Raw genomic sequence first — 60948 nt, 5'->3', positions numbered from 1 at the left:
CCAATCTAACCAGGAATAAGACAGAAATGGATGCAACCACTCAATATCATCATAGTAGCGACGATTTTATGAATTTCTTTAATACTAAAATTGTCGCAAATAGAGAGAAGATTAAAAGCACAAGAAATAGCTCCGCCGAAATTTCCATGGAAAATAATCTTCTAATAGACGACCACCGATTAGAACGATTCAACCCTATTAAAGAGCATGAATTAATCAAATTAATCTCGTCATCAAATCAATCTACTTGCGCATTGGATCCGATTCCAACAAGGTTCCTTAAGCAAATAGCACCCAATGTTATAAAATCTATCTTCAAAATTGTACCACGTACCAAGTTCGTTCAAGGTAGCAGTCATTAGACCCCTGATTAAAAAGCCCGATCTTGATCGCAGTCAGCTTTCAAATTATAGACCGATATCCAACCTTCCGTTCATATCAAAAATCTTAGAAAAAGTTGTAGCCCAACAGCTGAGCGCATACCTAGACTAACAACATCCATGAAGTATATCAATCAGGATTTAGACCTCATCATAGCACTGAGACAGCGCTGGTTAAAGTGGTTAATGACCTGCTGTTGGCCTCTGATCAGGGACTCATCTCGCTGCTTGTCCTGCTTGATCTGAGTGCAGCGTTTGACACTATTGATCACGCTATTCTCCTTGCCAGGTTAGAGAATGTTATCGGGATTAAGGGAACAGCCCTTGAATGGTTCAGATCATATTTGACCAACCGATATCAGTTTGTGGACATCAATGGTGTTTCGTCTTCACATAGTAAAGTAGAGTTTGGTGTTCCACAAGGTTCTGTCCTAGGTCCGTTACTTTTTTCTCTATACATGTTACCTTTAGGCGACGTCATCCGCAAACATGGTATTAGCTTTCATTGCTACGCTGACGACACACAACTATATCTGTCAGCATTGCCAGATCAGAGGCAGCAGCTGAACAAAATTGTCTGAAGGACATTAGACAGTGGATGCTCACCAACTTTCTCCTGTTAAACCCTGACAAGACAGAAGCGCTTGTACTTGGGCCTCAAGCAGCCAGGCATAAACTGGCTGACTACACAATAACCCTGGATAGCCTTTCTATCTCACCGAGTATTGAAGTGAAGGATCTAGGTGTCATTATTGATGCAGGTCTCTCATTCAGTTCGCACGTAGATAATGTCACTAGAATAGCATTCTTTCACCTTAGAAATATTGCGAAAATAAGAAATATCATTTCAATGCATGATGCAGAAAAGTTGGTCCATGCATTTATTACATCAAGGTTAGATTACTGCAATGCATTATTGTCTGGATGCTCTAGTAGGTGCATGAGTAAACTCCAGCTAGTACAGAATGCTGCAGCCAGAGTTCTAACCAGAACCAGGAAATTTGACCACATCACCCCAGTCTTAAAATCACTGCACTGGTTACCCATCAAATTTAGGATTGACTACAAAATCCTACTTTTAACCTATAAAGCTCTAAATGGTCTCGCCCCACAGTACCTGAGTGAACTTTTGGTTCTTTACGAACCGCCACGCCCCCTTCGATCAATGGGTGCGGGGTCACTACTGGTACCAAAGGTGCAGAAGGTCACAGCTGGGAGCAGATCCTTCTCCTATAGAGCTCCGCAGTTGTGGAACAGCTTGCCTGTCAGTGTCCGGGACTCAGACACAGTCTCAGTGTTTAAATCCAAACTGAAAACACATCTGTTTTCTCTGGCTTTTTGCTAAAGTCCTAGACCCTCATTTCACTTGATTTTGACGCAGTGTCAATTATAAAGTACAGTTTATCACAGAGTCCCCCTGTTAGACACAGACAAAGTTAAATTCACCAGTTAGGCTGTCCTAGTTAGGGTACCGGGCCACTGTAGTACCAATATACCACTATAACCACATATTTCAGAATCGGTCGTACAGTGCATCCGTCTGCCGCTGCTTCTGTTTGTTTTTCTCCGAGACACGGAATCAAGCGCCCAGACTACTGGCAGACCCAGTAGTCAGACCAGCAAATAAATCCTGGTTCCTGACAACTGCTTTACAAGGACAAAACATGACAGAAACCAGAGGGTCACCACAGCCACCACCACCGTTACAACTACAGCTTCAGGGATCTTCAAATGGACCAGTAACATCATTATGGACACGTAATCTAGACCATGACACTGAATACATCCTGGACTTCTCCAATCCTACAACTGTAGGACTTATTATTATATCATCCCCAACCCTGCACTGACACCATTTGCAGGCTCACTCTACCCTGGAAGGGGGTCCCTCTCTGTATCACTCCTTCCCAAGGTTTCTTCCTTTCTTTTTTTTCCTCTCTCCTAGAGTTTTTTTTGTGTGCAGAAGGGTCAAGTGTGGGGGGTGTCAACTGTAGGGCCTGTCAAATCCCATTGAGACATACTGTATGTGATTTTGGGCTATATAAGAAATAAATGTTGTTGTTGTTGATGTTGTATAGAGTTTCTTGTGTTGATATAAGGTCACTGCACCTTAAAGATTCAACCAGCTCTTTATTAAGATAATTTATTAGTAATAGTGCAAATAGTGCAAAATGATTTATTCTCAAATTGTTTAGCATTTTGTTCAAATTAATCATGGGCCTTTCTCAGAGTGGTCAAGCAGATGGAATTATTAATAATTTATTGAAATTTATTGAAACAATTCACAAATTAATTAATAAATCACACATTTGGGCTCAACTTTCCCTACAATAGACTCCCCATTAATTGCCTTCCCATGCCGCAGGTATAAACAATTCCTGAGCGAAACCACTTTAAAGGCATAGGCAGCATAATTTAAAATTTTCAAATTGTCCCTGCTTGTGCTATTTGTTCCAATAACAAATAGCCCAGTTTGTCTTGTGTCGCAAACATGCATTGTCACTATGTAACTTTGTCTAATTTTTCAAATGTTACATGTAGCACCAGGTTCCGGAGAAACTTTATTTTTCGTTTCACTATGTACAGTCTAACTTGTATATAGCTGAAATTAAATGACATTGTAAAAATTAAATTGCATAAAATCTTTGATCTCAATGTGTTAGATCAATAATCAGAATTATTTGCAAGAAAGCAAGCATTTAAAATTTACTCATGTATAAAAATTTGTTTATTGATTAATTTATATCTGTACAAAGTAATTAATATACAAGACAACTACAAAACAGCCTTTAAAAAAAATCACAAATGTAGAACTTTACATTTACAAGAAAGCTTACAAAGCTTTTTGCGTGCAGACAATATTTGTAAATGACTACGTTAAAAAGTAAGACTTATTCACTTGAAGCTAAACACCATTGTTAGCAAACTGACTTGAAAATTATAATTAAAAACATTACCCACATTATATTAAAACATTACCCACATAACTCAAACATGCAAACTCAAGTACTGTCCTTTGATTTGGTTTGTCTTGAGTAGCACATATCTATGTATTTGTGTATTGTGTACAAAAAAGAATACATTTTAAGTGTGATTTCTTTAAACATATACAAACATCAGTAAATGCATGCATTCAAAGTAGTGTCTACTTCAGTGCAATACTGGGCTGTAACCTCAAATTCCCTTCAACAAACGGCATATGGCTGTTATGCTGCCCACATGTATCATGGACAATGGTATGTATTTACAGAATATTTCTACACATTCCATGTTGAATTTGTAATCCATATATTTTTTTAAATCATTTCATTTTATAAATATGAAACATGTATGTACATAATTTACATTTGCAGATTAATATCCTACAATGTGGAGACTATAACATGCATCAAAGCATTTCATTAGCACCTTTAAGCTTTCAAGTTTGTTAGAAACATTTCGAAGGCCTGACATGACCACTTGTGAGATCTGAATGTTTTTTTTTCTTTTTTTTTTTATTCTGTGCTCATAGCAGTGAAGCCCTGTTGATGCATAATCATGAATGGTGCTGTGAACATCTGATGACTTGACAATTTCTTCATCTTTTGTCAGGTGTGTATTTATAAAGCCTTCCTAAAGATAATCAAATGTTCTTGTTGAAGAGCCAATCAATGGGATTCCGCACTCACTTCAACTTCTTTTACTATGTTACCTACAGAATGAAGAAAAGATCAAATTGGTAAAAAATTAAAAGACTAGGGGTGTTGAATTTAATCATATAATCGATGCATCACGATGCAGATGTGGACTATTTTGCATCAATGCAGTGCAGAAGATAATCGATTTTATCATAATGACGTTTATTGGGGATTTTTTGGCGGCGGTATAAAAATTCTTGTTAAAAAGTAGTGCCAGTAGTGACTGTGGTGGCCTGATCAGAGTACAGGGCCACTACGAGTGGGAGGGATTTTCGATGACTGAAACCCCCATTAATTAATAACCATGTTGTAACGATAAGGAGGAAAAGCCTTATGGTTTCCATTCAATACAGCTTTTATGGGAGTGTGTTACCTTATGAATTTGTGGTGGCAACTCATCATCAGACCCCTGCACTTCCTCCACCCAGTCTCCCATGGGAAAATGAGCAGACCTCTGACCCCTCACAATGCTGGTCAGTGGTTCTATTCAAAGTAAAAAAAACAACAGTTTAAAAATGTGTTAGATCATTGAAATGGCACCCAAAATTGTTCTCTTCAAATAAAGATATATTTTGATTGTAAAGTTATTCATATTCTCAGGCATTGGTCATAATAAAAAAAAACAGAGAATGATGAGAAAATAGAAAGGGAAATAGAAATATAAAGTAATGAAATATAATTTAACACTGCTGTACAATCTAAAGACGTGAAAGTTATTTGGTCACGTGACACAGCACAGCACCCACTGAAATGTGGTCTCTGCCTTTAACCCATCCCCTGAGGGAACAATGGGCAGCTTTGAAAGGCCCACAGGGAGCAGTGTGTGGGGACAGTACTTTTGACCAGGAGCACCTCAGTGGGGTGGCAGTTTAGCATTTCAAACCGCAACTTTCTGATAACTTTCTAATGAAGCCACCACTGCCTCATTCCCAAGTAGCATCTAGCATTTCAGACCAGTTACTGTGCATAAAAAGAAATAGAAAATGCTTATTCAATTTTGTGGTGTTGAAGGATAATCTTAAAAATTGTATATCCTCCCTTCACCCAGTCCGGTAAAGGTATCTGCATGTGTTACGTCCTTTAGGCCGTAGAATGGCTTGGGGTGCTCTGTGTTGTGTGTGTTCTCTGCTGGGGAGGAGGAAGTGAGAGGAGAGAGTTTGGAGTTTTGGATTGTGTTAGAGTTACAGATAGGCCTTTGTTGTGTGTTAGTGATTAGTGTGGTTAGTTGTGGCTTTGTTGTGTATTTGTATTGTCTCTCCTTTCATGGTGTGTTGTGCTCCTGTGAATTGTTGTGTAGTTGTTATATAGCACTTTTGATTTGGTTTGTTGTTCACCGCTCACTGTAAATAAAAGCACAATGGGCAGTGTATTCCCACTGCACACATTCCCCTCGTTTGTTGTCATGTTTCCCATAGACAGGGATGTGACAGCATGAGAATTAAGTAGGTATAGCGGGGAACAGAAGAACAAAAACGCTTGACTTGACATTGTGTTTTAACAAATGAATGAATAGGTATCTGGGCCTACACACAGACAAACTAAAGGCAAATCAATGTATGTACAGCACAGGAAACAGCAAAGATGCAAAAATGCAGTCATTCTGTCACTTTTGTGTGGCAGGAGGGGAAAAAAAAAATCAAACACTTAACACAAAAAAATAAATGTGGCACAAGAGCTCATACACTGGCATCAGACATTCTCACAAGAAATATCAATGTATGACAAACATTGATATTGGGACACAGCAAAGATATACTTATAAAAAATTACAACAGAGGAAAACAGTAAAGACAATCAGGGAATCACAAGTCAAACATAAACAGGACCGAAGTGCCAGGATAGGTCTGGGATCGTGATAAATTGCCATGCATTCAAAGAGAACAATTACACATTTACTTTATAAATTAGTGTTCTCATAGAAATGGGGCAGGAATTGCTGATTAGGCATTTACAACAGATTTCTCTGTACCTGTGGTTGCAGCATAGCAATGATTATTTGAGGCCCCCTGCTGATGTGGTGTGGCAATGCAGGGGAAGGTGCTGGAATGTGGGAGACTATGTGAAGCCTCAGCATCATTAACACCCTCACTGCTGTCATCGCTGTCCTGTCGGTGCCATGTGTGACGGGACAAATCACCTCTAGAATGCTGCTGATGAAGCTGTGGGCATAAAACCACATATCATAATTGAGAACCTGATTGTCCATCCTAATGTTACAGTTCTCTCAGACCACTTCTTACATTTAATGTATGCTTGAAAAAGTTGCCAACCCTAATAGGTATATACACCATAGACACTAGATGTCTCATTCAGCCTCTCAGCATGCGTCGACCCGCCGCCATAGAATCATGCTTCTCTGACTGTACAAGAGAAAAGTGCTGCGTAGGACCGTAATAATGAGCGAACAAAGAATCAATGCATAAAATTTCATAAGATGTTATTTTATCATCTTTTATGTTATGACATTTTGCGTTCTACAATTAATGTTATTCATGTTACAGACCAGACCAGACCAGACCAACCCCCATCCCATAAGACAGGCAAAGATTCTGTTCTGACACCTGAATATATTGCATAGTGAGTTCATTGTCTATAGTTCTTGGCAACTCTATACAAAATGCCTCTGTTTATGGACCTGCCCTGTATATTTGGAATATTTTTCCCAAAATAAGCAAGTAAATGGATGTTCATCTTTCATATTAAATATAAAAAAATATGTTCATAGTGCTCTGCCTTCATCATGGTCATCTCTTAAGACAGAAAATGTTAACAAGCTGTTTTTTTATCATCAAAAAAGCCTTGTTCACATACTGTTTGTTTAAAATACAAAGTGCAATAAAAATGTTTTTCTTAAAATAAAGTAGGATTGTAATTAATTATCGTGATTGCAATATTGATAAAAAATAATCTGGATTATCATTTTGGCCATAATCGTGCTGCCTTGTGTTTTTCAAATTTCAACATCTTCAGTCATCCTTGTGGCCACCTGATTTCCCAGATTCTGCAGAAGGCCTCCTGGTTAAAGGGGTGTATAAGTACAGACAAAACAAGTAACAGACTACATGAATGCATTACTTTAACACACTGGATATGGTCGCTCCAGTAAAAACAAAATGCATTAATGGTACAACCACACCCGATAACTCAAACAGGACTCATCAAAAAGCTCTTTCCTCTGCTAGAGCCGCTCATCTGACATCTTTGGTAGAAAAAAACAAGAACAATACTCGATTCTTATTTGACCCTCATTGCTAGAATAATAAGAGCTAATGATAGTTCCATATAGCCAACATCTGCAATAAGCAGAAGCACTTTTATAGATCAAATTGACAATAAGACGAATCTGATGAGAAATAACATCTTAGGTAAGTTACTGAATGAGCTAATACCAATGTTAGGTGAACCACTCCTGGGCTTAATCAATTCATCTATTGGTCTTAGCTGTGTTCCTTTTTATAACAGCTGTTATAAAACCGCTTCTTAAGAAGCCTACTCTTAATCCTGGGTCTTTATCAAATTACAGACCTATTTCTAACCTTTCATTCGTGTCCAATATCCTAGAAAAGGTGGTAGCACAACTTTTGACCACAAAATAAAATTTTGCTGACAAACTGAGTTCATACCAAGCTTTGGTGATTTTGACGCATGGAAAAATAATTTCGTGCTGCTTCACAACCCGTTTGCCGTTGACATGGGAACTGCTCAGATTCAGCTGCAGTTTAAAGATTGTGTTTGGTATGTCAACTAAACACTGCATTATTCAAATTCAAAATTTTTATTTGTCACATTTATTGCAAATATTGCAATTATACAATGAACCAATTTGCAAATATTGCAAACATAACCAAATATTACATGTTTTTAACATTTAAATATGTGTAACAGGTAGGGTAACGGTGTGCAAAGGAGTAAATTGAAAGTAAAAAGTAAAATATTTGTGCAAGAGTAAAAAAATTGGGGCAAGTATTCTAGGGGGATTGAGTCCAGAAGTGATTGACAGTGAAAGTGCTGGAGTGTATTAGTGTTCTGTCCTTTGTAGGGTTGTGATTGTTGAGAGCTCATATAGCCTGCGGGAACAGTCCATTGTTGGGGTGGCTGAGGTCCTTCACTATCTTCCAGCACCGCTTGCAGTAGATTGAATTAAGGTCAGTGAGCTTTGTACAGATGATGCGTTCTGCTGATTGAACCACCCTCTGTAGGGCTCGCCTGCCCTGCATGGTGCTGTTCCCGAACCACGTTGAGATGTTTCCCGTCAGGATGCTCTCTATGGTGCAGGAGTAGAAGTTCCTAAGGACCTTGGACAGCAGTCTAAAGTCTCTCAGTTGTCTGAGGTGGTAGAGACGCTGCCGGGCCTTTTTCACCATGGTGTTGATGTGACAGGACCATGACAGGTCCTGTGTGATGGGTGGTAGTAGCCTAGTGGGTAACACACTCGCCTATGAACCAGAAGACCCGGGTTCAAATCCCACTTACTACCATTGTGTCCCCATTGTGACACTTAACCCTAAGTTGCTCCAGGGAGACTGTCCCTGTAAATACTGATTGTAAGTCACTCTGGATAAGGGCGTCTGATAAATGCCATAAATGTAAATGTAATGTGAACACCGAGGTATCAGAAGCTGTCCACTCTCTCCACTGGGCTCCTGTTGATGACAGGGGTCTGGTACACCTGCTTGTTAATAGTCCACTATTAACTCCTTTGTCTTGCTGACGTTCAGGTGGAGATAGTTCCTCTGGCACCAATTCTACAAACTTCCAACCTCCTCCAGGTAGGCTGTCTCATCGTTGTCAGAGATCAGGCCCACCGTGACAGTGTCATCTGCAAACTTAATGATGGTGGTGGACTTTGTAGTGGCTGCACAGTCATAGGTGTACAGAGAGTTCAGCAAAAACACAGCCCTGGGGGGGCTCCAGTGCTGATAGTGCTGATAGTGAGACATGTCCACCCATCTTTAATGCCTGTGGTCTCCCAGTTAGGAAGTTGGAGATCCACTGACACAGAGATGAGCTGATTCCCAGATGGTGAGTGTGGAAGGGATTATCATGTTAAACTCTGAACTGTAGTCGATGAAAAGCATTTTAACATAATTTCCCTTCCAAGTGTCCAGGTGGGTGAGTGCTGTATGGAAGGAGATGTGAGATGGCGTCATCTGCAGATGGGTCAAGTGTGTCCGGTAGTGAAGAAATGGAAAAGTCTCTGACCCAGCCATTCAAAATACTTCATCTCTACTGAGGTGATGGCTACAGGGCGGTAGTCATTGAAAGTGAAAGTGAAGTGATTGTCACACGTGATACACAGCAGCACAGCACACGGTGCACACAGTGAAATTTGTCCTCTGCATTTAACCCATCACCCTGAGTGAGCAGTGGGCAGCCATGACAGGCGCCCGGGGAGCAGTGTGTGGGGACGGTGCTTTGCTCAGTGGCACCTCAGTGGTACCTTGGCAGATCGGGATTTGAACCAGCAACCTTCTGATTACGGGGCCGCTTCCTTAACCACAAGGCCACCACTGCCTACCACAGGGAGGCAGGATGGGGTTTCTTTGGGACTCCCGAGGATGATAAAAAGGATGACATTTGATGGACAATAGTTCCAGGTTGGGTGTGCAGGAGCGTGCAAGAGGAACAACGCTCGCACTGTTGCACCAGCTGTTGTTTACCATCAAGCACACGCCGGCTTCCCATGACTTCCCAGAGTCCCGTGTCCTGTCCATGCGGAGAACCAAGAAGAACTCTGCCGGCTCGATGGCATGGTCCAACACCACTGGGTTCAGCCTGCTTCTCAGTGAAGCAGAGGAGGTTGCAGTCCCGGATGTCTCTCTGGAACTTTACCCTGGCCCTGAGGTCATCGAGCTTGTTCTCCAGTGACTGGACGCTGGCGAGCAGGATGCTAGGCAGAGGTGTGCGGTGTGCACTGGCTCTCAGCCTGTTCCTGATGCTGGCTCATTTTCCCCGGGGCATCTTGTCCTTTGTTCTTCCTCAGGATGTCACTCGGCCAGCTGGGATCCGGAGTAGTTATAATCTTCAAATTTTGAGTGCATTGTATACTAATAGAAAAAAGGGTGTCTCTATAATGTGTTCAATGGTGGTGTGTTTGCCGTGGAAGGGTTGTTAAAAATAAGCTTAAAAGACGAAAACAAAGTGAACAAGGTCAGAGCAGTCACGGCGGCAGCCGACCTCACCAGCGCCATCTTATTTGTGTGTTGATCAGTTATTCATGTCACCAGAGGATACTCGTGGGTCTTTATGCAGTGATATAAGTTTGACATCCCTGCCATAGACTATAACATTCTTCTACATCAGTTTGAGTTAGAATATAGAATTGGAATTCAGTTGGAATATAGATTTGAGTGTGCTGATTTTTCAACTGTTCCTTGTACATCTGTAAAAAATGTAGGTGTGACTTTTAATGCTGATTTTTCATTTGATTGTCAAATTCAAAACATTTGACAAAAAGAGTTCATGCATTCATAACATCTAGACTGGATTACACTAATTCTCTTTTTTTCTGGTTGAATAAACTTCAGTGATATATATACTTCAACTCATCCAAAACTCAGCCAGGGTCCTTACACAAACTAGAATATATGATCACATTATGCCTGTTCTGTCTCCTTTGCATTGGCTTCTAATTATGTTCTGTATTGACTTTGATTCTGCTGATGACCAATGAAGCTTTGAATTGTCTTGCTCCAGTTTATCAAAAAATTTTAGAAAAAGTAGTAGCCCAGCAGCTGAGCGCGTACCTAGACAGCAACAATATTCATGAAGTATACTGATCGGGATTTAGACCTCATCATAGCACGGAGGCAGTGCTGGTTAATGACCTGCTTTTGGCCTATGATCAGGGCCACATCACGCTGCTTGTCCTGCTTGACCTGAGCGTTTGACATGATTTATCATGCTACTCTCCTTGACAGGTTAGAGAATGCTGTTGAGATTAATGGAATAGCCCTTGTATAGTTCAGATCCTATCTGACTGATCGGTATATATTGAATCAAGCGCACAGACTCCAGTGACTAGACCAGCAGATAAATCCTGGTTCCATGCAACTGCTAAACGAGGACTTAGCATGAAACGAACCAGAGGGTCACTACAGCTACCACCGCCGTAACAACTAAAGCTTCAGGGATTTTGAAATGGACCAGTAGCATCATAATGGACATGTAATGTACACCATGACACTGGACTACACTTTGGACTTCTCCGCCTCTACAAATGTAGCCAGTTTTCTCTTATTAGAAAAGAGAAAAGATGCTACTTCATAATACACAAGTGGACTGCAACAATCTTTTTATGCCATCATTTCCTGAATATATTTTATTTAACATGTAATCCAGTGCTGACCAGAGGAGGACTGGTTCTTCTCAAGGTTTCTTCTTATTAGAGGGACTTTTTCCTTGCCACTGTTGTCTCTGGCTTGCTCACCTGTTAGGCACTTTGTAAAAAAAGCACCATATTGTAACGATCCGGTCCGAAATGGGGTTACTCATTGTTATGTGAAATGTTCCCTAATCGTTTTCACCTGTGTTAATTGTATAAAGCTGCCCTGTTCGTTTCTGTTCGCCGTGAGGTCTTTGACGTTATGTTCCGTGTTCACCCATGTCAACCTCTCGGATGTCTCCCCTGTCCTGTGATTCACTATTAAACCCCTATTTTGTGATGTCAGGTGATAGCGTCCTTCATTTCTCGTCACTCTTCGTGCTGCTCTCCGTTCACCTGCCTCGTCATGCCCGCATGGACGTGACACATATACAGTAAATAAAGACTTGATTGACCTTCACAAATATGTAGTGGTAGGAAAAGCACAGAAGACAGAAATTCAAGAAAAATTGAACAATAGCTTATTTAAACAAAAACACACTGCACACCACCACAATCTGATTGCCATGTTTCTCAACTAGTGAATAGACTATCTAAAACACATTGCACACTGTGTCTGAACAAAGGAATTATTAAAAATAACCAACCCTTATTATTATTATTTAACCCAGTCACTGGGGATGCAGATGACAGTGTTTTTTTATGGGAAGGGTTGCATCACAAAAGGAATCCAGTGTTAAGACTTATGCCAAATAAATTTTTTAATACACAGTATACATAAATTGGTCACTGTTGTATGCACTTTAATAACTTAATCTAATTTTTTTAAAGCCCAGATATTTTGACTTTCATTTCTTGCACTGTATCTGTATGCATTACCTCATGGATGTAGAGGGCCTGGATGCTCATCTCAGTTGAGGCATACTCTGATAGGGCCATACTGGTCAGCTGACCTTCCCATGCCCTGCTGCCAGAGCTGCAGGTATGAAGATAATAAAAATGTTAAAAATGGGGGGAAAGGTCAAATTTTTCTTAGGTATTATGATATGAAAGTGAAAATTAGTGAAGTGATTTTCATTGTGAAACACAGCACACAATGAATTGTGGCCTCAGCTTTTAACCCCTCACCCTTGGTGAGCAGTGGCAGCCATGAAAAGTGCCTGGGGAGCAGTATATAAGGACAGTACTTTGCTCAGTGGCACCTTGGCTGTTAAGGTCTTGAACCGGGAACCTTCTGATTACAGGTCTGTTTCCTTACCCGCTAGGCCAACCACTGTCCCATAAAATCTTACAACCCTTCCCTGACCAGGAATTGAACCCGGGCAGCGGAGGTGAAGACATCCATTGTATGAACCTTAAGAAATAAGTATGGACACAGGCATGGACTGGCCAATATACATTTAGCCATCTATTACTGACATGAGCTACACTGAGAACATATACTGGACAACATATACCCATAGACTCACCCAGATCCTACCAGCCCCCGTCCCACGGTCCCAGTGAGGTGGTCATATCGGAGTCCATGACTAGCTGGGTAGCTGCTGTGAAGGTGACGGCTGGTGCTTATTGGAGAGCACATAGTTGATCCCCCATCAACCACAGCCACAGATTTGTGATTGGCCAGTAACTGGTCATTGTCCACATATTGGGAGGAAAGAGCAGGAGGGCCCTGCAGCAGGTTGGCAATTAGGCTGTGGGGCTGAAAGACAAATGACAGGCAAAAAAGATGACTCAAAATAATAAATAACTGATAACCAGGCACCTTTCTGGTTTGTGGATTTGAGACTGTGACCCTCCAGTAAGCACAAACATAACTTGACAAATAAGTTGACCAATCACAAATGGAATGAATAAAAAAAACTGTATTTGATATGTCCAACTTTGATATGTCCAACAAAACAATCATAGTAAGTGGGGTTTGAACAACATTCCTTAAAAAATCTATTGCTCACAAGTTACTTTGATGCTCTTAAACATTCCTCCAGTAATGGAACTCCAAATATTTAAAATTCACTGTTAGGGGAACAGAGATGGTCCCACATTCCATTAACATCCCTCCAAAGATTATGCCACACCAGAAAACAAGGTGAAAATAAACACTGTATTTAAACTCATCTGATGTTACCTGGGCATACAGAGACAGGGCACAATAGAAATAAAGAATAAATAGTTTCTAATATTCTAATTTATTAACAAACGAGAAAGGGAGAGGACAATAGAGAAAGCCAGGAACCAGAGAGGCAGTTTGGCCATGGAGAAATGGGGAAAGAGAAAGGTCTAGAAGCTGTACATGTGACGTATTGACGTCCACAAGTTCAAATCATCCACGAGGACATAACTGCTGCACATATTGTCAGGTCGAGTAAGCAATGTAGGGCAGTACTGATATTATTCTTTATGACTCCTAAAACTGTGAAAGTGAAGTGATTGTGAAACACTGAAACACAGCGCTCTGCATTTAACCCATAACCTTAATGAGCAGTGGGCAGCCATGAAAGGCACCCGTGGAGCAGTGGAGCACCACAGTTCAATTCCGAAACACCAAACTTCCGAAACAACGCAACTGGGTTATCATTTCCATGTACAGATTCTCACTGTCGTGTCTCGTTCAGTGTTCATGACAGAACAAATCTATTAATCAATTAAGTAAGAAACTTAGTAAGTAAGACAACCTCTGGGGATGGCCTTTTTGTCCACACCTTGTTATAAGAACATTGCTTTTAATATTGGAATGTATGGTTTCCGTGGCAAACCATACATTCCAACTCAATTTACCCTAAATAACCATGAATAAATAAAAGACTATTGTATTATATAAAAATGAAATTTTAATATACAGCTCATTATTGTAAAACATTGATTCTGCTATATAAATGTACTTACAGTATTATTGTGAAATTATTTCAGCAGTTTATATTCCAAATGTCCTTTTTTCAGAATCAGCCCTTAATTCAAAATAGCATTTTTCCTAATTTCCTAATTATGTGACTTTTCAGAAGAATTACTTAATCTGTCAACCGGTGCCAGTGGGTTGGACCTGCATGCCTTTTGGCTGATCCTCAACGGTGGTTTTTCATATGGGTGACATGTTTGGGGCATGACGGACATTGTCTGATTTTTTTTTTGCGCACACGCCCATAGTACATTTACATTTACATTTACAGCATTTATCAGACACCCTTATCCAGAGCGACTTACAATCAGTAGTTACAGGGACAGTCTCCCTGGAGCAACTCAGGGTTAAGTGTCTTGCTCAGGGACACAATGGCAGTAAGTGGGATTCGAACCCGGGTCTTCTGGTTCATAGGCGAGTGTGTTACCCACTAGGCTACTACCACCCTAGTACCCTGACATCATGCTAGCACATTTTGAAGTTGAAGTTATATGTCATTTCAGCTATATACATGTTACAGTACATAGGTCACATCATCCAATCACATGGCTTCTCCTATCACTCTTATGCTGATGACACCCAGCTCTATCTGTCATTCCCACCAGAAGATGCTACTATAGCAACAAAAATTTCGGCCTGCCTCTCAGACATATCGGCATGGATGTCTGAGCGACACCTCCAACTCAACCTATCCAAAACCGAGATTCTGATCTTTCCGGGCAACAATTCTCCTCAGCAAAACCTTTCAATTCAAATTGGATCGCTATTGTTAACACCCACGGCATCTGCAAAAAGCCTTGGGGTTTGGATAGATAACAAACTGAGTTTGAACCATCATGTTGCTGCGATCTCCAGATCCTGCAGGTTCACTCTCTACAACATTCGCAAGATTCGGCCTTTTCTCTCACAACAGGCTACGCAGCTCCTCGTCCAGGCAATGGTCATCTCCAAACTCGACTACTGTAACTCTCTCCTGGCTGGAGCCTCTGCAGTCACCATAAAACCACTCCAGATGGTCCAAAATATGGCAGCCCGTCTCATCTTCAATCAGCCAAAATACACCCATGTTACACCTCTTCTTACCTCCCTCCACTGGCTCCCGGTAGCTGCTCGCATTGAGTTCAAATCCTTGATGCTTGCCTACAGGGCTGTAAATGGAACTGCGCCCTCCTACATCAACACACTACTACCTAGATACACTCCTACACGCTCTCTCAGATCGGCAAACGAAAGGAGACTAAAAATTCCTTCTTCACGGGGTCTCCGATTCCAATCATGTCTGTTCTCCGTTGTTGTCCCTGGCTGGTGGAACAACCTGCCCTCCTCCACACGACTAGCCGAGACTATCACCACTTTTAAGAAGAAGGTGAAAACCCTCTTATTCCAAAAATATTACAGACAAATTTAACACATACACATGCATACACATTTAACAAACAAATACAAAATGTATAAATACATTATAATTTTTCTTAGTCTAGCACCCAACACTCTCCGAGCATGTTCTTCAATGACAAGTCTAAGCCTTATCAGGGCTCTTAGTTTGTATACTTGATATTCTATAGAAATCGAACGAGAATTGCTGGTGTCTTCCCATTGTAAGTCGCTTTGGATAAAAGCGTCTGCCAAATAAAGTAAAGTAAAGTAAAGTAAAAGTGAAATGAAATAATGTTTCTCCAAAACCTTGTGCTACATGTAACATTTGAACGATTAGACAAAGTTACATACTGACAATGTGCACGTGTGTGACACAGACAAACTGGGATACATAAAGTCCAAACAGGGGCATTGCATAACATTTATAAAAAAAACATGTAGACAACAATGAGACAGTGCTAAACAGGTGAAATGAATAATAAAAAAATGTGCGAAGTAAAATAGTGCAAATATTGCTGTGCAAAATGGAACAGAGCATTAGTAGAGGTAGTGTTTGTGAGGGTGTCAGTCCAGAGGGGTGAGTCCCTGTGTGTTCAGGTGTCTGATGGCTTCTGGGAGTCTGGCAGTGAGGGCCCGAATTCTTTGGTACCTTTTCCCAGATGGTAGGAGGGTGAAGAGTGCATGTGAAGGATGTGTAGAGTCCTTCAGAATGCTGATGGCTATCCGGATGTGTGTGGTCAATGTTCATTATGAGAGTTCAGGAAGAGAGACTCTGATGATCTTCTCAGCTGTCCTCACTATCTGCTGTAGTGTCTTGTGGTCTGAAGCGGTGCAGTTCCCAAACCAGACAGTGATGCAGATGGTCAGAATGTTCTCAAGTGTCCCTCTATAGAAAGTGGTGAGGATGGGTGGTGGGAGATGGGCTTTCCTCAGCCTCCGCTCTAGGTAGAGACGCTGCTGGGCTTTCTTGGCTGTTGAGCTGGTGTTGAGGTTCTAGGAGAGGTTCTCCTCTAAATGTACACCAAGGAACTTTGTGTCATTGTCGATGTTCAGTGGAGAGTGGTCCTGCCATTGTCTTCTGAAGGCAACAATTATCTCCTTCGTTTTGACCACGTTCAGAAATAGATTGTTGACCTTATACCAGTCAGTCAGTTGTTGCAGTCAGTTGTTGCACATAATCAAGCGAACTTGATGCTATGGTTGGAGCTGTGCATTTCTGCACAGTCGTGGGTCACCAAGGTCAACAGCATTGGGCTGAGCACACAGCCCTGAGGAGCTCCAGTGCTCAGTGTGGTAGTGCTGGAGATACTGTTCCTGATCCGGAGGTCTCTTAGTCAGGAAGTCCAAGATCCAGAGGGAGATGTTCAGGCTCAGCAGGCTCAGCTTCTCGACCAGGTGCTGAGAAAGGATGCTGTTGAATGCTGAACTGAAGTCTATGAACAGCAATCATTCCTATGTGTCCTTATTGTCCATGTGGGTAAGGTTCAGATGCAGGGTGGTGTCGACGGCGTCGTCCATGGAGCGGTTCGGATGAATTGCAGAGGGGTACGGGGTGGAGGGCAGCAGGGTCTTCATATGTTTCTTGACCAGCCTCTTGAAGCACTTAATCATGATGGGTGTAAGTGCAACAGTCATTGAGACACAACACAGACAACTTCTTCGGCACAGGCATGATGGTGGTGGCCTTGAGACACATTGAAACAAGGGCATTGCTCAGTGAGATGTTGAAGATGTCTGTGAAAACATCTGCCAGCTGGGCTAAGCATTCTCTGATCACTCTTCTAGGGATGTTGTCGGGTCACTGTCACATGTAGAGGTTTTAATTTGTGACTGCCTGGATGCCCTGCCACATGCGCCTCATGTCACCGCTGTCCTGGAAGTTGCTGTGAATTTTCTGCATGTGTGCACGCTTTGCTGCTGTAATGGCTGAAGACAGTTTGGCCCTTGCTGACCTTAGGGCCATCTTGTCACCATTTCTGAAGCCGGAGTGTCGAGCTTTCAGAAGCTCAAGTACCTCTGCAGTCATCCACAGCTTCTGGTTTGGTCTTGTTGTGATTGACTTGGAAACTTTGACATCATCAGTGCATTTGCTGATGTACCTGTTCACTGATGTCATGTACTCCAAGTTCATGGATACATTCTATGTAAACCTTTTAGCGCTCACCTCCCTTAAGACCAGTACAAGAGGAGAAGAAGACCCTAACCCTAACCTGGACATTAAGGAGCTGTTAACAACGAGAACAATAGAGCCAAAAAAGTGATTTCAATAGCCACAGATGGAGCCCCTGCTTTGATAGGGAGTAAGAAAGGAGCTGTAGAGAGATTGAAAGAGGACAATCCTGAGCTCATATTTTACAGTTGCATCATTTATCAATCTGTCCTTTGTGTCTCCCTATCAGATGAGCATGCTGAGGTGTTGAATACAATGATTGAAATTATGAATTTAAAAAAATTATCAAGGACGTCCTCTGCCTACCAGCATTGCATGCTTAGGGAATTCCTCAGAGAAGTTGATGCCAATGCTTATGATCTGTTGCTGCACAATAATGTGAGATGGCTCAGCAAAGGCAGGGTGTTAGCACACTTTGGTCCATTAGGAGGGAACTAGCATATTTTTTTGCAGAACTGAGAAGTCAGATTAGAAATCAGTTTAGAAAATGAAACAGGTGGACAATGTGTTTTTTTTGGCTGATTTGTGACCTGATGACATCTGTCCGCTCCTTTCAGAGACTTGAGTTGTTCAAGGAAGACTTGCAGAGAGACTTCCCAACAGTGCAGGAATAGGTTCAGGGATGACAAGATGTTGTTTCTTTTGTTGACTTTGTTGATAAACTGATTGTAAACTTCAGCAGCCATTTTGACAGCTTCAACTTTGGACAGCAATTCACCATGTTATTCCAGAATCCATTTCTCATCACTGATGTCAGAGGGTTCTCAAAGGTAGTCATTCAGCACTTTGAATGAGCAAATACTGGCCCTCTCCAGATGGAATTGGTCAATCTCCAAGGAGATGTGGCCCTGAAAGTGCAGTTTGTAAGAACTGACCCTTCCACTTTCTGGCTTCAAATGGTTCCTGAGACAACTTTGCCTAGTCTGAGCAAAGTAGCCTTTTACATCTTGACCATGTTTGTCTCCACACACCACTGCCAGGCAGCTTTCTCCACAATGAACATAATTAATAAAAAATATCACTCCAGATGAGCACCTCCACATGCTGTATGCTTTAAAATCCTGGCAGGACAAGCTAGAGCTCAATTCTCTTACTGAACTAAAAAGTGAGTTGAATATAAGAGGGGTAGAAAGTGAGCCTCAAACAGTTCAACTGTTAAAATGTGTCTGTTTTATCCTCTATAAAATGTGACACAAGAGTGGAAATTCCTCCCCCCCTCTTTTTTTTGAAGTTCAGTACTTGCACAATTTTCACATTTGAGTTATGTTCTTTTACTTTGCACCCTTTAAGACATAACAAATTAAGGTAATTTGAAACCTAGTTGTCTGGTTGCCTTATTGACATTGCTGAAGAAGTGAAGGGGTGCATTTAAAATGCTGATAAGCAACGGGCCTTAGACGGTTCCTTCAGGATCAACATGCCATTTTGATTGAATGGAGAGATAATGCCCTGCCTCATAATCACTGATTTGAAGACAATGTCCTCTCTGAAACTTAACAAAAATATCCCTCTTTGGTTAAGAGGGATATTGTTATTATCATTGATTTTTACAATTATTTATCATTATTTCTTTTCTTCTTTTAAGTGCTTTTCTTGTTCATGGGAATTTATTACATGAAGGTGTATGGTAAGTGCTTGTTCTGTCGTTTACCAGAAAATAAAAAATAAATATATTTTTAAAAATCCAATTGATACATATTGTATGTCATTTCTGCCTAAATATAACATTAAATAAATGTTGTTAAATTGCTTCTGGTTAAACACTCTATTGCAACAACAGTAGGACATTGCTACAAAAACTTGCCTGAATCCTTGAGGAAAATTTATGGAAAAAAAAAAAAAAACAATGGTTCCAGAAAAAAATGCAACATATACTCAAAAGAACTACCTGGTACAGTCTGGTCATTGACTACTTCAGTAGGTAAACATGGTATCACCTCCCCTGGAGAAACACCCACTTACCTCTTCAGACTGTAGTGAGTGTATGGAGGTGTAGGTATGGCTGTCCACTGGAGCTTCCTGCAGCCCCCCGATGGCTTCTCTGTGCACCTTGTCCTTCAACTGGCTGATAAAATGGGTGCTCTCACGTGGGGGCTGCCAGAGTGGGTTTGTGATGGCAAAGTGCATCAGGGATAGCTCTGTCTTTCCATCCTCTGCCTGTTGGTAGATGGAGGCCTCGGTCTTCCCAGCACTCATCCACTGCAGAGGAAAGAGACCTGAGTGTACTGAAAAGGATAATTCAAATAATAAATAAATAAATAAATAAATAAATAAATAAATAAAATGCTGGGTGTTACTAATGTAAATATTATTATGTTAGATTAGTGCTTTTATTAGATAAGTGCCAGCTTGTCAGTTACTACCTCTCCAGGCATGTTTTTAAGCTTAAATAACCAATTTTTAAAAGGTTTTCAGAAGGACAAACCAAATCACTTTTACTGCCACAGAACAGTGGGTCCAGTGAGTGCAGGTGCAACAAGATGATTATGGCAAATGTATTACATCTACATTTGTGCCATTTATCTACACATCTCCTGTGACTTTCTCATTGTGCAGAATGTTGGTCAATCCAATTGATTCTGTCAAAAAAAACCACTGTGTCAGTGGAATTCAGGTTTTATTTTCAAGAAGCATGCCTTATGGAAAAACCCAGCCCTAAACAGTATGCTCTTCATGTTTAGCATGGTCATTTAGCATACTCTTTTCTTTAATGACATTAAGGCACCTCCTACCGCAGGATGCCCATGCTGCCGAACATCCATCTGGGCAAAGGAGCAAGTATCGCCAACACCCACCACTTCCACTGTAAAATTGCGAAAGAAGTCGATGATCTCCAGAGATTTTCTCCTTAGGCAGAATATAAGGATGAGAGGCGTGATAATGGGACTGAGCAGCTCCTCCAGGATAAAAACCTGCAACAGGTAAATACACTAACTCAGACAAAAATACCTATTTTCATGCAGTCTTCACTTCAGACAAAGATCATGTAATTATAATGTAATTTATAAAGGACACCTATTATATGTACCACTAATATGTATCCACACAGACACAACCGGTCAAAAGTTTGGACGTACTTACTCTGTGGCAGTTATAGAGACTAAGATGGAGGCATTACAAAGAATCCAATTCATGAAACATGTTTGATGAATCTGTTTTTTCAGAGTCGCCTCTTTTTACTTTCATGGATGCTTTGTTCACTATTGTAATCATCAAAAGCTGCTTCATGAGATGCTCAGTAACATGCATGATAAGACAAATGTTCAACATTAACTGAACTGTTGGAAACACTCCCTGTTAATGGGGTCGAGAAAAAACAAGAATGGGATACAACACAGACAGACTGAGAGATTGAGGGCTTTTATTAAAGAAAGCAAAAGTAACAATGTAACAGGGCACTGGGACTGAATACTAAAAGAAGGACTAACGATATATAGGGTGAGTACTTCAGGAACAGCTCCTCCTTGAACAGTCACCTTGGTGGAGGTGTTTGAGAGCCCTAATGATCCTAGGAGCTATGTTGTCTGGGGCACTTGGTGCCCCTGGTAGGGTCTCCAATGACAAATTGGTCTTAGGTAAAGGGTGAGACAAAGAACGGTTCAGAAGACCTTTCATGGAAAAAACAACAAAGAGCCAGTGTACCCGGCCCAGAGGGTTACCAGGGTCCCACCCTGGAGCCAGGCCTGGGGTTGGGGCCTGTGAGCGAGCGCCTGGTGGCTGGGCTTTCGTAGTTGTTTAATCTGATCTGCGACCATATGTTTTGGACACTCAGGTTAAGAGAGGATCACCTGGTAGTGAGTTGGATCAGATGGCAGGTGAAGATGCCACGTAGACCTGGCAGACCCAAACGTATAGTGAGGCAGAAGAACCTGTCAAGATGGTCTTCGATTCCCACCTCTGGTAGAGCTTTGACCACTTCCCAAGAGCAGTGGGGGACATTTGAGTCTGGTCGATAGTTGAATCTCAGACTGAGGTGGAGCAATGTGATTTTTGTCTTGACCGTGGAACTGTGAACCAGCTCTTTACCCTTGCTGGGGTAATGGAGGGGGTATGGGAGTTTGGAGAAGGTTTATGACCATGTCCCCAGGGGCACCCTATAGGGAGCGCTCCAGGAGTATGGAGTGGATGGGCCATTCAGTCCCTGTACTAGAGGAGAGTGAGTTTGGTCTGCATAGCCGGCAGTAAGTCGGACCTCTACCCTTTGTCACCATTTCTGTTCATATTTGGACAGAATTTCCAGGTGCAGCTGTGGTGTGGAGGGTGTCGAGTTTGGTGGCAGGAGAATCTGGTCCTCCTAGCTTCATCAGGCTCTGACCTTCAGCTCTTGCTAGGTAGGTTCGCAGCAGAGTGTGAGGCGGCTGGGATGAGGATCAGCACCTCCCAATCTGAGACCATGGTTTTCGACTGGAAAAGGGTGGCTTGCCAACTACGGGTCAGGAGAGAGATCCTGCCTCAAGTGGAGGAGTTTAAGTATCTCAGGGTCTTGTTCACAAGTGATGGAAGAAGAGAGCAGGAGATCGACAGGCGGATTGAGGCAGCGTCTTCAGTGATGCTAAACCAATCTGTCGTGGTGAAGAGGGATTTCGCGGCCAAAATGAGTTTCCTCCGTAAGGTGGCCGGGCGCAGCCTTAGAGATACGGTGAGGAGCTTGGACATTCGGGAGGAACTCAGAGTAGAACCGCTGCTCCTCCACATCGAGAGGAGCCAATTGAGGTGGTTCGAGCATGTCCTGCTGGCAGAAGGCCCCTGGGTCGACCCAGGACACACTGGAGAAATTATATCTCCAGTCTGGTCTGGGAACGCCTTGGGGTCCTGCCGGAGGAGCTGGTGGAGGTGACTGGGAAGAGGGCCGTCTGGGATTCCCTACTTGGGATGCTGCCCCCATGACCTGGACCCGGATAAGTGGAGGAAGACGACGATGACGACTTCGGGAACAGGGTGAATAGACAACTAGGAGTGGGGAAGGCAGACACATTCACACAGAGATGATTGGGTTAACAGGGAAGGAAAGAGACAAAATGGGGAGAGCACAGGCAGACAAGGACTAGAATCACGCAGACTGATTCTAGTAGTAGGTGACTCAGAACTTTATGCTCTTTAGTGAAATGGCAACAGAGACAAAACAGGGTTAATGTCACAAGACAAGACAACGAACAGACACATTCCTATTAATGGGTAGTGAACAGGTGCGCTAAATGAGGAGGGGGTATGTCTTGAATCAGTAGGACACAGTCACCGATGTGACAAGTGCTGCCATTACAGAAAAAAATCTTGATTCCTATTTTTTTTTTGTGAAGTGATTGTCATTCTGAAACACAGTGCACACAATGGAATGTCATCTGCTTTTAACCCATCACCTTGGTGAGCAGTAGGCAGCCATGAAAGGCATGCGAGGCCACCACTGCCCCATAACAGTACATGATATAAAAATGCAAAACCCAAAAATTTCACCAAAAACTACAGTGCTGATGAGTTCATGTTTTGTCAAAATTCTGTAGAATTTGACACACACAAAAAAAATACACATGTACAAGACATATGCATGTACATTGTGTGCACAATTATTATGCACGTTATTTTGACCTTATCATAATTTACATACATATACTCACACTCAAAGCTGTATTAACTTGTATGATTATTGGATTTAAACATATTAGGTGATGTGCATTTATGTAGGGAGGGTGTGACCTAAACAGATCAACACTCTATATCAAGGTGTGCTTAAATATTAGGCAGCTTATTTTCCACAGGCAAATTAGACATAAAAAAGAGATTTAATTGACTCAGAAATATCAGTGATGATCAGTGCTCAAAGACATGGCTGAAAGGAAGGCTGAAACCAGACCACCACTGAACAAGACACACAAGGTGAAATGTAAAGTCTGGGGCAAGAAATAGCTCAATTCTTTTTCCATTTTACACACTAATAGTTACCTAATAATTGTGCGCACATATGTATTCCCCTCAGAATGTTTACACTCACATTTCCTTTGAGAAAAAAAATCTGGTTTCAGCCATTTTTAAATTTTGACTGACAACACTTAATTTGCTTGATATTAACATTAATCCTCAAAATACTCACTTGCATAATAATTATGCACATAGTGTATATACAGTACTTTACAAAAGTTAAGCAGTTGTGAAAATGCTATAAGATAAGAATGCTTATGAAAGTGTTAATAGCCTTTTCCATTAGTTACAAAATGCAAAAAGAAATTAAATCAAATCAATATTACATCATTTCTTCTAGGTATACTTGCAAACCTTTTTAATGTATGATTTATTTGTGAAATTTTCAAAACAGAAAAAAAAAATAGAATAAAGCATTGGATTTAGTGAACACACTATGTGAACACAGGCCTGAGGGGATGTATGTAAAAATCCATATATATATATATTTAATCCATTTTTATGGCAAGCCAAACAGGAATAATATATATATTGACCGGGAACTGAATATATGGAATGAAAGTCTGAATATATGGAATGAAAGTCTAAATATATGGAATGAAAGTCCTGAATATATAGAATGAAGGTCTGAATATATGGAATGAAAGTCTGAATATATGGAATGAAATCTGACGTCATGCAGTAACACCGCTAATAACACTGGGTTAGTTGTCTAACATATTTCTGCTGATTTAACATATTTCTGGCCCACAGTACACGAATATGGCATCAGTTTTTGTAGATCAGGTCAGGTTTTTCAGCTAAGTTGATTTTATAATAGTGTGATTTTCTGTCTTGAAAATTTTTAATTTACCACAAAATTAACTTAATATATGCAAATTGTATGTTCAATCATCACTGTTCAAAACTTGGGGCTTAAATTTCCTTTTCCTTGAAGTTCTGGAATGTCCAGCGGCAGGTATGTCTCTAGTCAGATTCCAACAGTAGTCCGCCATCATTACTGCATCCCACCGACCTTGGTACCTGTTCTCCATCTCCTTCATCTCCTGATGGAAACGCTCGCCCTGTTCATCACTCATAGATCCAAGATTTTCCGGAAACCGATCCATATGTGAGTATAAGTAATGCATAAGTGATGCTCATGTTGCATCCGTGGTTCCTGAAAGCAGTCAACATATTCGTGATAAGTTCTGCGTAGTTAGGGGCCTTATTGTTGCCCAGAACGTTTTTCACAACCATAACAAAAGCCTTCCACACTTCCAGCTCCACTTCGTTCATTGACTTTTCGAACTGAGGATCTGTGATGAGCTGACGGATTTGAGGACCATCAAAGATGCCAGCCTTTAACTTCTCAATGGTCAATCCTGGAAAAGCCTGGCACAAGTAAATAAAGCAGCCACCAGCTTTGTCCAATGCTTTGGTGAACTGCCAAGTTTGATGTGCAGTGGTGGGAAGAGTATCTTATCTCTGTCCACCAGAGGGTTGTTGATGACATTCTCTGCTCTGCAAAGCACCAATTCCTTCCGTTCAGGCCAGTCCTTCTGTATGTAATGATGAGTTCTGCCCTACTGTCCCACATGCAAAGGAAGCATGGGTACTTGGTAAACCCCGACTGCTGTCCCAACAAAAAGTTCACCAAATTTAAGTCAACACAAATTTACCAGTGATGCTGATCATAGCAAATTTTCTTTAAAACATACTTCACTGCTTCATACTTCTCCTTCAGTGTAGTAGAGTGTGCGAGGTGTACAGAGGCATAGAGGTTGCCATTGTGCAGCAAAACACATTTCAGTGATCGCTTGCTGCTGTCAATGAACAGTCTCCAATCTGTGGGTTCGTATTGTGGCACTCCAAGCTTTGTAGAAGTTGTGCAATATCTGAACAGTACACCAAATCCTTCTCTTGAGAGAAATAACATAGGTAGTCTTGATGTCTGTTGCGGCAGAATGTGATGCGAACGCTGTCTGAGAGTAAGTTTTTGTCCTTTAATCTGGATGCTAATAGTTCGGCAGATTTTGACAAGCTGAGATCACGAACTAGATCATTAAGCTCCATTTGAGAGCTTTCATCAACCACATATTCTTCCTCATTTTCTTCAACACTGGAAGAGTCTTGGTCGCTAATTACAGGAAGTTCTCCAAAGACAGGCATTGGGATTTCATTGCAATGAGCTACAGGACGATGTGCTGATTCAAGATCAGGATATGTCAGGTTGTTCCGTTTTTTTCTGTTTATCCAAGACACATCAATAGCGCAAAAGTAGCAATCAGTGTCATGGTTTCTCGGCTCCCTCCAGACCATGGGTATTCCAAACTTCAGACAACTCTTATGACCCTTGGTCCACTGACGCAGATACTCAGTGCAGTTTTTGCATACCATGTGTGGTGCCCAAGCTTTGTCTTGGTCACCTAGTGCCATACTGAAATAAGCAAGGTATGCACGCTTTACGAAACTTGTGATTGGTTTCCTGTTATGAACAAGAGTGTATTCGCCACAAATGTAACAGAAGACATCAGGCTTATTTCTGCAAGATCTTCTTAATGATGCCATCTCATTAACTTTGAAACTCTAAATAACAATATTTGTAATATGCAGCAACAAAATTTTAAGTATAGGCCTATAAATGAGAAACACACACGTACGCACACAATGTAGTTTACGTAATGCTTTGCATGGCCTCAGTTTATCTAATTTCGACAGTAGATCAAAAAGTTGACCTGGTAGCACAAAACCAATGTGATTTTTGGATTTAGCGCATTAAAATGATCCTAGATCAGCTATAAAAAGTTAGACCTTTTTCACTGTTGACCAGTGTAATTCTACCAACATTCAGCATAGGACCACTGATGATGAGATTTTTCAATATTTCCATATCAGGCGAGCTTCCCACCGCCATTCCTACATAAAACCTCCATCTTTTAATACGGAAACGGAGGTAAGTAAACGGAGGAATTACAGGGAAAAATAACTTTAACATTTTAAATCCGATATACCAACGCTGCCCGATTCCAGCGCGCCATGCGATGTTTAGATTCAGGCTGCACAAAGTTTTTTCTATTCTATTTTACACTCGTCGCTGCCCGATCGAGTATCTCCGGTGCCGTTTTAATGCCGTGTAAAATCTGTACCTGCGGAATTCCACCAACTACACCGGGTTCATCATAAACTCAACTCACTATATAGCACAATCAGCGACAGGGACAATTTTATACAGGCGGTTTAGCGTGTGTTTAGCGTGTGTTTAATTTAAGACACAAAGGTTCTGCTAACTTTAAAAAGTGCAGATTACATTCATGTATAAAATAGAATAGAATAAAATTTGTGTGCGCAGCCTGAATTTAAACGTTGCATGGCACGCTGGGATCAGGCAGCGCTGGTATGTCGGATTTAAAATGCTGAAGTTAGTTTGCCCTGTAATTCCTCCCGGTTTACTTACCTCCGACCGTGAATGGCGGTGGGAAGCTCGCCTGATGTGGAAGGCCTGTTTCAGTCAGTGCGGATGCTTGATGAATAAGCAGCTACTGACGTCAGATTTCATTCCATATATTCAGACTTCATTCCATATATTCGGGTTTCATTCCCTGTGATTATATATATTATTTATTTCCTGTTTGGCTTGCCATACATTTTATATATATGCTCATTATATATATGGTGGGTCATTATATATATGCTCATTATATATATGGTAGCCTAGTGGGTAACACACACGCCTATGAACCAGAAGACCCAGGTTCAAATCCCAGCCATGACAGGCACCCAGGGAGCAGTGTGTGGGGACCGTGCTTTGCTCAGTGGCACCTCAGTGGCACCTTGGCAGATCGGGATTCGAACCGGTAACCTTCTGATTACCGCTAGGCCACCACTGCCACCACGCTTCCTTAACCTCTAGGCCACCACTGCCCCACTGCCGTAAACAGAAGCGAACTAATCTCTGCAGTAGTGGTGGTAGTACATGATGAACACTGGACAGTCCAGTTTGATCTGATACAAAATTATCAAAAAATGCATTTATGGGAACCATGAGCGCAGTCCTTTGCACACGTTTTTTTAATCCAAAATATAATCTGTATATAATCCAATACAATCTCAGACTTTGTGCAAGTATACCTGCATGAAATTATGCTTTGATGGTTGAAGGTAAGGGTAGCAACACCAATTTGATTTAATTTAAAAATTGATTTAAAGTATCCTTTGTATTCTGTGAAGAAATATATAAAAATAAAATTATTATTTGTATTTTTGAAACCATTTTAGTTTACAGCATTTTCCACACCTTCCCAAACATTTTGCACAATTCTGTATATGTGTAACAATTATTGACTAGTTAATATGTGTAGCCATGTTCTCCTATCCTCACTTTTATTTCAACTGAAATAATAAAATGGACTCACAGCCTTGTACTGGAAGAGCTGGGCAAACTCGTCACGGGTCTCGTAGCGGTGGGCATTGCCCTGCCAGTGGTCGGGCATGTAGTGGATATGTGCCAAGATGACCTTCAGTAGCTGCTCCGTGCAGAAAACCATGTGTTTTTCAGGGATAAATGACCTGTACCAGAAGGTGTTATTAATTTTACTTTAACAAAAGTAGAAAGACACCTATCCAATCAATCCAATTCTATTCAAAGGCCTACTGAAGGCCTCCAGGACTGAACTTGACATACATACATTATTTGTGATTCATTTGACAAATATTGCAATTGTGATTTGTATTCATTATTCACTATATTATGTGTATTAAAAATTGTAGCATAACCAGAAATTTAATTGTTAACTGTGCTATACTGCACTATAAGTAGCATTATTTGAATGCCCTTGCTCACATTTAAGTGGGCGTGGCTTTAACTTGGCATATCTGATTGTGTCATGACAGTAATTAACTGTTTGGCACAATCACTACCACAGTAACCTAGTCCAGTCATTTACATCATTGATCAGACGCCCTTATCCAGTGCGACATGCAATCATGTTCTCTCCACTGTGCTGTCGCTGAAGCTTCTTCTCTTTAGCCTACCTTCTTAATGCCCCAGTCACCAAAGCTCCACTCTCTCACTCACTGACTGTTTCTAGCTAACCCAGCGTGCCTGCATTTGCATTTGCAGTCATTGAGATTTTCTTATTGCATTTATTTAGGTTTATTAAGGTTTCAATTAAAATGTGATAATTTGTTCAGCTCTAATCCTAATTGAATGATTCCTTCAGGTTTTTTATGTTTATAATTTGTTAATTAACTGTACAGATATACATTTATGTAAATTAAAGGTTTTGCAAGTTTTGCTTTGTTTCTGAAGATGTATTCTGGTCTACCTGCAGACAGTGATGCAGACTCCAAGCAATGTTATGCTGCTGAGCACATGCTCCACAGACAGTACGTCTTCATCATAGATGGTCAATGCAATTAGCACCGCCAGAATGGACCCAGCAAAGAATGCCACATTCTTAGCCACAACAGTAAGCAGAGGTGACATGAAGCAATTCATGTACTTGGACGCAGCTTTGTAGCCCTTGCTGAGACGGGACACAAGCTCATGATCCAGTTCATTGAAGTGGCGCAAGTAGCAACGTCCATAAAGTGACCAGCATCGTGCTCCGAGACTGCCTGGCTCACGCTTGATCACTTCAGTGTAGCTGAAGAAAGCATACAAGATCTGCCAGACCAGAATGACTGGGCACAGAAGCAAATTGGCAATGCCAATCATCAGAATCCTGGAACTAAGCCGTTCTGCTAGATCCAGACGATTCCCACCGCGCTTGTACTCAGACTTTAAGCTCCATTCATTCTCAAAAAGTGAACCGGGCCCCCAGAAGAAGATGAGCTCAAAATTGTACTTGAGGCCACGTGTATAGAACACCATGTCACCCAGAAATGGAAGATTGAACCGCACTGGCAGTAGTGACTTGTTCACCATAGCAACCATGTAGTTCTTAAAACGCAGGATGCGGTGGTAGATGTCTAGCTCTGTAAGCTCCTTCTTGTGGATACAGATCTGGTGTTCCTTCTGGATTTCAACTATTTGTGCCTGCACCTCTTGCCATGTGAAATAGGGAAGGTCCACCTGAACATAAAAAGTTTTAAAGTCAAATGTTTTCCTTGTTTAAACTAACAAATTAGCGCAACAAATTAAAATGTGTTTAGCATAATGCATAGATGTAAATATTACAGCATACAAAAAGTTCTAAATTTACCATTGACATTTTGAGAGCATTAGTATAGAAGGATCGTATTTCCCAGTAACAGCAGATATTGTAGATGAACTTGACCATACGGTGAAGCCAGAAGACCCCAGAAATAACAAGGATGAAGATGACCAGTACATTTCCATGAATACTGCACACAAAGACATTAGAGAACATGAATAAATGTAATCAAAATTTTGTGGGAAAAATGATTCAATCACAGCAAATGGCTGCCTTACCGTGCACTACAAGCATCCACAGGCAAAAATGCATCTGGCAAGGTAACCTTTGAGGAGACTGTGTGGTTCACAAATTTGTTCGCAAACAGGATATCATAGTCGACACAGTTAGCCAAGAATACAGTGAAAGTCACCACAAATACCAGTTGTCTGGGGGGGAAAAAAACAGGTAAATGTTATTAGACACTAGATACTTTGATAAAGGGCATCACAATAGCACATACTATAGTAAATTTTTGTTTAGTTCTAGCACTATATTAAAATAATTCAGTTGAATGAGCTATTAATAAAGTACATCCGGAAAGTATTCACAGTGCATCACTTTTTCCATGTTGTTTTGTACAGCCTTCTGAACCTAAGTATCCACAGCATTTGCCATAAAGCTCCTAAATTGAGCTCAGTTGCATCCGGTTTCTCCTGATCATCCCTGAGATGTTTCTACAGCTGGACATGATTTGGGAAGGCACACACCTGTCTATATAAGATCCCCACAGTTGACAGTTCATGTCAAAGCACAAAAAAAGCATGAAGACAGGATTGTCTTGAGGCACAAACCTTCGGAATGTTGCAGAAAAATTTCTGCTGCTTTGAATGTCCCAATGAGCTGCAATCATCTGTAAGTGGAACAAGTTCAAAACCAACTTCCTAGAGCTTGCCAGCCACCTAAATTGAGCGTTCAGGGGAAAGGGGCCTTAATCAGGCAGGTCACTGTATCATAGCTCCAGAGGTCCTCTGTGGACAGAGGAAAACCCGCTAGAAGGACACTCTTCTCTGCAGCAATCCACCAATCAGGCCTGTATGCAGTGGCAGTTGCTAGGCTTGCATGATTATGGCCATTCTATTTTAAACAAAGAGTAAGTGAACAAGACTTTCAGTTTTTTGCCGATAAACATTGTCAACAATAAATAGTATTGCAGCCTGCTGAGCAGTATTTAAGGTGGGGTGCTTCCAAATAAAGAACATTTAATATAGGACATAATATAGGCAATTCAAGCTCATTGTCAGAATTAATGTTACCTGGGTTGTTCGAAATTGAAGGAAATAAAAGGCGGATGGGTGTTGACACTGGAGTGCACAATTAACACCAAAGGAAGATGGACAAGGTCAAAGGTTCCAACAACAGGTTTTACAAGAACATGTTTATATATATATATGTTTCTGTGTGGTTTGGGAGATAGAGGGGGGTGTTCGACCCAGGGCGCCAAACAGGCTAGGACCACCCTTGCCTGTATGGTAGAGTGGCCAGACGGAAGCCACTCCTTTGTACATGTACATGGTTTCCCAAGAGGTACACTAGAAACAAAATTGGTCTGGTCTGATGAGACAAATCTTTGGTGTGAATGCCTGGTGTCATGTTTAGAGGAAACAAGGCAACGCTCATGACCAGGCAAATACCATCCCTACAGTGAAGCAAGGTGGTGGCAGCATCTTGAAAACTCTTGAAGTCAGATTGACTCTTCTTGAGTGGCCCAGCCAGAACCCAGACTTGAATCCGATTGAACATCTCTGGAGAGATCTTAAAATTGCTGTGCAAAGACACTTCCCACCCAAACTGATGGAGCTTAAGAGGTGTTGCAAAGAGGAATGGGTAAAACTGGCCAAGGATAAGTGTACAAACATTGCATCATATTCAAAAAGACTTGACGCTGTAATTGCTGCCAAAGGGGCATCGACAAAGTATTGAGCAAAAACTGTGAAAACTTATGTACATGTTATTTCTCAGTTTTAAATTTTTTAAATAAATTTTAAAAATGCATTTAATCCATTTTGGAATAAGGTTGTAGCATAAGAAAATGCACTTTCTGGATGCACTGTAGATAAAAGAAATATATATATATAAGAAATATAAGCAGATCCTTCTCCTATTGAGCTCCGCAGTTGTGGAACGGCTTGCCTGTCAGTGTCTGGGACTCAGAAAAAGTCTCAGTGTTTAAATCCAATCTCAAAACCTGTTTTCTCTGGCTTTTTGTTAAAGTCCTAGACACTCATTTCACTTCACTTTGATACAGTGTCAATTACAAAGTCCAGTTTATCACAGAGTTTATCACTGTTAGACACAGACAAAATTAAATTCACCCTAGTTAGGCTGTCCTAGTTAGGATACCGGGCCACTGTAGCACCAATATACTACTATACCACATATTTCAGTATCAGTCGTACAGTGCCACCGTCTGCCGCTGCTTCTGTTTGTTCTCTCCGAGACACGGAATCAAGCACCCAGACTACTGGCAGACCCCAGTGAAGAGACCAGCAAATAAATCCTGGTTCCTGACAACTGCTAAACGAGAACATAGCATGAAACGAACCAGAGGGTCACCACAGCCACCACCACCATTACAACTACAGCTTCAGGGATCTTCAAGTGAACCAGTAGCATCATTATGGACATGTAATCTAGACCATGACACTGGACTACATTCTGGACTTCTCCAACCCTACAACTGTAGGACTTATTATTCTATTGTACAAATCATCACCAGCTCTGCACTGACACCATTTGCAGTCTCACTCTACCCTGGAAGGGGGTCCCTCTCTGTATCACACCTTCCCAAGGTTTCTTCCTTTCTTTTTTTTCCTCTCTACTAGAGTTTTTTTCTGTGGAGTTTTTCCTTGTGTGCAGAAGGGCCAAGTGTGGGGGGTGTCAACTGTAGGGTCTGTCAAAGCCCATTGAGACATACTGTATGTGATTTTGGGCTATATAAGAAATAAATGTTGTTGTTGATATAACCTGGGAGCACTTACACAAGTTCAAATATCTCCCCAAGCAGCATACATGTGAATCCATTCTTCTGATGAAGATTATAGACATAAAACATGTCAAGGTCACTGTTCAGTAGTCCAGTTTTATTATTCTGTTTTAATAACCACTGGGTTTCATTTACAAAAAAAAAAACAAATCAACATTTTAAACCATCTTTCTCTTTTTTTTAAAAGGATATTCTCTGGAAAAATAGGTCCAGGTTTTCTATATGATGCCACTGGGCTGTGGGTGCAAAAGAACTGTGGTTAGACCTTCACTTCATTACACACATTTAATGTGTTTATCTGCATCTCACATTTCATTCCCTCGGGGACATGGAGTTCCTCTCCTGGAGGTGAGTCGTTGTAAGACGCCTCCAGTCGCTGGTACTCTGTGTTGAACTGGGCCATGGTATTACCGTAATTAGGAGATTCACCCAGGCTGCAGAACACTAATTCAAGCTGGATCAGAGATGCTCTGCACAGGCCCAGTCCCACCAGTCACAGTCAAATATCGACGACGTCACACCACCGAGCTTTCAATTGGGACGTCCAAATGTTAAAGAAATACATTTTATATTAATATTGTCATTTTATCAAAGAGGTGCGATATTGCTTATAATAAAGGCTTCCACAGAAATAAATAGCAATTAGTCCAACAACATTAAAAGGAAAACGAAACGAGCTCAAGAACCTCTAATCTTCAGAACAGCATGCAGGTCTCCCTCCGCTGCCTGGCGTCGGACGAGCAACAGCCACCAGCGCGTTCAGCAATCAGAAGCTCTGGTCTGATTTAGATGAGGGGAAAAAAAGATCAGCCGCGTTGCGGGTCGTGCACCAGCCTGCGTATAGCGCGAGGGATCGATAAGACTGGTTCAGCCTCGCCCGGCTGTATTTTAGCCATGTAAACATTCAGTGTCTGTCGTCACTTTCGTTTTTTTGTCGATTTTCTCGCGACATATCTTCGAGATATGCGTGTCAACTAATCCAGCCAATAAGAAATGTGGATGCTACATTGATGCCCCAAATAACCAATCACACAAAGAGGCGGGTCTTCTAACCTCGAAACAACAGTCACCTGTTCCCGTCCGTGAAGGCTGAACCTGAATAGGACACTGGCGACGTATGAAAATATGAGGAGCTTGGACAGAAATACTTATAACAATGGTTGCTTCTGTCCTCCAAGTCTCATTGGTTAAATAAACGAAGCATGTGTTTCGCTTATAACCTAAGTAGGACGGACCAGATAAAGATTTAACACCACCAGACCAAAACTAGGGACTGAAAAGAAGGGCATTTGCTTCGCTCATCTAATATAATATTAATAAGCAGTGCCTACCCCAATCCATATATGTACGTAACAATGAAATATTCAAAGAGTAATGTTTTGGTATTACTCTTTCTGAAGGAACCTAGAAGAGAGAGCTACATTCCACCCCAGTCCAGTAGATGGCCCCAGAGGCACCTAATGACATGTCGTTCCAGTTTCTCTTTCTGCCAGAGGAGGGTCTGTTTGTGTTTAGAGGGGGTCGAAATGTCGAATTATGGCAGGGTCATTAATCACGCTACGTCCGTCTTGTGCTCAAATAAAGGGTCAATGGAGCTGCTGCAGCTGTACCATAGAGTTTTTCAGCGCTTCGACATAGAGGAAGATGATTTCTGGTACATCGTGACCAGCTGCCCGAGGTTCGCTGTGGTGAGGAACAGTGATCAGTCCGGAAGCGACTGTATCATAGTTGCGAAAACCTCTCTTCGCCTGTGCTGGAACTATCCCAAACAGAAGTGCACCAAGTGCCAGGAGCTGCACCTCTGCAAATACTTCATCTACGGCACATGTCGCTATGGGAAGGGCAGGTAGGCAGGCAGGCAAGCTGGCGCGTCACGGGTCACTGTGAGGAATTTTTATGATCGTATTCAGTATTTAATGCCTAGTTGATTCTATACAATATTTGTTTCAACATTGTGAAGAAATGTCCACACTCGAGTTGAAAGCTATTGCTTGTTTGTTTTCTTACTTCTGTTTGTCTGCATTAACATTTTATTTACAAATAATCTTCCAGTACTCACGCAGAACAATACATTTATTTTATTTAGTATATCTAACTCTTTTTATTATTACTGTCCACCATGGGAAAAGCTTTTTGGTAAGATAGATGAATTGTTTGTTTAACTTGCCGTATGTGTTTGTGCTAGGAGGCAGTGTAAATTTTCGCATGATGTGTGGTCAGAGCATAATTACCCGCTCCTCAGGGAGTGCTCCCTGCACGAGCTACAAGAAGATGACCTGTTTTTACTTCTGCTGCAGAATGACTCGTCACTACTGCCAGAGGTACACTCACACATCTACCCTTCTTAAGCCAACAACGTACACAAATAGCTAAACAACAGATCACTCCACTGCCTGATGTACACATTTGTCACTGTTGCTAATGATGCACATTCATCTCTCATACTCACTCTTCATTCTTAAACCCATCTGTACACTAAACCACAAGGATTATAAAAGAATGAAAGTTAAAGTTAAATTGTTATTTATGTGGCAGCTCTATCTGTATTGTATTTGTGCAGTTGGCACTAATGCAGAGGTAAAGATTTACCTTTGATCCATGCATTTTGTGCCTAGAACTAACTTCCTCCAATAGGTTACAGACCAAAAGGGCAATGCTTCCATTAAAAAATTTCAGTCAGGGTTTGATTTTCTTTTGTTTGAGTAATGGCTGTCTGGGACTCTCTTTCTAGCAGGAGTTCTTTGAAAATGTTATGGCGGCTGGAGTTAAGGGCGATACAGATCATTCACCAACTTCCAGTTTAACAATAGAAGAGACCTGCATCACCATTTCTTCAAATGTGATTGATGTTGAATAATGCCCTGAATCCCTGTAAATATCTGTGAAGGTTTTCAGTCATCCAGGTCATGGTTCTCAAAAAGGTTATTTCTCTGGTAACTTGACTTGTTATGGATCCTTGACAACGTTTCACCCTTTAATTCCAGAGGGCTTTTTCATGTCTGACTGACAGGGCGGAGAAGCAAACCCTGTGGAATCCTGAAGGTGGTAATTGGGTGTCACCTGTGGTCTGTTCTTCTACTTGGCTTTCATGTATGTTAAAGAGACCGCCTGAGTATGAACGACTTTGCAAGATTGAACAATCCTCAGAGGAGGTGGACTTGGACATAATCTATAATCCATTAACAATGCACTTCTTTCAACTGTTCCCAGACTGTTTCAAAGTCATTCACACTTTGGCTCAGATGGTCACATTAACATAAATGAAAGCCAGTGAGAACGACAGGTGACCACCAATTACCACCTTCAGGATTCCATAAACCCTATGAAATCCTGAAGTGGTCACCTGTGTTTAAAACCTGCTTCTCCAACCAGTCAGAAAACCTTCTGGAATGGAAGCGTGAAACATTGTCAAGGATCATAACAAGTCCAGTTGCCAGTGAAATAACCTTTTTTGAGATAATCCATGTAAATCTACCTCCATAACAAGTAACAATGCTCACAACTTTTTTTTTTTTTTGGGGGGGGGGGGGGTGATCTTAACATTTGAGAACATTGAAAATGTTCCGTAAAGCTGACTGGAACCGGATACATGCCTCACATTAGTTGACACATGTTTATTCCTCTCTCATGAACTCACATGTTCACATTAACAACCCTATCCCAAGAAGCACTTGCAAAATCTCACATACAGTAAGACATTAACTCTGTTTTGTTCCTGTTTTTCTTCACATAACTACAGTCTAAATCTTCACCTTCTGTCATGTGACCTGCCTTTCTGCTCCTGCTGCCTCACCTCGCACACCTGGTTTCAGTAGCTGTGCAGCTGAAGTATCAGAAGAAAAACATTAAGTCATCAGGGCTTTAAAAAAAAAAAAAAAACTACAAAGGGTGGTGGAGGCGACCAAGATGAAGATCAGTTGCTGATGTTCTGCTCTGCCCACTGGGATGTAAAAAAAAAAAAAAAAAAAAAAACTAAATAAACAAACAAAAAGAAAAATTTAATAACAAAACAAGCTGGAGAGTGTGTACTGAACACATGGATGTCAGAGGTAAAGTGGAGAGAGAATCTGTCCTTTTCTTTGTGTTATGCTCATGGATAGTAAATATGCAGTGGCAAAAAAAAGTATTAATCCTTTGGGAATTTCATGTTTTTTATGCATTAAGTTGTTGTAAAATGTGATCAGATCTTCATCTAAGTATGGGTATTGACACATAATCATGTGTTTATTGAGAACAACCATAAACAAATCATACTACTAATAGAAAAGGCATACAAACCCTTGGAATTAATAACTGATTAATAATAAATAACAGGCCTCAAAACATTTATCCAGAACTGCTGTGGAGTGTCAATTTGCCCAATTACAAACTTCAGGTGTGCAGCAATATTCTTTTTTGTAAGCAGCAGCTTTCTTCATGGTGTCTTCACCTCATAGAATACTTTTGAATCAATTTGACTTCTTGGTAGAGTAGCCACAGGTCAAAAGTGTCTCCTTTTTTAGATTGTGTGATTGACTGTAGATTTTGAAATTACTTTGTAACCCCTTTTCCGCTGTATATAAAATCCATTCTTGATTGTAGATCCTCTGGAAGCTCTTTTTGGTGAGACATGACTCACACATTCGTCTTGTATGGAACAAACTCAAAAAGTTTGAGTGAATTTTATCAAAATTGATCTAATCCACACCTCCAAACTAATTTTGTTAACAAGACTCCAATTAGCTTTTTTAGGTCATTAACTCTATAGTTCCGCTAACAATATGATTATTTTATGTTTGTTCTCAATAAAGACATGACATTTTTATTGTGTTATTAATTTTGGCACATTATATTTGTCTACCCTAGATTTGACATTTTATTACAAATTAATGGTGAAACAATAAAGAGTGAAAAGAAAACCTTTCTTTAAATGTATATTTGTGCATAATGTTGACCTGAATTCTGCTCACTGTTTGACACACAAAAGTGTGCAATTATACTGTGTGTTTTTGAACACATAAAACATTAATCACTGCTGGAAAACTAAAATGAGGAGAAATTCTCCAGTTGTCAGTGCTTTTCATCTCAGACTTGTCATTTCACATCAAGCATGCTGAGTTCAGGGATGTTATACTTTGCAGGGAGAAGTCAGAATTCAAGTTAGAATTCAAGTCTTATGTTTGATCATTTTTAAATCACTTCATTAACTTTTAGCAACTTCTTAATCTGGAAAAGGTATACATGTCTCACAAGATTTATATAGTTGCCCCAAGAAAAGCAGGGGTGGATTTTCACTGTTCTATACATTTCTACAGCAGGTTTTAGTCTTTATTGAGTGGTTCCTCCAGAGAGATGTGGAAGGGTGGAAATGTGTGGGATAATCTCTGCAGTATGTATCATTTTTTTCTAATGTTATAAAGTGTATAACATCTTTAATTCTCTTAGAAAGGATGGAGGGAACTGTTGTTAGGGAATACAGCAGAATACTCCATTGGGAGTGTATCAGGTTCAAACTGGGATCCAAATATTTGGCTAAAAGCTTAAAGTTTGTCAAAATGTTTAAAGATTAAGATATGGACAGAACATATTCATAATGTCTGCTGCTGTATACTTGTTGCTTTCTACAACATTTGTGTGCTGGGTTGATTTTTTTAATAAATCCTTACCAGTCTAGCGTTTGTCAGTTAAGCCAGATGTTACCACACTTTTAGTTGCATCAGACTATGTCTGGCCAATACAGACAATGCGTTTACCAGATCAAAAATGGAGAGGTACTGGTCATCCGTTAAAAGAGCTGAAAGATCAGAATTCCAAGTGTTTGATTTTTCATATGTATGCTTTTAATTGAGGCAAACATCTGAAATAATATTCCTTTACTAAGTTCTGTTCAAGGATACGACCCAGCTTTTATTAGGAAATCAAGTAAATGTTTATTAGGAAATCAAGTAAATGTTTTTTGTACAAAGCATCTGATTTGTAAATTAAAAAAAGGTCACACATTTGAGCTAGTTGAACGAAGGATGCAAATGTGTGTGTGTATGTATATTTATTACACACACGTGCATAACATTGTATTTGTTCTAATTCCTCTATTGAACCATAATGTGAAAGCAGGATCTGTACAAAAGAGTGTGAATATAGGCTTTGCTAGGATATGCTGTGGTCATGAAGGCAAACTTTTGCAGAGTGAAAGTGTGGCGGTGGTGCTTTGCTCAGTAGAACCTCAGTGGCACCTTGGTGGATCAGAATTCAAACCGGCAGCCTTCTGATTACAGGGCCACTTTCTTGACCGCTAGGCCACCACTGCCCCAAGCTGGGCAATTAAGACCAATTTAGTGATCATTTGTTTGACCAGTGAGTGATCTGGTTCAAGGAAAGTGATGAATTTCCTGACCCCTAAAACATTGACCCTGAAGCCTTTTTATGATATTTTATGTGAAGAGAAATTTACAGTTATCCACCAATAAACAAGACCTTTCTCTCTACAAGTTTGTAGAATGACATATACTGGTTTTCACAAAGTTTGCTGCTTCCATGTTTTTAGATCTTTTTGCCAGTTGTTTCTGTGGACCACTGTTGAGCTGCTGGTTAAGAGACTGTAAACCTGTTTAGGCATTACAATTTCTGCCTTGTTGCTCAAATGCTTATCTATTTTATCTTCTTCTCTTCACCTGTCAGGGGTATTAATGTTATGGCTGATTGTGCATGTGATATATATATACACATAGTACAGGCAAACATTCAATGTGTTTTCTTTATTTTCATGAACATTTACCTTGGTATCAAAACTGGGGCAGTGGTGGCCTAGCGGTTAAGGAAGCGGCCCCGTAATCAGAAGGTTGCCGGTTCGAATCCCGACCCGCCAAGGTACCACTGAGGTGGCAATGAGCAAAGCACCGTCCCCACACACTGCTCCCCGGGCGCCGGTCACGGCTGCCTACTGCTCACTCAGGGTGATGGGATAAATGCAGAGGACAAATTTCACTGTGTGCACCGTGTGCTGTGCTGCTTTGTATCACATGTGACAATCACTTCACTTTAAAACTGAATCAACACATGTGGAGTTATGTACTTAAGAAAAGTGAAATAACTGAAAACATGTTTTATATTCTAGTTTCTTCAAAGCCACCCTTTGCTCCAATTACTGCTTTGCACACTTTTGGCATTCAAGAGGTAGTCACCTGAAACGGTTTCCCAACAGTCTTGAAGGAGTTCCCAGAGGTGTTTAGCACTTGTTGGCCCCTTTGCTTTCACTCTGCGGTCCAGCTCACCCCAAACCATCTCAATTGGGTTCAAGTCTGGTGACTGTGGAGGCCAGGTCATCTGCTGCAGCATTCAATCACTCTCCTTCTTGGTCAAATAGCCCTTACACAGCCTGGAGGTGTGTTTGGGGTCATTGTCTTGTTGAAAAATAAATGATCGTCCAACTAAACGCAAACCGGATGGGATGGCATGTCGCTGCAGGATGCTGTGGTAGCCATGCTGGTTCAGTGTGCCTTCAATTTTGAATAAATCCCCAACAGTGTCACCAGCAAAACACTGCCACACCATCACACCTCCTCCATACTGCACAGTGGGAACCAGGCATGTGGAATCCCATCCTTTCACCTTTTCTGCATCTCACAAAGACACTGAAGTTGGAACCAAAGATCTCAAATTTGAGCTAATCAGACCAAAGCACTGATTTCCACTGGTCTAATGTCCATTCCTTGTGTTTCTTGGCCCAAACAAATCTGTTCTGCTTGTTGCCTCTCCTTAGCAGTGGTTTCCTGGCAGATATTTGACCATGAATGCCTGATTCGCGCAGTCTCCTATTAACAGTTGTTCTAGAGATGGGTCTGCTGCTAGAACTCTGTGTGGCATTTATCTGGTCTCTGATCTGAGCTGCTAATAACTTGCGATTTCTGAGGCTGGTGACTCGGATGAACTTGTCTTCAGAAGCAGGGGTTACTCTTGGTCTTCCTTTCCTGGGTTGGTGCTCATGTGTGCCAGTTTTGTTATAGCGCTTGATTGTTTTTGCGACTCCACTTTGGGACAGTTTTTGCAATTTTCTGGACTGACTGACCGGCCTTCATTTCTTAAAGTAATGATGGCCACTTGGTTTTTTTAGTTAGCTGATTGGTTCTTGCCATAATATGAATTTTAACAGTTGTCCAAAAGGGCTGTCTGCTGTATAGTAACCTGACCTGTGCACAACACAACTGAGGGTCCCAACACCCATTGATAAAGCAAGAAATTCCACTAAATAACCCTGATAAGGCACACCTGTGAAGTGAAAACTATTTCAGAGTGTGCAAAGCCGTACTCAGAGCAAAGGGTGGCAATATTGAAGAAACTAGAATATAAAACCAATGGTCATGAAAATAAAGAAAACACATTGAATGAGAAGGTGTGTCCAAACTTGGCCTGTACTGTGTGTGTGTGTCATATATAAAAACACACACACATTTTATCAGCAATAAACTCTAGATACGCTAGGAGCTTTTGGCATTGTGTCAACCATATGTATATTATTGATATTTTCCCAGTTTCTAATTTCTTCATTGTATTTAGAGATGACCTTTTCTGGGGTGTAAGGTATGTTGGTGTTTGAAAAGATGAGTCAGAACCAACTGTGGTATTATTAAGTTGATTTGAATATAATCTGATATTTTAGTTTAGTTGTTGGTGTTCTGTATGCAAGTGTAATAAGTGACTGTGTGTGATTTTGTGTGTCCAGGTATGTTCTCACTACAGTAAAGGCAGTGGTCCAAGTGGCCAGTGTTCATTTGGGGATGAGTGCTCCAGACTGCACCTCTGCCTGCACTTTATTCAGGGTGACTGTATCTTCGGTCCACGCTGTAAACGGCTGCATTCTGTTGATGCTGTTGGACGGAGACTTCTGCAGGAGCGTGGCCTCGGTGATGACATCATACGCAATGTGCCAGTTATCTACCAAAACGTGCTGCGACTCAGCACATATATGCCGACCTCAGGTCCACCACTTATATGCACTCAACTTTCATACCATTGCTTAATATTTGGAGAGGCAAGACAAGGGCTGGACGTAAAAATTGCATTAGAACAGTATCTTGATTTTCAATATTTATTGTATTTTTGAACTTTTCTGATTTATGATAACTAATTTGAATAGTTTTCTTTGTCTACATTGTTTACTTTGTTTTACAGTTGAATTAACTATAGGAATATTCATGGGCACAATACAATATTCTATCCATAAAAAGGGTCCACATGTTTTGTGTGTGTGTGTGTGTGTGTGTAGGAGGCAGTCGTGATGCTCCTGTGGAGATATTGTCTCAGGAGGACAGAAATGTTATCTGTCTTCACTTCATCAGAAGAACTTGCAAGTTTCAGGGTTTGTGTGTCTCATACTAATTTCAATCTCAAGCTCTATGCTGTGCACAGAAATGTTCCATACAATTTGCTTATTTGAGTAAGGATGCACAAATATCATTCAGGACCCATAATTAACTCAGAGTTTCTTTAAAACAAGAAGGGTTGTCAGAACTAATGTGTTAAATATTAATGTATGAACACAAGCATTTAAATCATATTAACTATTCTTTTTAGGTCAAGAAAACCTCTATAAATGATCAAATTTGTCTTTTCTCACTTGAGAACCTAAATTTAAATACTGTTTTAACCCCAAAGACACACATGGTCTCTTGCTTTCACATATTAGCCACATTCATGGCATTTAGCAAACTGAGCAAATGAGAGTTAAGTGTCTTGCTCAGGGACACAATGGTAGTAAGTGGGGTTTGAACCAGTGTGTTTGTGGTCTTCTGGTTCATAAGAGAGTGTGTTATCCTCTAGGCTTCTAACAACTTTTCACCCTTTTCAAAGGCTTAAAAAAAGAATTTGACAAATAATCTCTAAAAACCCATCATGTGTCACAGAGAAACAGTGTTTTCATCTATGGAACAGTTGTTTATTCTGTTTGTACATGTGCATGGTCTTTTTGTACAGAACAGTGTAAACGAGTGCACTTTAATCTACCGTACAAGTGGGAGGTTTTCATGGATGGACACTGGATAGAACTGAGAGACATGGAGGAGATAGAGAGAGCTTACTGTAACCCCCAGAATACACACAGGTAGGAGTCCACTCACAAGACATGTTTTGACATGACCTGCTCCACAAAATACACACTTCTGCTCTTGATTATATGATCAGAACAGTCATAAGTTTTTCTAACCATCGCCTTAATTAAGCATATTTTCATTTCACCTGCAAAACAGTAGCCTAGAGATTGTTGATATGTTTTGGCCTCTGCATGATCTTTAAATTTATTAGCTGTTAGAATGTTTTTTCCATCATGGACCTGCATGATGTTTGCAAAAGGGCAGCTGCAAAGCTAGGCAGCCCCTTGCTGGAAGTCATCAGAGAGGCTACCACATATCGCTATGAAAGCAAGTGGTAGCTGAAGGCGAAATTCTCTGCCCGTCAGCTTCTGACTGCTTTCTCAGAATGCCTGGAGGAGGCTATGCTTCGACGCCTGGGGGCGTCAGATTGCGCCATGAACCCCTGAGGGTGTCCTGCTTTCCTGACAATGGCCGTCCTGGTGGGGACTATCTTCGCAGGAAAGTCATTATGACTAATGCTTCGCTGGGGGCCATCCACAAGGGCAGATTGGTGAATGGTGTGTGGCATATCAATTGCGTGGAGCTCCTGATAGTGTTTCTGGCACTGGGACATTTTTTCATGGGATTCTGGTACGTATAGACAACACGTCTATACGTACCAGAATATATCAACAAGCAGCGGGCGCTACACTCCCTTTGACTGCACATGTTGGAATGCAAACCGAGTAGCACTCTGCTCCTTTCAATGTGTGCGACTCACTGATGTCCCTGGTGTAAGGATTGTGGGTGTTGCGTAGAGTGAGAGTATGTGACCACATTCCAATTCTCTGTCGCCATGATCTTGTCCTTCCTGCAAGAGCAGCAGGATTGAGGTTAAGGTTTACCTTGCCGCCATATTGGCTTGTCATGTGGGCTTTGGCGACGTGACTGTGGGTCTGCACCCACTTTATTAAGGGGGCTCGTCGTCTCAGGCCAGTGTCAAACCCATCACCACCAACCCAGCGCACTGGGCATCACCACACACATTTGTGAGATTCTACCGGCTCGATGTCACATGCCGTCTCTGGCACATAACTTGTTGAGAGTAACCGATCCAATATCGATCCGTGTGACAACCTGAACTGGTTATGGCACAGGTCTGAGATAAGCTTATCTGGCCATACAGTCTATATTCCTGCATAAATATGATATAAAAAAATGATCAAAACAATTATTTAATATCTGGTAATTAAAGTTAATATGATTGGGCAAATAGTGTCAGGTGTTTACAGTCAGGCCTCCCAACACATGCATTTGGGAGTGTAATATGGAAAAAAGGATTTCTGAGGACCTCAAAAAAAGTTGGTACTGCTAATCAGTGTGGAAAAGGTTACAAAACCATCTCTAGAAAATGTGGACTTCACCAATCTACATTCAGATATTAAATGGAAGAAATTGCAAGGAGAAAGCCACTGTTCCCCAAAAAGAACATTGCTGTCTGTCTGTAGTGTGGCTACAGATTATGTAGACAAGGCTGAAGAAAATGTAGCATACCATCATTCTCCTAAATAAACAAATGTGTTATTGTGGACAAAATGTCATTGTGGTGATTGAAATGTGTCCTCAGCTTTTAACCCATCATCCTTAGTGTGCAGTGGGCAGCCATGAAAGGCGCCCAGGGAGCAGTGTGTGGGGACAGAACTTTTGCTCAGTTGCACCTTGGTGGTTTGGGATTCCGATTAAAGATCCGCTTCCTTACCACCACCGTTCCCTTGTTTAATTGGGCTATTTTTTTGGCATGTGAAAATCCGATTTTTTTTTTCAGCTTTATGCAGAAATATAGAAAGGTCTAAGGGGTTCTAAAATTTCTAACTACCATGGTATCACTGTAATACGGAAATGTCTGTCTTTACACCATTTTTATTCTCTCTTTTCTTTTAACACCCCACTCTCAAGTCCTTGTTCCTCGCCAATTGATTTCCTGGCAATGATGCGAGGCTCAGATCCGGTGAGACGGCTGTCCACAATCTCCTCTGTAACCAAGCCACCATATTACGTCCTCACAACTCAGTGGCTGTGGTATTACAAGGGAGAAAACAGCAACTGGATTGAATATGGCCTAATGGTGAGTGTATGCTTACATGCAGGTAGGCAGTATGTTCAGTTAGCTTTTGCTTTGTCTCAGCCATTACTAGTCTACAGATTTTTTATTGAGGATATATTAAGTGTCCATGACCAACTTTCAGAAGCTATACATTCAGAAGATATACACACTAAGGGGGCCTGTCAAAGGTCACTGAGACATACTGTATGCCCATGGAGCAGTGTCTGTGGACAGTATGTTGCTCAAGGTTACCTCAGTGGCATCTTGGTGACCCAGCATATGCAAATAAACACAAAACAAAATACAATAAAGAATATAAAGAAAACACAATAAAATAAAACAAGAGAGAACATGCAGCCATTTTAATTAAACAAGGGGTTGAATAAAACTGAGATTAATTGAGATTTAAAAGCAGTGATTGACAGCACCTGACACTGATTCCATAGACGTGGGGCGGCCACTGCAAACTCTGTCACCTCTGAGCTTGTAATGTGACCTAGGAACAGACAATAGTCTGTGGCTCCTCAAACTGTTTCTAAAAACCAAGATTAGCTAAAGCCAGATGGTGGAGCATGTTGACAGGATGATTGCTCGGTGTCTATAATCTCAGGTAATGGTCATGAGAATTGAAGTGCAAAGGCAGTGGGAACAGATTAATGCTGGCTATAGATTAGAAGACTCTGACTCTGTTTTTTTGTCTCACATGCTCTTCATGTGATTTTGCAGTTTTTCACATTTCCATGTAGAATATAACTTTTCAGACAATAAAATGTATTTCACTTGTCAAACTTCTAATTACAGTTACAGTTGTATTGCAGTTTGTTCAGTATTACCGAGTTATCATAATAAACGAGATATGATTTATGTGTTTTTAGGATGACAAAGGGCGTGTAACTTCACTGTCTTCACGGGAACTAGAGGAATCTTTTCAGAGTGGCAGCAGCTCTGGGATTACAGTCACCAAGGGTCACAGAGTCTACACCATCAATTTCCATGGTAACACAAATAGTCAGAGAACTCAGGCCATTGTTTTTACATGATTAATTTAGTGTATCAGTTGATAATAGGTCACTGTTAAAGGTCCCCTATTATGATTTTTTCTTAGCTTTTATATAGGTCATAGTGGTCCCCTAATACTAAATCTGAAGTCTCTATTTCTGAAATTCATCAGCGTTGCAGAATTATAGTCAGGTAAGAGGAGGTAACCTTTCACTTTATGACTACATAAGGGGAGACATTCCAGATCTGACCTTCTGCGCTGCCACTCTCTGAACATTGAAACCGAACGGCCACCTAATACACCTATCACCATTTCTAGCCACTGCAGGACCATAGACAGGCTAGGGGAACTAGTAATAATGTAAAAAAAAATACCTCAAGTGAATAGGGGACCTTTTAAGACATCAGTTACTACTTTCCTCTTTTATCAATGTTTTCTCAAACCTCCCATTAATTTTATTCCCTAATGATAATCAAATTTGCATGCATCAAATCTTGTCAAATCCACAAGATTATTTTACAGATGAGGCCGAAAGTTTTGAGAATTACACAAGTATTGGTTTTCACAGAGTTTGCTGCCTCAGTGTTTTTAGGTCTTTTTTTCAGTTGTTTCTGTAGTGTATTGAAGTATTATTACATGCATTTTATAAGTTCCAAAGGCTTTTATTGACAGTTACATCAAGATTATGCAAATATTTGCAGTGTGGACCCTTTTTTCCCCCACACTGTTATGCTGTCAATCAACTTCTGGGTCAAATCCTGAATGATGGTAAACCATTTCTTCATAATGAGTGTTTGAAGTTTGTCAGAATTTGTTGATTTTTGAAGATTGACCACAAGTTCTTAATTGGATTAAGGTGTGGGGAGTTTCCTGCCCATGGACCCAAAATTTCAATGTTCTTTTCACCAAGCCACATAATTATTACTTTGGCCTTATGGCATGGTGCTCCATCATGCTGGAAAAGGCATTGTTCTCACCCAAAATGTTGGTTGGGAAAAGTGGCTGCCGGAGGATTTTTTAAATTCATGGCTGTGTTCTTAGGCAAAATTGTGAGTGAGCCCACTCCCTTGGGTGAGAAGCAGCCTCACACACTATGCTTTACTGTTTGCACGAGACAGGACTGATTGCAGCAATCACCTTTTCTTCTCCAGACAATCATTTTTCCAGATGCCCCACACAATTGGAAAGGGGCTTCATCAAAGAAAATGACTTTACATCAGACCTCAGCAGTCCAATCCCTATACCTTTTGCAGAATATCAGTATGTCTTTGATGTTTTTCTTTGAGAGAAGTGGCTTTGTTGCTGCCCTTTGTGACACCAGGCCATGCTCCAAAAGTCTTTCCCTCACTGCACTCACACCTGCCTGCTGCTTTTCCTGAGCAAGGCTCAGGTTCACAGGCTCCTCCTGCCATGCACTGAATGATTCTGTGATTTGGTGAACACATTTTTTGAATGGATTTTTTTAGTGAACTGATTCTACAGATTCAGTACATCTAAAACCGTCTCCTGAATCCTCCACCCCCTCCACTTCTCTCTCATCTGAAGACTTTGCTACCTTCTTCACAGAGAAGGTGGCTGACATTAGCAAACAATTCTCACTGCCTAACCCCAGACCCCGTCCTGCTGTTACCTCTGAAACCAGGACACTTCCCCTCTCTGAATCAGACGTGTCTAAACTTCTCCAGTCTAGTCACCCCACCACCTGCTCCCTGGATCCAATCCCCTCACACCTCCTTCAGTCCATACAGCCCACCATATTATCTGCTCTGACACACGTCTTAAACTCCTCACTCACAACAGGAACATTTCCCACTGCTTTTACACAGGCTGTCATTGCTCCCCTGCTCAAAAAACCCACATTAAACCCGTCTCTATTGGATAGCTCCAACCTTCCTTTTCTTTCAAAAATTCTTGAAAGAGCAGTCTTGGCTCAACTTTCCTCATTTCTCCACGAGCATGATCTTCTCGACACTTTTCAGTCTGGTTTCAGGAAAGGGCATTCAACTGAAACCTCCCTCCTGGCAATGATGGATGACCTTCGTGCTGCAAGAGCTGCCCGCAGATCATCTGTCCTTGTCCTACTTGATCTATCTGCTGCCTTCGATACAGTTAACCATGAAATTCTTCTCACCACACTCTCTGATTTAGGAGTTACAGGAACCGTACTAGATTGGTTCACCTCTTATCTTCACGACAGGTCCTTCAAGGTATCACGGGGAGGTGAGACATCTGTCCTCTCTAGGGTAACCACAGGGGTTCCACAAGGCTCTGTCCTTGGCCCCCTTCTATTCTCAATATACACTCGCTCACTTGGTCACATCATCCAATCACATGGCTTCTCCTATCACTCTTATGCTGATGACACCCAGCTCTATCTGTCATTCCCACCAGAAGATGCTACTATAGCAACAAAAATTTCGGCCTGCCTCTCAGACATATAGGCATGGATGTCGGAGCGACACCTCCAGCTCAATCTATCAAAAACCGAGATTCTGATCTTTCCGGGCAACAATTCCCCTCAGCAAAACCTTTCAATTCAAATTGGCTCGCTACTGTTAACACCCACGGCATCTGCAAAAAGCCTTGGAGTTTGGATAGATGACAAACTGAGTTTGAACCATCATGTTGCTGCGATCTCCAGATCCTGCAGGTTCACTCTCTACAACATTCGCAAGATTCGGCCTTTTCTCTCACAACAGGCTACGCAGCTCCTCATCCAGGCAATGGTCATCTCCAAACTCGACTACTATAACTCTCTCCTGGCTGGAGCCTCTGCAGTCACCATAAAACCACTCTAGATTATCCAAAATATGGCAGCCCGTCTCATCTTCAATCAGCCAAAATACACCCATGTTACACCTCTTCTTACCTCCCTCCACTGGCTCTTGGTAGCTGCTCGCATTGAGTTCAAATCCTTGATGCTTGCCTACAGGGCTGTAAATGGAACTGCGCCCTCCTACATCAATACAATACTACCTAGCTACACTCCTGCACGCTCTCTCGGATCAGCAAATGAAAGGAGACTAAAAATTCCTTCTTCACGGGGTCTCCGATTCCAATCATCTCTGTTCTCCGTTGTTGTCCCTGGCTGGTGGAACAACCTGCCCATCACCACACGACTAGCCGAGACTATCACCACTTTTAAGAAGCAGGTGAAAACCCTCTTGTTCAAAAAATATTACAGACAAATCTAACACTTACACACGCACATGCGTACACACTTCACAAACAATACAAAAATGTATAAATACATTATAATTTTTCTTCGTCTAGCACCTAACAATCTCTGAGCATGTTCTTCACTGACAAGTTTGAGCCTTATCAGGGCTCTTAGTTTGTAAAGTCAATATTCTATAGAAATCGAACGAGAATTGCTGGTGTCTTCCTCTTGTAAGTCGCTTTGGATAAAAGCGTCTGCTAAATAAAGTAAAGTAAAAGAACCACCGTACTACATCTGCTATATTGAGTAATATTATCTATTATTGCACTTATTATTTGTCTGTGTCACACACGTGTACTTGTCAGTATGTAACTTTGTGTAATTGTTTAAATGTTACATTGGGGCAGTGGTTGCCTAGCGGGTAAGGAAACAGACCCATAATCAGAAGGTTGCCGGTTCAAGTCCCGAACCGCTAAGGTGCCACTGAGGTGCCACTTAACAAAGTACCGTCCCCACACACTGCTTTCCTGGCACCTTTCACGGCTGCCCACTGCTCACCAAGGGTAAAAGCAGAGGACATATTTCGTAGTGTGCACCGTGTGCTGCGCTGTGTTTCACAATGACAACCACTTCACTTTCACGTCATGTAGCACCTTGTTCCGAAGAATGTTCTGTCTAACATATATGAAGCTGAAATGACAATAAAGCTCAACTTCAACATCCTTGCCTGTAAAGCCCTTTTTCTCAGCAGGTCATTTTATGGAACATTTCCTTCCCACAATCCTGAGGAACAAGCTGGAGGACACAGGAGTGAATCATCACATCACAACTTGGATCCTGGACTACCTCGCCAACTGACCACAGTATGTGAGAACTCAGGGCTGTGTGTCAGACAGGGTGATCTGCAGTACGGGAGCCCTAATCTTCACCATCTATACTGCAGACTTCACCTACAGCTCCACCATTTGCTGCCTGCAGAAGTTCTCTGATGACTGCAATAGTTGGCCTCATCACAAATGGGGACAAGGAGTACAGAGAACTACCTCCAGATCAAAACTGAAAAGACCAAGGAGCTGGTGGTAGACTTCCGCAGGCACAACCATCCTCCACTACAACCACTTAACCTCAAGGGTATGGACATTGAGGCTGTGGAGAGCTACGGGTACCTTGGTGTTCATCTGAACAATAAACTGGACTGGACTAAGAACTCTGATACCCTCTACAGGAAAAGGCAGAGCAAGTTGTACCTGCTGCGGAGGCTCATGTCTTTTTTGGGGGGAAGGGTCCACTCTTGAAGGCCTTTTATGACTCTGTGGTGGCCTCAGCCATCTTTTATGGTGTGGTCTGCTCGGGAGAAGAAGAGACTGAACAGGCTGATCTGGAGGGCCAGCTCTGTTTTAGGATGCCCTCTGGACCCAGAGGAGGTGGTGAGTGAGAATGGTGGCTAAGCTATCATTCCTGCTGGACAGCATCTCCCACCTGTCAGGAGACCCCGACAGGACTTAGCAGCTCTTTCAGTGGCAGGCTGTGGCACCCACGATGTGGATTCAGAAGGTCTTTCCTGCCAATCGCTGTCAGGCTCTACAACAGCTGACCACACAAATGCACATCAAGTACACCATCTACATTTCTCTTAAGTGCAATATGTGTATATCTACCCACTCATATGTAAATTCTCATAAATATATCTTCTATGTATATACCAACATATTTTTTAATTCAAAATTCACTGTATTATTTTGTTGTTCTAGGACTATTTATTTGCTTATTTTTACAGTGAACGTTTATATTATACAGTCGACATAGTGTCTGTTATTGTCTTTTGCTGCTCTTATCTTGTACAGTACTTGTGGGACTAATAAAGGATCATCGTATCTTATCTTATTTTCATGGTAAAGAGGGACTTTGCAAATTAATCTGGTCATTCTTCATAACATTCTGGAGTATATTCAAATTGGCATAATAAAAACAGAAGCTGCAAACTTTGTGAAAACCAGTATTTGTGTCATTCTCAAACCTTTTGGCCATGACTGTTCAATATAGACAGGCATTAAAATAACCACCCCATGCTAAACTTCTACCACTTGTCCCCTCCCCCACCCCCCTCCTTTTCAATAGTCCTACATTAGTACTACATTACATTAATATATGTGTCATAAATGTTGCATGTTTTTAAACAGTTTATTTAATAGTTAAACAAACCCTTAACATCTGACCAGATGATCATTTGGAATGTTTCTTTTCTCTGCTGCAGATATGTACCAGCGAAACCCAAAACACAACACCAAGAGAAAAATACGCCGGCGACCACGATTTGTGTCAGTCAGAGAGGTTGAAAGTAAATTAGAGAAGGTAAATTAGGGAATTACTCTTGTCATACTATGATTACACATGGTTGATGTTTTGGTTAATTGTATTTGTATATAATCAGATATACCTAAGATATCTAAAATAACTGAAAATATCTATCTGCACAATGGCAGATTTAGGCAGAGGTACATGTTTTACCAGTGGATATATATTGAGTGATTATGTGCATATTAATGTTTTAGGAATGTTGTTTTATGGATTTGAATAGTGTAAAAGTAAATTTCAATAAATGCGTTGGAAGCGAGCAAACACTTTTGGACATTTACAATATTGAAAATAATGTCATTTTTATAGAAAACATTTTATTTTTAAAACGTTGGATTAATAGTTGCTGTTGCATGTTTGAGTTGAGAAATACACAATTCAGCCTTTGAGTGGTCATTTGCTTTGATAACAAAGCAAGGTTAGTCATGATACAAGTTATTAATCATATCACAATTGGTCAGTTGTGCTGTGGCGACCTCTAACCGGAGCAGCCGAAGGCAGAAGTATTACTACAAAACCGAACTGGTAGCCTGAGAGGCCCTTTGTATTTGTGTGGATTTTTGTGTGTATTAATCCTATTTTTTATAACACATAAAAAACCTTGACATGATTGCTTCTCTCCCCTCTTGATTTTGGACTATACAAGAAACAAGTGTTGTGAAATTGATAATGCAGGCTAACAGGGAAGGTTTTTGCTTGGTAAATCAGATTAAAGGACACTAAATTGATAGCCATTTCTCGTTCCCTCACACAAACTTAGCCAAGCAACAATACAAAAGGCAGTTATGTTGCATCATCAAGGGTTATAAGATGAACGTGAAGTGAATGTCATTATGAAACACTGCAGCACATCACACAGTGCACACAACAAAATGTGTTTTTATGTGCAAAATGATTTTAATGTGCATGAGAGAGTTGCAACCGAAAGCCATACCTCTGACATATAAACAAGGCCAAGCTGCATGAAAATATGAAACCCGGCAAATTCCCTCACACCAGCTGCACCAATCGCGATGTTAACATTGAAAGTGAGGGGTGAAACTCACAAATATTAATTGATAAAAATGGAGAAAGTGTGTTGAAACCTGGTCAAGAACTACAGGAAGCATACAGGTGAGGCCAAAATTATTAGCCCCCCTAGGAATTTTTCACAAGTTCTTCACAAAGTCAAATTTTGTAATATACATTTTGTTGCTTTATATCAAATACATAGTAAAAAATGTGGTGGTCAAATATATTAGGCCCATGTGAATATTTGCTTTCAAAATCCACCTGCAGTAAAGATCAGATATGAAACCACAACTGTCCAGTCAATTGGCTTTCTAACAAAATTCTATCAGCATAAAAGACTCGAAGGAACAGGGCACTTGAACACATGAGAGGGACGACTATATTACTCATCATGCCAAACGCAAAAGAAATCAGTCTGGAGCTCAGAAAGAAGATAATAGAGGCTCATGCTAAGGAGGACTGCAATCGGCAAGCAATTCACAGTGTCTAGAATGGCTGTATGTTGGCTGATCTTGATAGCATTCAGCTTTCGAATTATAGACCAACATTAAATGTTCCATTTATATCGAAAATGTATAGAAAAAGTCGTAGAAGAGCAGCTCTGATCAGGGCCGCATCTCACTGCTTGTCCTGCTTGACCTGAGTGCAGCATTTGGCACTATTGATCACACTATTCTCCTTGACAGAATTTTGTTGGAATTAAGGGAATAGACCTTGTATGGTTCAGATCATATCTGACTGATTGGTATCAGTTTGTGGACATCAATGGTGATTCGTCTTCACATAGTAAAGTAGACTTTGGTGTTCCACAAGGTTCTGTCCTAGGTCCGTTGCTTTTCCTTATACATGTTACTTTTAGGTCACATCATTCGCAAACACGGTATTAGCTTTCATTGCTATGCTGACAACACACAGTAGTATTTATCAGCAATGCCAGACAAGAGGCAGCAGCTGAACAGAATAGAGAATTGTCTGAAGGACATTAGACCAACTTTCTAATGCTCACCAACTTTCTTCTGTTAAACCCTGATAAGACAGAAGCTCTTGTACTTGGGCCTCAAGCAGCCAGACGTAAGCTGTCCAGAATTCTAACTAGAACTACAAAATTTGACCACATCACCCCAGTTTTACAATCTTTGCACTGGTTACCCATCAAATTTAGGATTGACTGCAAAATCCTACTTTTGACCTATAAAGCCCTAAATGGTCTCGCCCCGCAGTATCTGAACTTTTAGTTATTTACGACCTGCCACGCCCCCTTTGATCAACGGGTGCGGGGTCATTACTGGTACCCAAAGTACAGAAGGTCACAGCTGGTAGCAGATCCTTCTCATATAGAGCTCTGCAGTTGTTGAATGGCTTGCCAGTCAGTGTCCAGGACTCAGACACAGTCTCAGTGTTTAAATCTAATCTGAAAACAAATCTGTTTTTTCTGGCCTTCTGTTAAAGGCACAATGTCAATTATAAAGTCCACTTTATCACACAGTCACCCTGTTAAACACAGACACAGGTGTTAAATTCACCCTAGTAAGGGTGCTGGGCCACTGTAGCACCAATAAACCACTATAAACACATATTTCAGGATCAGTTGTACAATGCCACCGTCTGCCGCTGCTTCTGTTTGTTCTCTCCGAGACCTTGAATCAAACGTACAGACCACCAGCAGACTCCAGTGAAGACACCAGCAGATAAATCCTGGTTCCTGGCAACTGCTAATCCATGACTTAGCATGAAACAAACCAGAGGGTCACCACAACCACCGTAACAACTAAAGCTTAAGGGATCTTCAAATTGACCAATAGCATTATAATTTGACACATAAAGTACACCTGAACACTGGACAAAAAAACTACTCTGCACTGTCCTGCAGTACCTACAAACATGGACAGATGCTCTATACTACACTTTTGACTTTTTTCACCTCTACAACGGTACCTATTAATGGCTAGGGGGTTCATAATTTTGCTTATTTTTTTATTCTTTGTAAGTGGAAAATCCTGAGAAATCAGCAATGTAACAAATACTCACCCAATGTCACCCTGCTGCTTTCAGGTGAGTTTTTCCCCCCGGCATTTCTAGTAGCGATGAGGCAGCATCTGCACCAGTACACACCTTCATGCCAGTACAGGTGCTTGTCATTTCTTAAGTGGGTGGGCAGAAGTGGAAAAAGTACTAAAGAAATGTAATTAAGTGAATGCATCTTTGCTTTGCTTAAATTCTACTCAGGTAAAAGTACCCATCTAAAAATCTACTTAAGTAAAAAAAAATACTTAATTTAAAATGTACTTTGAGTACCTGTTACTTAGTTACTTTCATTTGCTTGAAGTAAAAAAGTACTAGTCATAAATCCAATCCAGCACTAGTTGTTTTATTCAACTCTTAGGCAGTATATGTTCAGACCACTCCATGAAACATTTTAAAGGTCCCATGACATAATTTTTTGTTTTGCTTTTATGTAGGTCTTGGTGGTCCCCTAATACTATATCTGAAGTATATTTCCATGGTGCAGCATTTAAGCCTCTTTGAGACAGTCCCACAATTATATTTTTCCAGGACATTTCTGTGTCTGTTGCTTTAAATGATAATAAGGAGGAGAGAAGCAGGTCAAGGTGGAGAGAGAGTGAGGTGGCATTCGCAGAAATGACATCATCAACACCATTCACCAACCACAATGTTTGGTGCAGATAGGGAGTCGTGTCAGCATAGGGCAGGCATGGCATAGCGGTTAAGGAAGCGGCCCCGTAATCAGAAGTTTGCCAGTTCAAATCCTGATCTGTCAAGGTGCCACTGAGCAAAGCACCGTCCCCACACACTGCTCCCCGGGCACCTTTAATGGCCGCCCACTGCTCACTAAGGGTAATGGGTTAAAAGCAGAGGACACATTTTGTTGCTTCAGTGTTTCACATGACAATCACTTCACTTTCACTTTCATTTTTCCAGAAACTCTAAAATTAACCCACTGATTCTTTAGAGGCAAATGTAAAAAATACATTTGTGCTCATTTTTACATCTAATCACAGAGCATTTGTAAGGCTTGCTCATTTGCAAGCCATGACAGTGTGTGTACATAATTTTTTAGAGGAGGAGTGCGAAAAGCATGAGAAAGGGGAAATAACCTTTCCTCGTACAAGAAGCAGCCCCACACATGAATGGTTTTAGGATACTTTACCCCAGTCCTCAGCAGTCCAATCCATATAATTTTGCAGAATGTCAGTCTGTCCTTGATGTTTTTCTTGGAGAGAAGTGGCTTATTTCCTGCCATTCTTGACACTAGACCATCCTCCAAAAGTCTTCATCTCACTGTGTGTGCAGATGCACCTGGCTCTGCACTGGTGGCACCCCAATCCCGCAGCTGAATCATCTTTTGTAGACGGTCCTGGCACTTGCTGGACTTTCTTGGGCGCCATGAAGCCTTTTTCACAACACTCAAACCTCTGTCCTTGAGGTTTTGATTATCCAATAAATGGTTGATTTAGGTGCAATGTTGGTAGCAGCAATATATATATATATTGGCAGTGGTAAAGAATATATATATTGGCTAGCGGGTAAAGAATTGGACTCGTAATTAGAAGGTTGCCAGTTTGAATTCTGGCTGCCAAGATGCCACTGAGCAAAGCATCGTCCCCACACTGCTCCCCTGGTGGCCTTTCATGGCTGCCCACTACTCATTAAGGGGGATTGGTTAAATGCAGAGGACACATTTCGTGTTCACCGTGTGCTGTGTTTGCCAGTGACAATCACTTCATTTTCACTTTGCCTGTGACGCCCTTTTTACGCAATGCAATGATGACTGCATGTCAATGATGACTGCAGAACAATGATTTCAATCATCACCCTCCTTTTAAATCATCCAGTCTGCTATCAGCATGACAGAATGATCTACAGCCTTTAAATTGTTATCACTCTCATCTGTGTTAACAAGTGAAGTCAAGTGATTGTCATTGAGATACACAGCAGCACAGCACACGGTGCACACAGTGAAATTTGTCATCTGCATTTAATCCATCACCCTGAGTGAGCAGTGGGCAGCTATTAGAGGCATGCAGGGAGCAGTGTGTGGGGACGGTGCTTTGCTCAGTGGCACCTTGGCGAACTGGCAACCTTCTCATTACAGGGCCGCTTCCTTAGCCGCTAGGACACCACTGCCGCAACAACAGGACCACTTGCAGGTCAGAAGGTGTGGCAGGGCTGAAATGCAGTGGAAATTTTTCTTTTCGGATTAAGTTCATTTTCTTGACAAAGAGGGACTCTTCATAACATTTTGGAGTATATGCAAGTTGCCATAATAAAAACGGAAGCATTAGTTTTTGTGTCATTCTCAAAACCTTTGGCCACGATTGTATGAGTAAAGCTATGTGTATGCATATTTTTACCTGGATAATATAAGGTAAATAATAATAGCAAGACTAAAGGTCAGTGTTAGTAAGGAAACTAATTTTATTATTAAATCGATCACAAACCAAAACATTCAAATTCATTCAGAAATTACAAAAAAACAAAACAAACAAGCAGGACTCTAGAGACCTTTATCCTAAAAAAAGAAACATCAATATTTTTAATTTCATAGCAAATCATTTAGAAAGCACTTAAAAGAATGCTTAGTTTGTTGCTCATTCCCCAAAGGATCTTGTAATTTAATTCTTCCTTCTCGCTGTAAAATAAAAAAATTATCACATAATCTTTGCTTTAATCATGTTATGTAACTTTGCATATATTCAAATAGGGATGTGTATTGGCAAGGATCTCACGATACAGTCACAATACGATTATATCATGATATATTGTGATATTGTACTGTGCCCTAGGGCAGTGGTGGATAAGCGGGTAAGGAAGCAGACCCTTAATCAGAATGTCACCGGTTCAAATCCCAACTGAGGTGCAACTGAGCAAAGCACCGTCCCTACACACTGCTCAATTAGGTGATGGGTTAAAAGCAGAGGACACATTTCTTTGTGTGCACCGTGTGCTGTGCTGTGTCACAATGACAATTAACTTCACTTGAATTATTGCGATATTCTACAATTCACTGAAAACATAAAAACAGAGCTGAAATACAAGATGTTGTGATCATGTTTTGAAATTTGACTCTGCTTGAGTAGCCAATCAGTGAACAAAATACATAGGTGAACAGCGCTACAGGAGTGGAAGTAACAGGCAGATATTTTTGTGAAACATTTTGTAAAAACATTTTGTCAACCCAGTGGACAAAATGTTTTACAAAAACATAGTTATTTGACGTCCCTGTATCGATACAATATTACAATATATTGCTGTATTAATATTTTCAAACACCCCTAGCCCATTCTATCTTTAATGCAGTGCTAGTGCAAGAAGGGAATGGACTTTTGCCACTTTTGCCAAAACCATGCACGTGTACAAGTGCACATGTTATGGCCTAAATAAAATTGGCATATGTTTAAATTGACAGTTATGGTTATTTTTTTATATAAAAAGGTAAGAAAGTCTTTAGAATATTGCTTAGAATATTGCTTACCTTTGTTCCCCTCTGCCCTGCCTTCATTAAATACTTTTCCAGACCAGGATGAGGCATTACCATATCCTTATCTTTGGCAAAACCTTATTTATGTAAATATTGTTAGTACACACAGAATCGTTCCCACATATCCAATATGTATATGATTCGACATTACCTCCTCGCTTGATGGCTTCCTTAATGTCACACTCAAACCTGCATGAGGCATTTCCCGTTCAATCACATAAAGAAAGACGGTGTACCACATGCCTGAACCCCTACAGAGCAATGAAACGTACATACACAACAGGGGGCCTGGAATGAAAAACTTTGTATCTTCATACCAGCAATACTGGTCTTGTTGCAGGATTCCTCTTTGCTACATTTACACCACTTAGGGGTATACACCAGGTGACTGTGGTTAAAATCTGTGAACCCTGGGCACCATATTCACGCTGTTTAGTCGCACAAACAATACAGTCAGTTTTTCTTTTTTCAGAAAAATTTAACCATTGAGTACCACTCATTGTGTTTTAACCATTCTTGTAGTTCATTGTAGGGCTGCAACTTACGATTATTTTAATAATTTATTAATCTGTTTATTATTTATTTACTTTATTAATTGTAGAATTGGATAAAAAAAAAAAAAACAAGAAAAGCATTCATTTCCAAACCTTTATTCAAAAACAGAACTAAAATCATTAAACAGTGTACAAACATGTTGCTCCTTGAACTGGCAGTTCAGGATTCAAACCGGCAACCTTCCAATTATGGGTCCGCTTCCTCACCCACTAGGCCCTCCAAAAAATATGGAGTGCTTCACAGATTTGCGTGTCATCCTCCCGAATCTCATTCAAGTAGTGTTGGCAACTATTTTCAATGAAAAGTAGCTAATGCCCGAAAAGTAGCTAAATGTTGCACAAATGATGCCATGCGCGTAATTTGCATGTCGGTGACGTCATCACGTAGTATCTGACAAGTGTAAGCCCATCATGTCTGCTCTCTGAGGCGGCGTGTATTATATTATAATAAAACATTACATCCAGATGCACAATAAATAGGTTCTTATTTACATATTACTTTGCGTGATTACGTCATACAAAATATACAAAACATACAAAATAATTAATGTTTTCTCAAATTGACTGGCTATATATATAATATATATAAAATAAACAGTTACATTATGTTGCTAGGCATCTTTCATGAAGGTGGTTCTTCTTGGCTGGTTAGCTGTAGTGTTTCATCTGGCATTCTTTGATTTCCATTTCGATGATTCACAGATTAGCATGTATATCATCTTCATCTTCACTGTCCAGCTGCTTTGTCTGGTATAAGCAAAAGAGGAGGGTGAGGCTTTAAAACTGTATGCTGCAGTGATACCAAACTGTTGTAGTATGTCATAGGGTAACTTATGCTGGTAACAAGTTTCACCAGCCAGCATCCGTCCATACCGCACAAGGATTATGGAATTAAGAGTGTGCAGTGAGAGTCTGTTTCTTAACTTTGACTTGAACACACTCATTTGGCTGAACAGCCATTCAACCTCAACCTGCATTTGAGTGTGGCAGTGAGAGGGCAGCCAGTGCCGCTTTGCAAAGTTCTTCAAATGGTTTTGACCCAGAAGTATCTGTGTAGTTAGGTACTTCCCTCAATTTTGACAATTGTCTGGGGCTGGTACACCAGTAGCTCAGCTATATTTATAATTTCAGTGTTGCTTTTATTGTGCTTCAGTGTTTCCTTAATACTGAACAGAGCCATCAATGGCATCCTTCATGCATCCTTCTTTGCCATAAGGTTGACTACTCTGCTGCAAAATGATAATAAGAGGTTAACCAGATTGTCCAAAAGCTTGACAGGATGTGTGTTCACCCTCAAATGACTTCACTGCAACTTGTACGTCAGACAGGATTGATTTTAAGAATGTGATATACACATAGTTGCTCTTGTCCATGTACATGGCATGGAGCACATCTGTTATGTGGCAATGCTCACTGCTCTTGGTAAACTCAAAGTGGAGTTACTGCAGGCTCAATCGATAGCCAATGTGTGGCACACACTTTGGTGATCTGCAGGGCTTTCTGACCACAATTAATGGTGGCATACACTGCTTTTTATGCCTCTTGTAATTTTGGGGAAATCAAAAAAACAGTTGTATGTTTCCCTGATTAAATATTAAACATATCTTGGGATGGTTTCTTTGGATGCTGTACTGACAGCCAATTGTAAAGAATGGCCCACATAGCGAATGAGTATCAAATTGGGCAAAGAACATTCCTCTTTTAAAATCTTCTGGACTCCATTGTGCACCCCAGTCATCACAGAGGCCAATATCCTGAAGATTCTCTTTTTTAAGATGCCACTTTTTGAGAAACTCAACTATGGCCTATTGAATTGGCATCACCTGGGGCAGTGGTGGCCTAGTGGTTAAGGAAGCGGCCCTGTAATCAGAAGTTTGCTGGTTCGAATCCCGATCTGCCAAGGTACCACTGAGGTGCCACTGAGCAAAGCACCGTCCCCACACACTGCTCCCCGGGCGCCTGTCATGGCTGCCCACTCAGGGTGATGGGTTAAATGCAGAGGACAAATTTCACTGTGTGCTGTGCTGCTGTGTATCACGTGTGACAATCACTTCACTTTCACATGTTGCTTTCACATCACCTGCCTCCAATTCAACCAGTCCAAGATATGTGGACACAAGTGTTCTTTTTTTTAGCACTAATACCGAATCACCACACCCAGGTATTTTGAGACACTGACATCAGTTGACTCATGCAAAAGCAGACTGAACTTCTCATCCCCCACATCTGATGTTATCATTTTCAGAAAATAAGGAGCCAATACTCACTTGGTCATTTCTGCGCATTTGGTGCGATGCATGTAGAAGTTTGTTGCTGCCACAG

General features: G+C 41.0%; 2 protein-coding genes across 3 annotated transcripts; one reads left to right on the top strand and one right to left on the bottom strand.

The window, feature by feature from the left end:
* Window positions 1-3796: 3796 nt before the first annotated feature.
* On the bottom strand, window positions 3797-33853 carry atg9a (ATG9 autophagy related 9 homolog A (S. cerevisiae)). The gene is made up of 15 exons (XM_028954190.1): window positions 33586-33853; window positions 33209-33427; window positions 33092-33135; window positions 32895-32959; window positions 30153-30302; window positions 29923-30064; window positions 29044-29792; window positions 28132-28285; window positions 20557-20736; window positions 19787-20023; window positions 12851-13083; window positions 12261-12357; window positions 6027-6216; window positions 4431-4540; window positions 3797-4071 (listed from the first exon to the last, which is right to left on the bottom strand). Exons 2-15 carry the CDS (start codon window positions 33300-33302, stop codon window positions 4063-4065), a joined length of 2454 nt encoding a protein of 817 aa, XP_028810023.1. The 5' UTR covers window positions 33303-33427; window positions 33586-33853; the 3' UTR covers window positions 3797-4062.
* Window positions 33854-34327: 474 nt separating this feature from the next.
* parp12b (poly (ADP-ribose) polymerase family, member 12b) lies at window positions 34328-52171 on the top strand. 2 transcript variants are annotated; one of them, XM_028954871.1, is made up of 8 exons: window positions 34328-34745; window positions 35085-35220; window positions 41598-41853; window positions 42141-42233; window positions 42848-42974; window positions 44899-45067; window positions 45922-46042; window positions 51461-52171. In XM_028954871.1, the coding sequence occupies exons 1-8, from the start codon at window positions 34360-34362 to the stop codon at window positions 51565-51567; spliced, it is 1395 nt and encodes a 464-aa protein (XP_028810704.1). In that variant the 5' UTR covers window positions 34328-34359; the 3' UTR covers window positions 51568-52171. The 2 variants fall into 2 exon arrangements, with proteins under 2 accessions (XP_028810704.1, XP_028810705.1); XM_028954872.1 differs by having other exon boundaries at window positions 34333-34745; window positions 41694-41853.
* Window positions 52172-60948: the final 8777 nt, after the last annotated feature.

Source organism: Denticeps clupeoides, chromosome 15 (assembly GCF_900700375.1).
Source record: "Denticeps clupeoides chromosome 15, fDenClu1.1, whole genome shotgun sequence".
Lineage (NCBI taxonomy): Eukaryota > Metazoa > Chordata > Actinopteri > Clupeiformes > Denticipitidae > Denticeps > Denticeps clupeoides.
Note: the sequence above shows the minus strand (reverse complement) of the source record. Positions and strands in the feature narration are given on the sequence as shown.

Coding starts and splice junctions, on each gene's coding strand:
- atg9a (XM_028954190.1), bottom strand. CDS start 33,302: ATGGCCCAGTTCAACACAGAGTACCAGCGACTGGAGGCGTCTTACAAC. Junction 32,960..33,091: donor TGGACCTATTTTTCCAGAGA/ATATCCTTTTAA, acceptor GACATGTTTTAT/GTCTATAATCTTCATCAGAA. Junction 4,541..6,026: donor TTGCTATGCTGCAACCACAG/GTACAGAGAAAT, acceptor TACTTTGAATAG/AACCACTGACCAGCATTGTG.
- parp12b (XM_028954871.1), top strand. CDS start 34,360: ATGACATGTCGTTCCAGTTTCTCTTTCTGCCAGAGGAGGGTCTGTTTG. Junction 42,975..44,898: donor AACCCCCAGAATACACACAG/GTAGGAGTCCAC, acceptor CCCACTCTCAAG/TCCTTGTTCCTCGCCAATTG. Junction 46,043..51,460: donor CTACACCATCAATTTCCATG/GTAACACAAATA, acceptor TCTCTGCTGCAG/ATATGTACCAGCGAAACCCA.